A 72,089-nucleotide genomic window follows, 5' to 3' on the forward strand; every position below is an offset into this window, starting at 1 on the left:
ATATTTCCAGCTTTAATAAATATAAAAAAACTAAAAAAAACTAGAGTTTCTCTCTATTGTTCTGTTATAGTATTTTTAGATGTACAATAAATAACATGTGATGATATATAATTTTAGTGGTAGTAAACTGATTCTCATATTATTAAAAACTCATTTAAAATTATTTTTAAAGAATAATAAATTCTTCACTTTCAAAAGTTTTAGCATGCATTTTCAAATTTATCTATTTAAAAGCTACGAAATGCACACTTAAAAAAATATAGGCATACAATGCTAAACTATTTTAATATTTATTTGGTCAGTAGTGGGACATTTTAATTCATTGACTTTTTTAAAATACATAATTTCCCTTTATGTAAATCATGTTTAAAATTTGAGAAGTAATTTCCATGGATAATTTTTAACCTATAATTATTTTATGTATTTTAACAGAAATTTAACAGTTACTGTAGAATTTAGAAAAATGTCAGAATATTTTAGTTTTATCTTTAATATATATAATATTATTACAATATTGTACTTATATGTGTTTTACTTTGTGAAATAAAAGGACTCAATAATAATAAAAATAATTAATAAGAAGATGCACAGTGTTTTTATTATTCAAATTCATGTGCAGTGCACAAAAAACAAAACCGGACCAGCCTGAATAACTTTTGATCTAATAATCCGAGTTTTACGTTCTAGGACTGAAGGTTAATTGTTCGAGGGGGCATATTTTACTATATTTCTCATATTTTACTATACATTCTTACCCGTTTGCATATTTTATCATATTTTGAGAAATTCTAAGTGAATGGAAAAATTTCTGCACACAATCATAAAATTCGTTATTATCATTTTAAAGTAGGTAATTTTGCATGGTAAAATACAAAATTTGACCATAATCAGTTGAATAGTTCTTGAAAATTGAATTTTAAAAAAGTTTCATATTTCAAATTCAATTTCTCACGAACTATTCAATCGGATTTTCTCAAATTTCATATTTCGCCATGCAAAATTACACACATTAAAATTGTTAAAAATTGCATACCTTACAATTCAAATTTTTTGGACTATTATTAAATAGAATAATAAAAAAAAATATAAACAAAAACTTATTTTTTAAACAGTTATCTTTTTTACAGACAGACAAATTTTATAAATGCGTCCAAAAACTTTTACATTCGTTTAATATATTCTTGAGACAAGGCAAAATACGCAAAAAGTAAAATTAACATTAAGGGGTCCAAACTTAGGGCCATTCTCCTGACCAAACTATGGGGACCGTATTTTCTCGATTGCGGTTACTCCCTACATTATGGGCGTCAGAAATCTGAATTCGTTGAACAAGAGATATATCTATTCAGAGAAAGTACGTTTTTGATTTCATAACTTAAAATAAGGCCTGATTTTATTAATTAGCATATATGAGTTGACCCCCTCAAGTCATTAAGATTGACTCCTAGAACGTGAAAATGCGATCATAAGATCAAAAGTTATTCAGGGTGGTCCATTTCTTTTTGGCGCACTGTACTTTGATAATAACACTATGGCAACATGTAAAGTTAAAATTTGATATGCTAGAAATAAGGAATTAATTAGGATTCTTCATGAAAACACAAAATTAAGTAGGAAACTAAAAAATAATAATAATAAAATAAAAAAATATTTTAAAAATTATACATTAAATTTGTAAATACATGTCATTTATAAATGTGTACATAACAATATTTCACAGAACCAAATACAAAACTTACAGATATAACTTAACAAAAAAAGAAGAAAAAAAATAGGTTAAAAATGTTCATTACTTCTATAAATTTTAGAGGAAAATTATAAAAAAAAAAAAAATGCTCAAAAGGAATTACTTATATGATTTTTTTTCCTTTTAGTATTTTAGTTTCCATTAAAAAAAATCTCAACATTCAACTTCAAGGGCATAGTACATGTTGAAATGTAAATATATCAAAGCCTTAAACATACTTTTTTTTTTAAATTTAAGAGTTATTGCTTCAATGTAAGTCCTATGATTATATATACACACATAAAGATAACTAGGATTTGATTTTTAAAAAAATATATATATATCTTTTAAATAAAAGCAAAACGGTATCTTAAGAAAAAAAAAATGTGGAGTGTGGCTGAATTAAAAATTTTCTTTAACTTAAAATACAATGTAACAGTTTTTACTAACCATTAAGCTTTTATAACATATTTTTCATATTCAATGCTTGAGAGTATTATGAAACAGATTTATAACAAATATATCAAGTTCAAATTTTTTTTTTATCAAAAATTGTGCGGCATTCTAAGTTATCATTCATATTGTTAAATGCTTCAGATGGATAGAGAGGGATGCTGAAGATGGAAAATAAAAATAAATAAAGCTTAAAATGTTTCAGTATTTTTTTTAAATCAATAAAAAAACTTTTTGACCTGTCTATTTTTATATTCTGATGGGTCTCGAGTTTTCTCGATAGTGGGTCTTAAACTGTAACAAAAGTTATGACATTGACAATTAACTTTTACAGGAACTGAAAATCAATTGCTATTTTCTCTTCCTTTGACAGATGAAACTTGATGGCACTTAACAACAGGAAAACGCAACTATAAGAATATTGTAGTTTAATGGAAAGCAAACTGAATCCTTAAGTTCTAAAACTTAATCAAAATTTGCAAACAGTATCAAAGAAATAAAAAAAATAAAAAATTCAGATTTCAGAAGGCTATTTATCAAAACACTTTTTATTGATGAAAATTTAAAAAGAATATATAAGAAATAGCTTAGAGATGACAATGATTAGAAAAAGCTAATTTCTATTCAGATTATTTTCAAACATATTATGAAACACAATGAGTGAATGCTATACAAATATACACAGAAAATTCAATATTTACAATTTTTATTTTAAAATATAATTAGAAACAGGTAAGGTAGTTACTACTCTATTCAGCAATTGATAAGTCCATGCTTTCATTAGTTGAACTAAGCCTCAGAATGTCATTTAAAATCTCTCTTTCTTCATCCTAGAGTTAGAAAAGAATGCACTGTTTTTACATACTATTATCAGACATTTTTTTTGGCTCAGTCATACTCATCTCAAATATGAACAGTAAAGACAGCTCAAAAATTGTCAAAGCTTGAACATTCAAATATATGATTCACATGAACAGTATAAATTTTCATCAAGAACAGCAAAATATTTACATCAGCAATTGTGAAACAGATTAAATTTAGAACTAGCCCTCTGAACATAAGTTTTGATTTTATTCAAACTTAAAGTTTTTGATTTATCTGCGATGAAAAATTACTTTTCCTCAAGTTATTTAATTAGGAAATAATATGTTACAGAAAAATTTCTGAATATAATACATTTGGATAGTTAAGTAAGAAACATAAATTATACTCACAATCAAAAACATTTTTTGAAGCTTTTTAATTACTGATAAAATAAAACATTAGGTTGTAGGATTTCTAATCATGCAATTCCTTCATTAAAAATGAATTTTCTCTTGATCAGAGATGCTTTAGAGATTTTGTCTAAGGTCGAGAACTCTTACAAAACCTTTAAGAGCTGCGAACGTTACTATATTTTCCCCCAAAAATTAAACCTTACAAATCTTTAAAAAAAAAAAAAAAAGATTGTGAAAGAGAACAAAATGAAATATTAAATGATTGGCTCAACAATATGCATACGTTTGTATGAGTCATCGATCATGATGTGCTACTTATAGGATTATATACCAGAGGAAATAATTCTTCAAAATTATTAAAATACTTTTACAAACTTACAAAATACATTTTCATTTAGCATTCATTGAAGTAATTCTAGTTGCACATTTTATAACAAGTTAATATTTTTTAATTGGGCTTATAATTATTATATAAGGCAAAAACTTAAAAGTTTTAAGGGAAACTTTTATGCCTTTATTTTTATATTTTAGAGGGTAGGATATATTTCTAATGATTCTTATTATTGGTATTTTTTATAAAAACTTTCGCTTTTATAAAGGAAAATCAAAATTTAAACTATGAGTAGTACCATCAATTTTGAAATTTTCATTTTCTATGTTAATTTACAAAATTACAAGACTAACAATTTGACATAAAAATTTCTTTTACAAATTACTTTGAAAAATAAAAATTTATCAAATAGTTACAAAATTAAAGATCACCTCTTGCAGGTAGGAAGTAGATTTTATTGATGAAAATTACAACTCTAAAATATTGTGAAAACTACAGTTACTTTATCACAAACGGGTTGGTCGCTATGGCCTCCGGCCCCGCGCCAACCAACCAAAATCACCATAGTGATATTTTTCCTTCACTTGTTGCTGAGGGTGGCAACGGGTGACTGAGATGGGGGCCATGTGTTTTAAAATGTAACCAAGTAGTGTGTGTTTAAAAGGGAGATTAAAAAAACTATCTCCTACAATTGTACCATGAATAAATTTTGTTTTAACATTTTTAATAAAGTCTTATAACTGAAGCTTTTTAAAAAGTGTTATAACTTTAATTTTTTTAAATATAAATAATGCATTAAAAGATTTCATATAGAAAGAAAATTGTGTTTCAAAACAAAATATACTATATATACTATTACTATTTTGAATTTGTGAAAATTCCAAAAAAAAAAAAAAAAAAACCCTAAATGCAAACTAACTGAAGACCCTTAAAAAAAGCCCATCTCTCGTTTCAATGACAGGAACAGATAGTCAGAGGCCATTGATTGATTATGTTGTGTGGAACGAATGTACTAAAAGAGTGTAGTAGTGTAATTTTAAATTGACTGGATTTGACTCAAGAAGTATTTTAAATAGCGTGAATGTGAATCGAGACATATAATTTTAAATCGCGTGAATACAAATTGCGATATGTAATTTTAAACCATATGAATATTCAATTGCGAAATGATTTTTAAATGCAGTAAATTCAATTTTGAATTGCATTCATATAGGTACGAAAATTAGTAAAAAACGAATTTTATTTTTCAGAAGTTTGAAAAAAAGCAATATTTTCTTTGAAAAAAATAGAACTTATTTTTTTAATTATTATTTCTTTTTTAAAAAACATAGAGTAGAATTCTGCATAAAATTTGAAAAAACTCATCCTTGAAAACTATTGCAACTATGCTTTCTGTTTTAAAGTTACCCAAATTTTACCAAACCAGCTTCACTATTTACCAAAAAAATGCTAAGAAAATAATTATGGTGTTGTCCAAATAAATAACATTCCATGAATTTTCTACAGTCATTAAATTTAAAATCATTGTAAGCAATCTGGCATTGTCTAAGTCATCAAATTGAAAGAAAAAAAAAGATTAAACATTTATTAAAATCAGAGGATAACAGTCAAAGCCATTAAGTTTCAACAACCCAGATGAGACTAAAAAGCTGGAAAGACTTCCATTCAGATGGAGTGCTGACATTGAGAAACATTTGAAAACATTAAAAGTGACTCAGTGGAAACAACATGCATCTTATAAACTTCGATGGTAAATAAACTTGTTGGGGCAATCCTTGACCTATAGAGCCAAGAGCTATAAATTCTGATTTAACAAATCAAATGTAAAATAATTAAAAGAAAATAGAATCTATAATACAATACCTTCTCAACAAATGTTTTCAGCGTTTTAGCTGTCTCCAGAATACTCTCAGCTAAGACATTCCACACACGAAAATCATACTGTGATAACATTGTGACTGATTGTACGCCATCCTGCACACAAACATGGCGTAATCGCTCACTGGAATCTTGATTATTTTGTTCTGGCACATTTAAAACTCTTTCATTATGTTTCTGAACATCTAATATTAATCGATTCACAGCCTCTGAAGTTCTTGCTACAGACACTAAATAGCCTTTATCTAAAATAGAGGAAAAATACAGAGTACCGTATTAGAGGTATAATAGCTAATTGTTTCCTAAACATAAATGTAACAATTCTACATAAATAAACTGATTTCTTGCATTGTGCCAACTTATATAAGTATTTCAAATAGAAATTAATTCAAATTTTACCGAGTATCTCAAAAAAGAAATAAATATAAACAACTTAGTTGTAAAATAACTACCATTTATAGTAACTAATCATAGGATAAAATTAACGAATCCCTACAGCGAATATTTCAAGGAAATTAGCCTAACATACAGCAGAAAAAATTTATTTATTTTCCAGTTAGCAGTGGTATCTACTGATGTACTTTACGACTAATTTTTAAATTTGAGGAGAATAAATAGCTGGTTTTTTAATCAGCAAATAGCACAATATTTACTAGTTCCAGTTTTCTGATGGATTTTTCAAATTTACGAAGATCTATGTTTATAAAAAAATTTTATATACTTCAGTGGTTCTTTTCTTGTAAAAATAGAGTTTCAATAATTTTCAAAATCCTGCCAAAAAGAGCATTAAAATAAACTAGCTTTATATTTAAAAAAAAATTTATGAAGCTGGTAAGTTTTAATTATAATAAATTTATTTTTGGCAAGAATATTGCAACTTGTTTTACATTTATTATTTTGATATTGATGATTTGAAGTAATGGTAAATTTTTTCACCTCAATAGAAGTATTTCAGTTTTTTTCTTTCAAGATTTTAATATCAATTTTATTTGAATAAATAGTACCATTTTTTTAAAATAGTTTCACTTTTTATTATTTACCTATTTAAGTATAAAAAAAGATGGAATAGAAAAAAAAGTACTTTAAAGAAAGAAGTTTAAAATATAAGTGCATTAGGCTAAACATTTTATTTTAACACTTCCTTGATATTAAAGATCGGGGCATAAAAAAATGTATCATTAAAATATTATTTTAGATATGAGTGCATTTAAATTAAATTTCTTAAGTATGTAAAACTAAGGTGTCTAAATAACAGTGAATAACAGACAACTAAAAATGATATTGATGTAACCAATTTTGTGTAAAATCTTATCTTAAAGGCAAAGTATATCTAGTTAGGAAGTTATTAAAAAATAATTTAAATCCATTGCTAAATGTGACAATAAAGAAGGATTGAACTGACAATGGTAATGATGCCATAAAATATTAATTTTTCACATATAAGTGAAATTATTTCTGCCTTACAATTTTAATGCTTGCAAAATAAGAAAAGAAACACATTTAAATAAATTAAACGCTTATTGTATACATACATTTTGATAGTAAATGTAAAACAGAAAACAGATTAAACCAGTATAAAAGAGTTAGTACTGGAGTTGCCAAACTGTTGTTGATTCCAAGTGGTACTTTAAATAATTCTGATATTACTTAAAGTCGCTGCTCTTTATTAGTTTTTGTTAAGTTATTTTATTTTGGCTAGGTTATAATATTTATCATAACTTGATCAAAATAGGGCACTTGGTAAAATTTAGCAAACATATACACAGGCATGTATGTGTTAAAACATATTTAAAGCAGTAACACTTATTTATATTGTAAATGTTTTAATATTCAAAAGTAATTTAATATTCATAAGTAATATTCATTGTTTCCCTTCAAACAATAATTTTCAAAGTGCTAATTCATTTCAATTAAAATTTAGTGAAATATAAAAGATTAAAATAGTTTAAAATATAAATAAATAAAAATAGTAAAATTTTTACCTGCTATATTAATTATTTACCTGTAATAACCCAATCTTTCCTCAAAAGTCCAGAACTTAGGAGAGTGTTGTAAGCTTCAAAGTATGAATGAATTGATAATACTTTAGAATTGAATAAGCTGTCTTCAATTTCAAGGTTGCTGACATATTCATAAAAAAGAGGTTTAAACTCATTCCATTTGTTAACTGCATAATAAAATAATAATAATAATTTAATACTTAACGGTCTTACACATTTCATCAAGTTAAACAAATTTTAAATTAATATTTTCTAATAATTATTTTTAAAACAATTAGGCATTTTCAAACAGTTAAAAGAGTTTGAGATACTAATTTCTATTTGAAACTCGTTAAAAACAGTTATGTGAACTTGAATATTCACTACATTTTAAACTGATAGGAACAACAGCTGGGAGCTTTTTTTTGTGTGTGTATTATCTTTTTCTTGTGTGTGTATTATCTTTACTATATTGTTAAATTAACTAAATTACTTTTTTATGTTTGGAATTTTAAATCTCTTCATTTCATCCTTCCTTTATTTGTGATTATTAAAATATATATAATTGCTTGAAAAATTATTTTTTGAAAATAGTGGGAAATGAAACAGCATTCAGATAAAATTCTCTCAAATTAAAGAAAATTAATAAATGTTAATAGAAAAATTAAAATATAAATTTTAAATAATACTAAATAATATAAATTTGAAAAAAAAAAGAGTATAAAAATCATGATTAAAATACTAATTTTATTTATTCAAATGAAAATTTTTAAAATTAAAATCAGTTTTTCCACCTAGAACTGTATAGTGTAAATATAAAAATATTTAAAAGTTAAATTATTATGTCTTTATTGGACTTTTATACAAAGTCTACATTAATACATATTTGTTAGTTAATATATAAGTAGTTATGCAATTAAGAATTATCTCATTAGTAGCAGAGTAGACAAAGTTGGTCAATTGATAATTTTTTCCTTCAAAAACCAGAGTGTGATTTTTAATTAAAAAAATTAAGTATTTACAGCCCCTGTTTAAATAGCTTGAATCAATCATTTGATTTAGATTCTATGCCAAATCTAACTCTTAAATAAACATGCGAAATAAATAAATAAATAAACATTAATTATTTTTTCAGTTTGATAATTAATTATTTAGAGAATCAAAAGCTGCATAAATATTAACAAGTTTTTTTTTATTATGAAAGAAATATATTCAGTCAGTACTTAATGAATTCAATTTGATATTAATACTAAATATTTTTTGTTATTAATTAATTAATCACATTTTTTAAGATTATATATTATTTTGCTATTGTTTTACTGAAAGTCAATTTAAATAAAACCTATAAATATGGAGTAAAAAAGTTTCATAAAAAATTATTGATTCACATAAAAACAACAATTAAAAAAGATAATAAAATTTTTTCATAAAATAATCACCAACAAATAAGAATAGAATGATTACAAAAAACTAGCTGCATGTATGAAAAATCAAGCACTGAGTAGGTAAATGTGATTAAATATATGCATAGTGTCTAGAAAAACAATTATATATGACTATATTTACTAGATATTTTTTATTTAAGGAGTATAATGAATAGTTGAATAAATAGTTAAAAAAGCAATTGTAAAAATAACATACTTTATTAAATTCCATATCTTTAAACAATTTTTCTAGTTAAAAAGTTTTAAAAGTTGCGTTAGGAAAAGCAGAATTTAAAGACAAAGGAATCACAAAGTAAATTAGTTCAGTTAGTGAGTAATACATGCAATTAAATAAGGGGATTTTCAAATTTGAGGTATTTTTGAAACTGAAATGTTTTAAAAATAAAATTAAAATTGATCATTGTTGATGATTTTTGCATATAATCAGCCTAAAGATTGAATAAAAATTTAGATCTGTGGGGATCTTATAAGTCATCATTAAACTAAATACATTAACAGGTGAGAGACTTGACAATTTTATACAATTTCTTTACAACCATATGTAAACTTTTAAAGCTTAGGACATCATGGCTCAAATACGGTTCATAAACTTACTTTGTATATTACAAGTAATAAATGAAGCTTCACTAATTAACTTTTAAAAGCTGATGATAGACCAGGCAAAAATAAACAAATAAAATTTACCCAGCTTTTGAAAATTCAAAAATAATCTTTCATTTCAAGATTTCCTTTAAAACGATTTCCATACGGAATAATGAAAGCTATATTGAAAAGTGTTTGCATCATTTACTGAATAATTTTAAAATTGATCTTAATTTGAAAATTATCTTTGGAAACACACCCGACAGGAAAAGATCGAAAATTTCTGTCGGACAACACAAAAAAAATTAGTAAAAATTATTATAATTTAAAAAGAAATTCAAAGATGTCTTCTAGATTTACAATACAATGAATTTTTCAGAATTTATTAGTGATTTGAAATTATTTTTCATTTTGGACACTGGGAAAATATTTTTAAAAAAATTTGGCTTTGTCGTTTCAAATAGCTTATTTTTTAAGATTACTTTTTGTCAAAGATGTATAGAATAAAACTGAAAAATTTATATAATTATTATACATAATAACTCTTAATTATATGAATTTTTGGAAATTACAAACACCTAAGTCAACAAGATATTAAATTTTATAATAAAAAATTTTCTTTTGTCAGTCATCAAAATGCCTCAAATTTGAAATCCAACTATAATTGAATAAATAAAAAGAAATAAACAGCAATTCTCAAAAGTAATAATACAAATTTAAATCTATTTTAATACAGACAAAACCTTACCAAATTTTTCTACATTCAAAGAATACTGGCATAACAAATTCAATATACAGAAGAATTTATCCAAACACTCTTTCTTTTTTCTAAAAATAAACAATAATAATAAAAATACAAAATAGTAAATAGACCTATAACATAAATATAAAACATAAAAAAGTTTAAGAAAATAAATTAATGATTTAACCATTATGAAAAATCAGTCTTTAACAAGAATAAGTAAAAACAAATAAAAGTCGAGATAATAAGGATTTGTCATTAAAAAACGTCTTAATAGATTAAAAGTTAATACAAATTCATCAATAACACAGGCCTGCGATGAAAAAAATACAAGGGGTCTGATAGCTGAACTTAATGTATTTTTTGGTGCTGAAATGGAAAATAATAATGAAAAATGTCCATCACATCACGTTTTTTAGAAAAATTCAATTTTATTGGAATTTTTATGAACATTTACCATAAAAAAATTTTTCATTTTTGAATTTCTTCCTTTTTTGATGGACAAGCATTCTACTTTGGTCAAATCTACAAAAGTACCCCTCTATCACTACTTCCTGTCACCGCTCCTCTCTCTGTGACAATCTCTCTCTACCAACAGCGTCGCGAGAATCCTTATCTATGTCCGCTGACCTCTCAGAAGCACTAGCAAGCGTTATAGGGAGACATTTTAAAGTTTGCTTTTTTCTGTGCGTTTCGTGAAACATGGCTTTGAGTCCAAGACATTGTGAAAATTTTCCAGATGACTTTTGTTATACATGCAGCGAATATAGTGTAGTTAAAAATCGCATGAGGAGCATTACAGACTATGTAAGACAACTTTATCTCGCTTATTTTTACTTGAAACTCGGAGATCAGGACAAATCTTGGGCACCTCATATAGTTTGTGTGCAGTGTCTCAATGATCTACGCTTATGGCATCAAGGAAAGAAGACTGCTTTACGATTTGGAATTCCTATGACGTGGAGAGAGCCCCAAAACCACTTTGATGATTGTTATTTTTGTTCCTGCCATGTTCGTGGGTATAACCGAAAATTAAAATTAGGTGTAATGAAGCAGTCTGTCAAGGCTGTTCCAAAAGATAGCAATTGTTTCAAATACCTGTGCAAAAAGTTTCCAGGTTTTTCCCAAGCTAAGTTGAAAGAAGGAATATTTGTTAGTCCAGATATCTGCAAACTCATGAAGGATAAAGAATTTGAGACTAACATGACAGAAACGGAAAAAGAAGTTTGGGTTGCTTTTAAAGATGTCGTCAGTAAATTTCTGGGTAACTACAAGGATCCTGATTATAAGGAAATTGTAATGAAAATGCTGGATAAATTTAAAACGTTGGGTTGCTCCATGAGTGTAAAAATGCATTTTCTTCACTCACATGTGGACTTTTTCTCTGAAAATTTAGGAGCAGTTAGCGAAGAACAAGGGGACAGGTTCCATCAAGATATCAGAGATATTTAGCATAAATATCAAGGAAGATGGGACAAGAACATGTTCACTGACTACTGTTGGATAATAGCTCGGGATAAACCTGAGATTAAGCATGAAAGGATATCATCAAAAATCAGTTTCAGAGGAAAATGAGTATATACATAAATAGAAACTTTTCTCTTTTGTTTTTTGCTTGTTTTGCTTTTTGTTTCAAACTTTCATATACACATACACAATATTTGTTATTCTTGGTTAATCGTCAATTTTACGTAAGTTATCTCAATAAGAACAAATTAAAATGGTATGTTGGTGATTTTCTTCTAGAAACTGATGTAAAAAGTTACACAAAGAACTTATTATTTTCTCTTGACCAGAGGTGACTTCTGCTGTCTGGTAACAGTATTTTTTATTCATTTTAACCTATAAAATATCAGTTGATAGCTCAAAAATCAATTTTCTTTCACAAGATTAAATTTTACATAGATCAAAATGAATGAAGAGAAGAGTTACCGGATAGTGCATGCAAAATTATTTGAGAGAATTCCTTTCCAAATAGGATTTTAGTAAAAACATTAATATCGATTTTATAAAAAATCCTGATGTGATTGGGGAAAATGAAGGCCATTTTCAAAATCAGCACATCAAATAACATATAAATCAACAATAACTTCTCTTGTATTTTTCAAAAAGTTCAATTTTGCAGGCTTGTGTAATCGATAAGAAATTTAGAGTTTTGTATTAAACCAGATAGATTGAGCCCAGTTTAAAGAATGGCGTTGGGTTAAGACAACTGTATCAGCAGGTTAATTTGATTACAAGAAAAATGCATTAGTCACTATTAAATGTTATGTTTTTATAAAAATTTACTTTTAAACGATATGTAACACATAGCATAATATTTTGAAAAAATACACTCATTTTTATGATCGGCAAACATTAAAATTAAGACTGCTGGTATTAGTATCATAATATAATTGATACATAGATTCATGTGAAAATAAATCAATGCTAATAAAATATGCTATATATATGATACTATATTATAACCCTCAGAAAAAATATTGTAATTGAAGAGGATTTTGATACACTTTTAACAGATCAAAATTTCTCTACCGCTTACCTTCCCACATTTTAAATGGTGTATGAATGAAATGCAACAAAAAGGCACAACCCACAATTCTCATTTATAATAAAATTGCTAGCAAGACTTGATTAATTCTTAAACTACCTCCTGACAACTGTTACAAGCTGGAAATGGATAGGGAGATTCCACATAAGTGACCATGTATTTTATTCTAACCTTCTTCACAGAAAAATGGAAATTCCATTCTAGCTGGTGAAACATGTATAAGCGGGTTAGTTGATTATCTGATATGCAATTAAGTAGAGATGACATAAGAAAATTAAATAATCTTTAAAAAGTGATAATTATGTCGTAATTATTAATTACTTTAAACGAATTATTAATACTGAATATGTGGAAAGTATAGACATTATGAAATATGCATAATACTACACAAAGACACTTACAATAATTGTTGACCAGAAACAATGAAAGCTTCTAAAAATGAATCTTGTCCCAATAGTTCAGTGTAAATAATATTTTCAGAAAAAGTGGTCTCCAATAAATCATACACAGCTAGTATTACAGAGCCTAAGGAGGAACTGATAAGTTACTCAAGTATATAAAAAAATAACATACACTATAAATTAAATTAAAAAAAAATTTAAACCAATTTATTTAAAAGTAGCTTAAACATAGACAGTTTTCTGTAAATTACATATTATTTGCTGTTTTAAGTATTTGTTTGACATTAATGCAAAAGAGGGAAAAAAAAAAAAAAAAAAAAAACCAGCAGGGATACCTTTTGAAGTGTTCATCAGAGATATAATTAACAGAAAGACTATTTTAAGTGGATTTTTTTTTTACTCAGATCAGAATATATCAGTTAAGCACTGATTCCTAATATAATTTCAGTTTTTTTTTTTTGAGGATGACTAATTTTAAACAATTGGTGATCACTAAAAGTTGATGGGTTATCATTAAAAAAGATATATATATTGGTCTAATAATCTTGAGTAAGCTTATTTCAGATGTCTCATTAATTATATAGGTTTAAAACTAAACAACTGCTATAAGTAAAGTTATTTTAATCTAATATTTAGAAATTTATAGTTGAAGACATTACATATTTGGAGGGAAATATATTTAAAAATACAAAATTAAACTTGGAAATGGAAGAAGTGATTAAAATGACTCATAGTGAGATATATTTTTAAAGGAATGATAATCCAAGTTTTTGAAAGGATTAATAGATAAACTTTTACTGTAATATAAAATGAAAGAAACTATTCAATTATATGATTTATGATAGAAATTATATATCTTATCCATTTTAACCATAGGAAATTTGTAAGAACTGGTTCACCAAGAATCAGATTACATATAATAATTTTTTAAATTGCTGAGTAGTTACAACTTCAAAAGGTCTCAGTTGCTTATGAATGATAAGTTTAATGAAAAACTGAAGATGAATTCTAGATCAGCATTAAGAATAAAAGTTGTAGTACTGATTTTCAACTGCAATAAACATTACAAAAGGTTTCTTTATAAGTTTATAATAATTCTTAACACAGTCAACTATTTTTAATTGAACCTAAGGAAAATTGTTTTAATTTTAGAATTAAATTTCGAATGAGGGATTTTTATTTTAAGGGAAGTTTTTCAGTAAGGGGAATTTAACACAATTTGTTATGACACCCAAGAGATTTTTATTCACTGCAACTATGTGTACTACTTCATAATCACAAAAAAAAAAAAAAAAAAAAAAGACAAATTGCCAAGTAGTGCCATGAAAGGAATGACAGCACGGACATTTAAGTCCATGAAAGGAATGACAGCTTGACTATCAATATGCTAAAATAATTTAAAGTTACAATGAATAAAAATAGGCAAGTCTAATAAAAAATAACAAGAAATTGTAAAGATAAATTAAATTTTAAATAGGAAAAAATATTTATCACATATTTAGTTAGTTATCATGGCAAGTTCAACTTTAGAATGTGACACAATTTTCCATACTTGACAAGTTTTATATTCTCTAAAATTGAAAATGTGTTAGTAATTCTTTATAAATAATTTCACTTGTTTTTAGTAAGTTCAATAAGTTTTTAGAAATCCAATGTTCTCTATTTATTTCCTCCCACACTAAAGAAAAAACAAATGTGAGACTTCTTTGAGAGTTTTCTCTTCTTTTCTCATTTAAGCTTTTATATGCGCCAAGTATTGACATAATGCATTTCACAGGATGATAACAAGAAATTATGAACTATGATGATTTCTTATTCTAAGTACAACTTTAGATTCTCCAACTTGCAAAAATAAGTAACTGCAACTGTATTAATATATTGCAGCACACAAACTTCCTGAACAAGCAATGAATTGAATGGAATAAAGTATTCAATTCAGTATGGATGTCATTTGTTTATCAACCTGGTTAATTCATATTAAATAACATTAGAGCAGTCATATTATTTAAAAGCCATGAATTTTTTTCTGATTTACATGAAAAAAGGGCTTTTATAACCCAAAACAAAACAAAGCTTGTTATTTGTAAATTTGTTAAAGAACAAGTTTTATTATTAAGACCAGGAAATGATGTTAGTTTGAATTATTCAATATTTCATATTATCTGTTTTTGAAACTTAAAACAGCTGACTGTATTAAAAATCAATATAAAGATCGTAAGCACACGGAAATAATACCATTTCGGAAAGCTATTATGAAGATTTTTAAAAACTAGCAAAGAGTTTCATTCAATGACACTTTCTAGTAATGCAGACTCAGAAACAGGGACAAATGGAATCATAAATGTCCAGAAGGTTATTTGCAGAGCCACTACTAAAAAATAAAAAATATGTATACATTTGTTTCACAGATAACAAATAATAATTCTTTAAGCAAAAATAACATTTATATATTATATAAATGTCAAGTACTGTATATCCCAGTGTATGCATCAACCCCTACTTTTTAATGCTGAGAAAGCAAATTTCAGGTAAGTTGAGTTTATAAGTTATCTCTGAAAAAACCAAATATGAAAATTTCTGAAATTATAAAACGTAAATAGTAAGTCTACAAAATTTTCTCAGGTTAAAAATATTTCACATTGTTTTCACTGGATATGATACATTTGCCCTCAAATAACGATCTTTTAAAAACTGTGAAATTTTTAATTTTTTAAATGAGGAGGAAGACAATTTTTGTGGGACTCTAGCAGATGAAGAGGAAGTAGAATCCATCGCTTAATGGAATTACTTAAGACAACACTGCTAACGTTATTAAAACAGACACAGATGACGTTTCTGAAATCTTCAAATTTGTAGCTTTATTTTAAGTTTTAAAAGTTTTCATTGTGTTGTATTTTTGAAATACTCATAAATAAATTAATTTTCATAATTCTTAATTTTTTTGGACATAATTTAAAGTACTGGTTCTAAAAAAACCTGCAAATATAAAGTAAAATGTGAGAGAAAATGCATAATTAATTTTATATAACATATTAAAAATAGTTTTTGAAAGGGGTAAACTGATACAGTATTTATATCCATCTCATTGTTTTTAATTTATTGATATTTCAGGATCAACAAACGTTCGCATTTTAGTAAAATTTGGTGTATTTAAAAAGTTGACTAATACAACGGGATATACGGTAGTCATATTAAAATTAATAATGTTACCAAATTAGATTAACCAACCAAGAGTTTTACATTTGAACAAGTTTGTACAGAAATTTATTTATATTCATTGACTTATTATTTTAAAGGAGGTTTCTTAGCAGAAAACACAAATGGACTGCTGTCTTTTGGTATCACAAACACTCAGTTGGTTAAATATTGATTAAGCTAACATATTTTATAGAATGAAAAGGTTTCTAAATATGATAAGAGCATGCCTTTTTTGTCAACTACATTTAACACTTTAAACAATCATAAAATTAAAATGAATAATTTTATTACTGATCACTTGATAACTTTTGGCTTCTAATAGTTTAATTTTCTATAAAATTCATAAAAAATTAATAAATAAAATTTGTAAATCTAATATTTAGATAAAACTAATCAGATGTGATCCAGTTCATAAGATTGTTTGAATGTAGAGATTAAGAGCTGAAATTTAAAACACAAAAATTTAGTAAGCAAACTATACACAACAGGGTTTGTTGATTTAAATCAGCTTGATTTAAATCAACTGATATTTTATACATATATTGCAATTTGAAAAGTTAAAAAAACAGTGTTTTAAATTATTGATACTTTTATTATTTTCTTTTTTTAGTTTTAAAATTTATTTTAAATGAAGTGCTGCATTAATTAATTTTAGTTATCAAAATTACTTTCTGTCTTGATGTGTGATAAATCCAACACATTTGAAATTACCTTTTTAAAAATCTTTTGATACTTGAAATTGAAAATACAGATTAAAGTAAACATTCAATGCTGTCTTAATACAGACTTGCATAGCTGTAGAAAGTAATTAATAAACATGAATTTTTTCAACATTATATTTATTTGGTGGAAAATGTATATTTAAAAAGCTTGACGTTATATTAAAAAGAAATTACCCTAATATGCCAAAAATCGAAGAAAAAAACTGCTGAGAGATTCAGACAGTTTTTTCCTGATATAGTGTCATTCTTCCTCTTCAAATTCTTTCAAAGTCTATTCAAAGCAGTAGGGATATTAACTGGTAACAGGGTGCATGTTTACAGTATCTTCGTCAGACTTTCTATTTCATTACAGATTTTTTTATAAGAAATTTTGTGAAAAAAAATTCCAATGGGCACATAGATTTTTAAAATTTTTTTTTAGCTTATCTATTTTGATATAGAATTAAAAATAAATATTTTAATATTAAAATATATAGATTAAATATTTATTTTTTGATGAATGACTAAACAAAATCTGTTACATTTATAAAGTCTTTTTAATTATAAATCAAAGTTCTTACAGTGTATTTGAATGAAAATCAAAAATAATCTGATTTAAATCAAAAATAACTGATTTAAATCAAAAAAATCTGGCTTTTTTGATTTTTTTTAAAAAATCAAAAAAATCACAAACCTTGTACACAACTAATAAAGAAAGAAGGGTATATCAGAAATATTTTTAACTGATAAACAAATTAATAGCTTTAACTTACTGTTTAAACTGTTTGAAAGAATATCTTTCACATTAACCTTGAAAAAAGATTTTTCTCCATATGCTTCAGACCATAAATTTTTAGAATTTTCATGCCTCAGACCATTTACAATTAACCTAAAACAAAAAGCTTATAAAATTATGAAATATGGAAAAAGAAAAACTGATATATTTCAATAAAATTTTATGGTTAAAATTTAATCTATAATTTTTATCAATATTTTGAGTATCTAATATGGGAAAAAAGTACATTCCATTAATTATAATTAAATGCAACTTTATAGTTATTTAACAAAGAAACAAATACTCAACACACCTCATTACTTGTATCAGTGTTGGACTATCAGATGTTCCAGATAATAACAGAACAGATGACCTAAACATATAATTATATTATTAGTTAAGCACATAATAAAATAAAACAGTTTTTTTAATTAAAAACTAAACATCAGAAAAACAAAGTAAAAATTTAATAATAATTTTGAGGAAATTAATTTACTTTAAATTATAATTTAATCAGTTTAACCAAAGTATTTGGTCTTCTTATTTATTTTAGAAACAATTTTAACTCCATTTTTATCTAAAATAATAAACACTTTAACTTGTTCAGACTTAAAATAACTTTTGAAAATAAATAAAATTGAGTAGTTTTCAAATGTTTCTTTTTGTAAAGAGTTTATCAATAGTCATTATTTTACTTATATTTTGCTTCACAGAACTTTCATTAGGCTTTTATTGACAAACATTACAGAAAAAGTTTGTATCATGAATTTTTATAACATAAAGAAAACAAACAGAACATAGATTATTTTTAATCAATATTTTATTTTGGGGAAAGGTTTTTAAGTTAGATTTAAAAGTAAGATAAAATTTACACTGAATGTAAAGTATCTCACTTAGCAGGGATGAGATTGGCCAAAAGCTGAATTTCCATGTGAATAAATTTTACATGTGTGCAATCCTTTAATAATAAATTCCTGACAATTTAAGATAACAAACAAAAATTGCTATTTTAGATTGAAAAAATTACATGATAATCAGCAACTGTTTAGATAATTATTTTTCATATGATTAGAATTTCGCATTTTATATCATAAATAACAGCAGCATTATTTCTTAAATCTTGGTGCTGAGTTAATCAACTCTTTTTCCACAAAAAATTGAATAATTTTTTAAGTGATTGCTTTTGTTTGCTATATCTTTTTTTGTTCTTCTTTTTGCTTAATTTGCTGCAAACGTTTCATGTTTTACAAAACAAGTAAAATATCCTTTAACAAGGTCAAATTTCTCGTAATGCAGCTTGTGATTGAGGGGAAACAGATTGGTGATTAATTTAGTCGTTAGCCCATCTTCAAACAGCTTTCCACAAATTCTATTTTTTCTTTCTTTACCTGCCTTTGTCACATTCTTCTTTGCAAGCACAGAATGTAAGTTCTGAATATGCCTATATATACTAATAATTGTTGATCGAAAAACAGTCACATTTATAGTAACTAATTTCAAAAAAACCTACTTTTTACAAGAATCGCGATAATTGATTTTAAACTCGTGTGAATACGAATCGTTACATAAGTTTTTAAAAACGCGTAAATACAAAAAGTGATACTGGATTTTTAAATCTCGTAAATAAGAATCATATTGTAGTATATTCAAATCGTGTGAATAAGAATCGAAATGTTACCAAATTCTGGGCTTGAGACTTTTAAAAAGTTCGTTTGAAGCAGCGACGTTTGAATTACGAAAATAGGAACTATCTGGCGAGCGGGTAAAAATGAGAAAAATTGTATCTTCTGTGCGTAAAAGTGGCGAAAATAGCTAAAATGTGGAAGGATTGACAGATATGTAGGTTGAATTTTCTGTTTATCTTTGAAAATCGGAAATGAATATAATTATTTTATTTCAACGTCTAAATTTTTCAAAAAAGCAAAATATTTATTAAAAAAAATTTTTTTTTTAAAAAGTTAAACTTTTAGATAATCAAGAGTTTTTGATAAAAAGGCTGATATTCAAGACACAAAAGTAAAAAAATCTCATCCCTGACTTAGTTACAATTTCTTAAATTTAAAAACTGTTTCATACACTATTTTTATAGCTGTCTTTTTGTAATGTTATAATTTTTCGTTTTAATACATATAATTTGAGCGCCAAAGGAAAAACTCATCTAATTAGTTCCAAATTATTCCTTCAGAAAGAGATTGACATTATTAAACTCTTAGATTATATATTCAAGAGAAAAAAAAGAGAAATTATTAAAAAACCTACTTAATTTTTTTATATGAAAGTCTTCGTTTCTAATGGACAATTTTTAAAACTTTGAAAAATGATAAAAACAAATTTGAATCGAAGATTGAAGAACAGCTCAGCTTTATAAAACTTTTCTGTTAAAACAGAGTATTTAGGATTTTAAAGTTAAAACATTTTTAATAAATACACCATTACTAAAAACAATTCTTGGTTATTTTTCCTCAAAACCTTTTTGAACAAATGATTTTCTTTGAAAAATAGCTACAAAAAAATATTGTTTAAAAAATTCACATCCAACCATCACTTACATTAACATTTTATTTTCCAGTATAATACTGCAAAGGGGTGGAAAAGTTGATAGATTAGCCATTATGCCAACAATAATCTCCTAAAAACATACATATTTTTAATAAGCATCACTAACTAAATTTGGAAATAAAATAACTGAACTAGACTATACCAAAACTAAGCAAACTAAATTTTTAATGATATTTAAAAAAAAAAAAAAATTGATCTGAAATAAAACATCAAGTAGAAAAATAAACAAATAAAACCAGAAAGTCAAGTGAAAATATAGGGTGTTTAATTTAAAACTGACAATACCCAGAGGCTCCTAACTACAGTGTTAATGATTGAATCTGCATGAAACATTAATAATGTAATAAACTTTAAATGCATGTTAATTAAATTGTAGAGCCAAAATTTAGGCTGAAAAAAGAAATAATTTGAAGTTCATCAATAAATGGAGTTGTAAAGCTATTTCCATTTATATGCACATAGAGCACACAAGTATGCAAGCTAATGAAAAATTCTGTTATTTTTTGAATTGTTATCTTTCTTTTTATTACCTTGCTCTCTGATCGTGACTTCCTGATCTAAATAATATACATTTGAAGTTTCATTTGGATCCATTCAGTAGTCGTAGCTAGGAGCCTCTGAGTACAGAAAGTTTAATTTTAACCATCTTGTAGAATAAAACAAAAAAGTTTAAGAAATCATATTTATAATATTAAAAATTTGTAACAGTTTAAGAAGTCATATTTATAAAATTAAAAATTTATAACAGTTTAATTTCTTTCTTAATCTATAAACTACAGCTATACATTTTTTTGAGCACAATATATTTTGTTAGTATATGACAAATAATTAAGACACAGATAAGCTCCAAAAACCAGAGTTCTTTGCTATCCATACTTTGTTTGCCATAACAGTCATTCCAAATGATTAATTAAATTTACTTTGTTTGCCATAACAGTCATTTCAAATGATTAATTAAATTTCAAAAGCATAAGTTCAAGCTATATGTTTAAACAAATTTAAAGACAAACTACCTAAAAATGCCCATAAAATACTCAAAAATTAAAAAAAAACTTAAACATTTACATTATTAAAACCACTGATAATCTTTGATCAAGAATGGTATGCATGAATATGTTAGGCTTAAAAATAAAATATAAATTATTTGGTAGCACACACATACAAAAATATACTACAAAGCATTTTCTAAAAAATATTTACATCAATGCCACATATTACTTTTCATCAATAATACTATAAAAGAATACATAAAATTTAAAAATAAAATTTTATCCCGAAAAATTTCTGTTTGTAATAAAGAATTTGCTAGATTTGTCCTTAAAAACTAACCAAAAAAATATAAATAAATAAACAATAAAAAAAGAGACACGAAACAACTGTTACTACTTTTAAAAGCAATTATTTATTTTCATCATTTTTAAAATAAGCAGAAATATTAATGAAAAATGATGGATGAGGATTTATCGAATGTAATTATTGGAATTTGTCGCCATATATATTAAATAATACATATTAGTTTAAATATTTTAAGATGCAGATGAAAACCTAATTTGTGAAGTAAAAAACATCTTAGTTTCTGAAAAAAAGATACACACAATGATGAGTTTTAAAAATAATTTAAACACCTAAGTATTAAATAACGTTTATTAATTTAATGACTTATTAAGTGTCAGTGTAAAACTAATGTGTTGAATTATATATTTTACAATTTAAAAGCAATTGTCATTACCAAACAAATTAAGAGGATAAAATTTTTATCTACTGGTAGTCCAAGAATGATAAGTAAAATTACAGAATTATAATCAATATGATTCTATAATTTCAACCAAAAATTAGGAAGAACTTGCATCTGTTTTACTGACCAATAATCGTGGACTTTGTGTTTTTTCTACAACATCTAAAAATATCCCACATATTCCAGAATCTAGTAGGAACTTGCCGACTTCCTATAGAGAGATGAAGAAACAGGTTAAAAATAGAAAAAATATTTCATCACTATTTTAATATTTTTTACTAGATAAAAGTGAAAGTTAGAAAAAAATAACTAAAGACTACAAAGAATAAAAATATACAAAATGTTTCTATCCTTTTTGCATTAATAACTTTTTCTTCTTTCCTTTTTGTGCTTCATAAAAAAACTTTATATGAAGTCTGTAGCAGAAGTAAAAATTTAGAAATTATCCAGAATCTGGAATGCCTAGGGCAAAATAAGGAAATTTTACTACTGGCCAATTGTAGCATTTTTACCAGTAACCCATTTTTAATATTTAAGCAACTTTTACAGAAATTTAAAATAGTTTTAAAATAGTTCCAAAAAAAACTTAATCTGAAAAATGTCAAGCATTTCTCAAAATATGGTAAGCACTACAAGGTCCATTTCGAAAATGAAGAAAATTTTCAAGTAACAAGCCTGAAATAGTAATTTTCAGATCATTATAAAATATTAAAAATTCCATTTATATATATATATATATATATATATATATATATATATATATGTAATACAAAAATTAAATACTTTTGTATTAATAAAAGAATTAAAACTCTTTCGTTTTCATAAAATGTCTTTGTTAAAGAATAAACGTCGAGAGATTCTATTTTGGGAAATCAAGGCTGAAAACATACCATTGAAATATAAATAGATTTATATTTCAAAGGAAGAGTTATTTATAGAATCGTGCCCTTTTTCATTACCATATAAGGAAGCAGAAATGATTTTCCTTAATGCGTAAGGATACAAGGAATGTACGAATGTGCCTTTTTACTTCAAATCTATGTTGGTATAAAAACGTAAGAGCGCATAGTTTTGCGTGTCCTTTTTCATCATAATGTGATCCTGATAAGCTGTGCCGGAATTGTCCGGAGTCTTGTCCATTCCCCTCCCGTAGGGAGCTTGGACGTCAACTGTTAGCAATGCCAGCCTACATTTAATAAACCTGTTTAGAACATCTGATGGCTTATGACTGCAATTATTTCAAGCTAAATACAACACTAATAACAGGGTTGGAGCCCTGTTATTACAAGTCGGCAGCATAGTTGCTTGCTGAGGAAATCTTTGACCGGCTGTGACTGCTACGTTGAAATTTTCCATCAACCCCGGAGGAGAAAAAAATCGGCAGTGAAAAAAACGTTGAAGGAAGGAAGGATGGCGATTTTCCACCCGTACTACTGGTACCTCGTTGCGCCTGAAATGCTGGAGAGTGTCCCCTGAAACCAGTGAAAGTATCCCATCCGATGACCCTACAGTGTCCCATCCATCGAGTTCTGATGTTCATTAGTGCTCAAAAAGAAATTTCACTTTGGTTCAAAAATGAATTAGTCTCTTACAAGAATTGTTTTCTAAAAAAGGGAAAACAAAAGAGAATGTGCACGAATTTTAATCATGAATATTCATGAATTGCTACGATTTAAGTGCGCGAAAGAAAAAAAAAAAAAAAGTGATATATTTTGTGTCTCTCGTCAACGAAAAATGGATGAAGGTCAAATGGAAAGGATTGACTGTAGATATATTTTATTTCTCTCTAATTTTTTTTTCTCAATGTTATGATTGAATATTTTAGTAATATTAGATATGAGTAGTAATTTAAATATTTTATTTTCAATAATGGAATAGAGTTAGATTGTATTTCTTGTGTTTATATATTTTTTTATATATAATATTATGATATAGTATTGTATTTATCGTGCATCTAAAATGTTTTTAAAGGAAATAAATGTGATTCAAACGTCAATTAAATTAGTGACGGCAAACAAAATTAAGTTATTATTTAAACTTTTGTTTCCAAATGATTTTTCTAGATTAAACCGTAACAAAATTTAAAATTTTTCTGAATTTTCTTTTGAACCAAGCGATGAAGAATTTTCAAACAAACTACAAGAAATTTGTAATACTTTCAATTTTTCGGACTTAGTCAAAATTTCGGACATTTTAAATATTTCCAGTGAAGGAAATAAAGATGAAATTGCCAAACACATCTTAACTTGTTTATGCGATTTCAATTTTTTAAAAAATTCTTTAGTAATTGAAAATCCCTCTGAAGATGAGGAGGAAACTAAACAATTTCAATGTAAACAAACTCAAACGGATTTTGAATCACATTTACCAATTAAAAATTTTGTAAGTCAATTTACACATGTGGCGCCAGGCATGGTGCGTAGGCGCCAAGAGAATCAACGGGATTACAAACACACGATCGGCAACCTTGGAACTGCCCCAGTATTTAAGAAGCTTCGAACTTTACTCAGTCTCTATCCCACACCGTCTTACTTAACTTTTATGTTTCTGTTTTTAGCTTGTTATGTTCAGTTGTTAAATAAATGTTTAAGTTTATTGTTGTCATAGTTGTCTTCAACTTAATATGAGAGGGTTCCTCCCCCTCAATTGGTGACCCTTGTGTTTATTATGTTTTTGGATACGCTATTATCCGTTGTTTTACAATTTGGAATAACTGCTTGAATTTGGTAATGTACAATTTCCTCTCTTATTTGGTCAACTGCTTTGCTTTGCACTACTTAAAATTTAAACTTAATGTATAGTAATATCTTTTTATTGTATAATGTTAGACTGAAATTTTTAAACATTATTGTAAGAGACTTTAATTAGTAGTTATTGAATTTGAATATACGAACTTTAAATGCTGTTGTATATATTTCTTAGTATAATATTTGTAGTTTTGAATCATTCTTAGTCATGTAAATACTTATTTTTATTGTGAATATTTCCATATATTCTCTAGTTATTGAATTGTTCTAATGTATATATATACAACTAGTTTAGTTTGAAAATTTTCATGAGTGAATCTTTAACTAGTTGCTTAGTTTTGTGTTACAATGGCTGATAAAGATAAAACGGGAACTGAAACTGAAATTCATAAAATTGGCCTTCGCTTACCTGGATTTTGGATTGATAATCCAAGTTTATATTTTACGCAGATTGAGGCTAATTTTAAATTATCAAGGATTACTTCTGAATCTACTATGTATTGCTGTTTAATCTCTGTTCTTGATCAGAATATTATGCAAGTAATTGCGGACTTGGTCAGAAACCCAAATTTGGAAAAGCCTTACACTGCCGTTAAGGATAGACTTATTGCAGAATTTTCCTTGTCCGAGAGTAAAAGAATTCAAACTTTACTTCAGGACCTTGCATTGGGGGATTCTAAGCCGTCTGCCTTGTTGCGACATATGCGAGAATTAGCAGGATCTAATTTTTCAAATGAGGTTATTAAATCTATTTGGCTATCTCATTTACCCTCATCTATTCAGTCTATTTTAAGTGTTAGTACGGAAGGTTTAGACACTTTGTCAACTTTGGCAGATAAGGTTTCTGAAGTAACTAGTTTTTCTGCAACTTCAAGTTGTAATGAAGTTGTAAATAGAGATTCACTTATGGAAAAAATAGCTCAAATGTCTACGGATTTGGCAGAGTTGAAAAACGAAATAAAATCTATGCGTAGGTATCGAAGTCTATCCCGTAGTCGTTTGCGTTCCAAATCAAATGTTTCGAAAAAATTTTCTCACGCTTCTAAAGGTGAAGCAGAGAGTCAAACTGCCGAAACGAAAATGTGTTGGTATCATAGGAAGTATGCTAAAAAAGCACACAAATGTATTGAGCCTTGCAATTTTAATTTAAACTGATGAGCTCTACTATTAGTCCGGTGGTTAATAGTAGTGAGAATTTAAAATTTAGCCACCGACTTTTTGTTTCTGATCGCAAAACTAAGTTAATGTTCTTGGTCGATAGCGGATCTGATGTAAGTTTATTGCCTATAACATTTAAAGGTTGCAGGCCAACATCAAATTATGTGTTGCATGCTGCTAACGGCACTGCTATTAAAACATTTGGTGTTAAACTTATGTCGCTAGATTTTGGTTTACATCGAAAATTTGATTTTACATTTATAATTGCGAATGTTTCAAAACCAATTTTAGGCGCGGATTTCTTACGACATTTTGAGTTGTTAATCGATCTTAAAAATAAGAAATTAATTGATACGAAAACGTCTTTGGCTCATCAAGGTAAAATCTTTCCTTCCTCAATCCAAAGTGTTAAAACAATATTTGGCAATACTAAATATCACGATTTAATTCAGGAATTTTCTGAAATTACTAGAGTTAGACCTAATTATCTTAAAATTAAGCACGATACAGTGCATTATATTAACACGATTGGTCCTCCGGTCGCTTCAAAAGTTCGCAGATTGAATTCTGTTAAACTTCAAGCTGCCAAATCTGAATTTGATTTCATGCTGCAACATGGTATTTGTAGGCCATCCAAAAGTCCTTGGGCCAGCGCCCTACACATGGTCCCAAAAAGTAACTCTGATTGGCGACCTACCGGCGATTACAGAGCTTTAAACTCCTGTACTCGGCCTGATAAATATCCTTTACCAAATTTGCAGGATTTTTCTCAAAATCTGTTTGGCAAGAAAGTATTTAGTATTATAGATTTTGTTAAAGCATATAATCAAATTCCCGTAGCAGAACAAGACATTGAGAAAACTGCAGTTATAACACCTTTTGGGTTATTTGAATTTTTGTATCTGCCTTACGGTTTGTGTAATGCACCTCAAACCTTCCAACGTTTTATTAACGAAGTTTTATATGGTTTAGATTTTGTATTTGCTTATATTGATGATATTCTCGTGGCAAGTGCTAACGAGACTGAACATTTGTATCACTTACGTTTAATATTTGAACGTTTAAAACAGTATGGTTTAACAATTAATGCTTCTAAGTGTATTTTTGGATCTTTTGAAGTACCCTTCCTTGGACATTTAGTAAATGAGCATGGTGTTAAACCCTTACCACATAAAGTAGATGCAATTGTTAACTATTCTAAACCCAAAACTCTAAAAGATTTACGCAGGTTTCTTGGGTGTTTAAATTTCTATAGGAGATTTATTCCCAAAGCGGCAGAATTGCATGCCCCGTTAAACGCTTTACTTGGGGGTAGTAAAAAAGGCGATAGTAAAACTATTAACTGGACTGCAGAGTTAGAAAATTCTTTCGAAAAATGCAAAGAAAGTATTGTAAACATTACTCAGCTATCTCACCCGGCACCTGATTGCCAGTTAGTGCTGTTTACGGACGCTAGTGACATTGCAGTAGCAGGCGCCTTACATGAAAAAACTGGATCTGGTTATATACCTTTATCCTTTTTCTCCAAAAAGTTAAATAATGCCCAAGTTAAATATTCTGTTTATGACAAAGAACTTTTGGCGATTTATTTGTCAATAATTCATTTTCGTTATATGTTGGAAGGAAGGGTATTTCATGTTATAACTGATCACAAACCTTTGACACACGCCTTTGCCCAAAGTTTTGAAAAGTGCTCTCCTAGACGTTTACGACAATTAGAATTTATATCACAGTTTACTTGTGACTTACGATATTTAGCAGGCGCAGAAAACTTAGTGGCAGACGCTTTGTCAAGGGTAGAAGAAATTGCTTTTCCTGACAAAATTGATTATGTGCAAATTGCAGCTGAGCAGTTGACTGATGAGGAATTGCAGGTATATTTAAAAAATCCAGATGTTACTAATCTTAAATTTAAATTAATTGTTTTGCCTAATTCTGATGTAAATTTGTATTTTGATGTCTCCCAACCTAGTGCTCGTTTGTATGTACCCATGAAATTTCGAAAAATGATTTTCGATTCTGTACATAACCTTGCACACATCAGTGCCCGATCTACTTTGAGACAGTTATGTAGTACATATGTTTGGCCTTCAATTCGAAAAGACATTGTTCAGTGGTGTCGCACTTGTTTAAGTTGCCAAAAGGCTAAAATACATCGACACGTTATATCACCATTGGGTAAAATTCCTGTGCCTAATGCTAGGTTCCAGCACGTGCATTTGGACCTGATTGGCCCATTACCGGTGTGTCGAGGATATAAGTACTGCTTAACTTTAATTGATCGGTTTACACGATGGGTTGAGGTGGTACCTCTACAAGATATCACGGCAAATACAGTAGCACGAGCAGTGATTTTTAATTGGGTTTCACGGTTTGGTGCTCCTGTTAGAATTTCAAATGATCAGGGAAGACAACTGGATTCCTTCACTTTCAAGAAATTAGCACAAATTCTGGGTGTTGAAATTATTCGTACGACTGCATACAATCCTAAGGCCAATGGGATGATTGAACGTGTTCATAGAACATTAAAAGCAGCCCTTATGTGCTATACTACAGATTCTTGGCTTGATAATTTGCCACTAGTTCTCCTGGGTTTGAGGACTGCTGTTCGGAAGGATTGGAACTTCTCTTCTGCTGAGTTAGTCTATGGGCAAACATTGAGAGTTCCCGGAGAGTTCTTTACTAACTCGGGAAATGACATCTCACAGTCTGAATTGATTTCCCAGTTGCGTAAGGCATTTAGTGAGGTCAAGCCTGTAGCTTCTGTTTGGCATGACAAACGAGTCGTTTATGTACCAAAAGATCTTCAGACTTGTACGCATGTGTTCGTGCGACATGACGCCGTACGGAGACCATTACAACCTCCGTATGATGGTCCATATTCAGTTCTTAAGAAAAAATCTAAAATCTATCTTTTGCAGATCTCTACGAAGAAAAAGTGGATTTCTATTGACAGGTTGAAACCGGCGTATTTGCCAGTGGACGAGCCCCATACTTTATTCCACCATGATTCTCCTTGCCAGTCTGACCTTTCTTCAACTACAACTGCCGAGTCTCCTTTGCCAGAAAAGGTACCGGACCCAAAGAAGTACGTTACTCGGTATGGTAGAAGAGTTCGTTTCAGAATCTGACGACTATGAAACTCCGGTGGGGAGTGATGTGGCGCCAGGCATGGTGCGTAGGCGCCAAGAGAATCAACGGGATTACAAACACACGATCGGCAACCTTGGAACTGCCCCAGTATTTAAGAAGCTTCGAACTTTACTCAGTCTCTATCCCACACCGTCTTACTTAACTTTTATGTTTCTGTTTTTAGCTTGTTATGTTCAGTTGTTAAATAAATGTTTAAGTTTATTGTTGTCATAGTTGTCTTCAACTTAATATGAGAGGGTTCCTCCCCCTCACACAAGCTAGTTTAAATACTAAAATGTATGTTGATAAAGAAATACAAACTCATGTTTATACTGATAAAGATATGGCATCCTATAGTCAAAATTCTAGTAATGATTTAAATAATAGAGAACCTGAAACTAAATTAATAGTTAATTTCGCTGATGTTGAAGCAGTTACTCCTATTTTTAAAGGAGAAAAACACGAAAATATAAATTCTTGGTTTGAAAATTTTGAAACTCATGCTACCTTATTTAAATTGTCTGATATGCAAAAATTTTTATTTGCTAAAAGATGTTTGAAGGGAAATGCATTAACTTTAATTAGAAGTGAAACTCATTTAAATTCTTATGAAAAATTAAAAAATCTTTTGTTTGAAGAATTCGGACTTAGTTGTAATAGTGCAGAAGTACATGCAATGTTGCAAAAAAGAAAGCAAAGGTATAATGAAACACTTCAAGAATATTTCCTAAAAATGAAAGAAATTTCAACTCAAAGTGATATTGATGACTTAGCTCTAATCACTTACATAATTCAGGGAATACCAGACCAAACAAATAATAAATCAATTCTTTATGGAGCCAATAATCTTTTTGAATTCAAACAAAAACTTAAAATTTATGAAAAAATTAAAAGTGACTTAGACAAAAATAAATTTCAAAATAATAAGGGACCATTTATGAAAAAAATGGAAAACCCAAAATATGACATAAAGTGTTATAAATGTAATGCACCAGGACATAAAGCCCCGGCTTGTCCTAAAAATAAAAGTGTAACCCCGAATGTGACAAAACCCAAAATACATCATACAACACAGGAGATCCCAATAAATCAGTGTAAATACTGTTCGAAGAAAGGACTTTTGAATCAATTTCACATGGGCTCCTCGTGTGTAAACAACCCTAACAATGTTGTTGAAGTGAACGTTCAAAATATGACAAATAATCAATAGCAATTAATAATATCCGGATATAAAGTTGAAAATGGATATATAGTTAAAAATGAATACCTAAATGGAGGTAAAGTGGAAAATAAATACCTAAAGGGACGTCCAAAACAAAATAAAAATGAAAAAGTTAACAAAGAGATATTGTTGAATGTTGATACCGGGTCAACATTAAATGTAATACCAAAAGATTTGGTGTTAAAATTGAATATTCCAATTAAAAAATGTGAGGAATTAAATGTTACCCAAACGAAAGGTCAACTAACACTTAACAAAATTTGTGAGTTTCCCCTTAAATTAGGCAAAATTGTTAAGTCAGTTAAGTTTTTTGTAATTGATACTGATTTACCATATGCTTTACTTGGGTTGCAGACTTGCAAAGAGTTTTGTTTGTTTATTGATTGTGTCGGGCCAGTTGTTACTCAATTTGGTAAGAGATTGATCACCTCTGTTAATTCTAACAGTGACAACTTATCTTTGCACATTAGACAACAAAATTCTCAAAATGTTAAAGTTAAAAATGTTGAAAAAATAAAAGTTGATGATGTTTCAGTAAAAGTAAACATTGAAAAAAATAATGTAAAGGGTAACAAAAATAAAAGGAAAAGGACAAATAGGAAAAAGAAAAAATGTCCAAAAATTTCAAATGATTCGGAGACAGATCTAGGTAATGGATGCATACATTATCAGGTTAATATCGACGAAAAAATAAAAAATGAAAGCGAGATAGAAAATGTGGACTTAAAAGAAATTTTAAAAAGTTATGATGATATTTTTGCAAAACATAAACATGACGTAGGGAAAAAGGAACAATCGTACCAACCTAAAAATTTTAAATTTAAAGTATTCTAAATTTTTTTTTTTTTGGCTCACCAAAAATTTTTTTTGGGGGGGATGTAATACAAAAATTAAATACTTTTGTATTAATAAAAGAATTAAAACTCTTTTGTTTTCATAAAATGTCTTTGTTAAAGAATAAACGTCGAGAGATTCTATTTTGGGAAATCAAGGCTGAAAACATACCATTGAAATATAAATAGATTTATATTTCAAAGGAAGAGTTATTTATAGAATCGTGCCCTTTTTCATTACCATATAAGGAAGCAGAAATGATTTTCCTTAATGCGTAAGGATACAAGGAATGTACGAATGTGCCTTTTTACTTCAAATCTATGTTGGTATAAAAACGTAAGAGCGCATAGTTTTGCATGTCCTTATACATCATAATGTGATCCTGATAAGCTGTGCCGGAATTGTCCGGAGTCTTGTCCATTCCCCTCCCGTAGGGAGCTTGGACGTCAACTGTTAGCAATGCCAGCCTACATTTAATAAACCTGTTTAGAACGTCTGATGGCTTATGACTGCAATTATTTCAAGCTAAATACAACACTAATAACAGGGTTGGAGCCCTGTTATTACATATATATATATATGCACATGGGGAGCATTTTTGACAAAAAAAAAAGAAGAAGCTAGCAAGTGGCAAACAGATTTTTAATAGCCATATTTTAGTACATTGCAGCAGGTGTCAACAGTTGATTTTGCACTACGTCAGAAGATTTAAAAAAAAAAAAAAAAGGTTTAAAATAGGAAGCATTTTATTTAAAATTTGTCAAAAAATAAGTAAGCTTTTGTAACAAAATGTATAATTTATTGTTTAGTAAAAAATACAACAAAAATTAATTCAATACTCTGATAAAAAAATATAAAAAAATAGCCAATGTTTTGAATAGCAATGGTTAATTTAGAAACAGTAGATTAGATAACAGATAACCAAATTTAAAAATAAATAAAAAATCTAGTGAAGGGATATTTTATAACATAACTAACCTTAATAGTAACAACAAGATCTTAATTGGAAATTCTCTAATATTACAATCATAGTGAGAAGTTGATTTCTCTTGAGTTTACTTACTTTAATAATTATATTCCGTATCACAGAAATTGAAATAAAACAACTTACTTCAGATACTGACATATCCCACAGGGCACATGCATCTTCTTCTATCTTTGGATCTAATTCCACAATGTCTGTTTCTAAAATCTCATTTTCTACAGAATTTTTGTGAGTTTCTCCAACTTTATCACATGCCTTCAAGAAATATTCATGAAAAAAAATTATCAAAGTTGCAAATAACTAACAATATAAATTTTTAATTATATTTATAGCGATGAAGAAAGTTTGTGGTTGCAATAGAATAATTAGAAATAAAATGTAAGAATTTGTTTTTGAACAACGATAGCAATATCTGTCTGTAAAATACTTATATTACTATAGTTTACAGTCTATAACATATTAACATTGTAAACATGAAAGAAAATCCCACATTCCTTCTTTCATTAAATAAAAACCAGTGTCAATATAACATGCACTAATCCATCCAACTCTTATCTGCAAACTTATATTTTTTCCCCCATCAAAAAAGCACATTACAATATTTAAAATGCTGATTATATGCAATTTAACAATAATTCAACTTTTTAACGTCTAGAAAAAAAATGTTTTGGTCCAGTTGGAGTTTTAACTTAGGAATATAAGACAATAAGTCAAAGCAAAATACCTTATGTTCAAATGCATTAAATGTTTAAAAAAACATGAAGGAATAATTTTATAATATGAGGAAATATTAAAAATATGAGGAAAATCTTATGCTTTGATATCATTGCTTAAAAAAAAAAAGATTCTTATTTTACCAACTCACTTCAATGATATTCATCAATATTTTAATAATCCAGTGTTTGCTGTACACAGTATTTCCAATGCGATCAGGAAAAAGATCTTCACTATTCAAACTTTCTGGAGGTGGAGGGTTTTGATCTAGAAACAACCTTTAATTATAAACACTAAAAAATATCAAGCTATTGAACACATTCACAAAATGCAATTCTCTCCAAATTAAAATAAGCAATATCAAGTAAAATTAAGTAAGACAGTAAAGTTAAATACACAGAGAAAAAATATTTTTTGCGTTATCTTAAATATTATCAAACTTGTGCAACTACTGTATAATTCTGAAGAAAAAAGGCTATCCATACCTGAGCCAAAAGCCTCATGTCAGAATCACAGTGACATTATTGCAGAATGTTACGGAGCTTTCACGGAATTATTTTTCATTTGGGTTACAAAAATTTTGCAGAAATTTTTTTTGCAGAATACCTGCAGAATTTTTCCTACATTTTTTTTCCCTGAAGAATTGTTGTCAAAAGATTACCTTTATCACGTACTCAGAAAGGGAAGAAATGATACAAAATTTGACTTAGGTTTTAAAATCCTGATTCTTTTCATTGCTCAGTTTATACTATCGATATTTTAATTGTTATTATTATTATTATTAAATAATGATATTACAGCCTGAGAAAATTGAATCGCAAATAAGAAGTCACTCTGAAAATGTTTGAATTGTGTTAATTTTATTATTAATACCTACAGTGTTTCGATAATTTTTTTTGACAGTTATAGCTACGAATTTTTACATTCTGATTAATAATTTCATTTTTGTGTTTTTCAAGCAAATTTATTTCAACAAGCAAAATACAAAATTCGCGCTTGATTGTTCATTTTAAATGAGACAACTCACCACTCTCTACTTTTTGGCAGTTACACATTACCACATGGTTTTAAAATTGACGTATTCTTCATTTGATATTATTTTGACATGTAAAATCGAATGTAAAATTTGTTGCAAAATTATTTGTTGACATGTAAAATTTGTTGCAAAAAGCTAGAAAAAATTCTACGAAAGGTACCAAAAGTAGGTTTTACTATTTTTTTAAAAAATTACCGGAAATTCATAATCATAACCTATAAATACGTAAATGTGAAAAAATTTTAAAAAATTGGCATGCTATCTGCTATTTTGTAACTTTAAACTTCTCAATAAGACTACTCAGAATTTAAGTACTTTTGTTACTTTTTGTTCATAAATAAAAACCCATTAAAAGTTCCTATGACTCTTTCCTTCCTACTTTTGTTGTTTACCTCCCTACTAAAGCCTTTCAACTTACTAGCCCGGATTGGCATTATCAGCAGCACAAAAAAAAAAAAAAAGAAATCGGATGTTAACAGCAAGAATTATATGAATTCTGAAGCTAACATAGTGAACTTTTCCTATTCGTTTCAAACTAAAAAAATTTTTTTTCTTCTTACTACAACTTTTATTGGCTTCTTTTTTAATTGTATTTAATTTTGTAGTTTCCAACAACCCTCAGTTTTTCATCAGAATTTTTTTTTTTTTAACTTTCAGCTTACATTCATTAATGTACAGGGTACTAGGCTACTTTATCATAAACGGTAACGAAAAAAAAAATCACATGATTGATTAAATTCATTTCCAATAAATATGAATTTCAAATTTAATTTATAATTAATTAAAAAATATTAGTAAAAATATTAATAACTAAACCTAAAAATAGTATTTATAAAAAAATTCAATTCCTTATTTGTTTATTTTTTTGTATATTTGATTTGAGTTGCAGTGAAACCTCTCAGACCAAAATTTAATATTTAAATCAAGACTGTACTCAGTTTGATAGGGACTGCTCCTCAGGAATATCCTTGACTAAAATTTTGTATTTGAACCTTCAAAATATGAACACATGGACAATTTTAAAAATAAATTCTATCACTAATATTAAATATCTTAGATGTTATGATAGTTACTGTTTGCTTTTTGTAACTTCTCAAAATAAAAAATATTTAATTTACAATTCTTTTTAAATGTTGGTCTTGGTAGTAGATTTATGGTAGTGCTTGGTAGTACATTATTCATCAAATGTCTTCAAAATTTTGGCAACCATACAAAACGTTAACTCCAGGTAAGAATCTATAATTTTTCTTGTATATTAGGAGAACCGGGCGGGCACACTTGGCCATTTAAATTAAATTGAGCTGGCAATCACATATAAATTATAGCCTGCATATAAATTAAACATAATGTTACGTGAAATTGTTTATTAAAAAGGTATGATACAACATCATGTTATGAATAGTTGACCATGTAAAGCTAAGCACAGATTGAGGTAGGTGTATAGATTCCTCCCAAGACTTCTAGGTTACTATTCCTGATCGATTTTTACCTCAAGCTTGGAAAAGGGTGTCATCAAATATTATTATACTTGTAGTATTTTCAATACACCTTTTTTCAATTGAAATTCCAATTAAACAAACCACATATGAATCTGGAAGACTCTACAAGCATGCTATGCACTACAAGATGCAACTCAAAAAGTACCTAAATTTTACAAAATATAGCCAAATAAGGGATAAAAAATAAAACATGGCCAATCTTGCAACTTATTTACGAGGGATATTGATTTCCTTAAAATTGTTTTAAGCTATAGAGAGAATGTACACATTACTGAAAACTCTTATGAAAGGTAAAATCAGGTGCAAATTTAAACATAAATCACATTGATAAATCTTATTAATGTGAATCCTAGAATATTTAAGCCTGCTCACATCTCCCCATTAGAGGAGGAATATACCGAAAGTTTTATATATTTTTTCTGCTCTTATGAAGCTTGTTATTGTTTATCGAGAATCAAGAAATGTATGATGATTCATATTGTATTTTTATTTCCAGAAACAAATAACTGGTTTAAACTGGAGCAAAAGGAAAACTAACTATATTTTTTTAAAGTAGAAACTAAGCCCATTCACATAATTATATGTACTAATCAAATTCTTAACAGATATACATACATTTTGTATAGGTTAATCTTGAGTAAAATAAATTTAAATTTGATTAGCATCATTAAAGAGGAATGTACAAAGAAAAACAATTATTAACATAATATCTTTCAAACTACAAAATATTACTAAAATATGTATCCATTAATGCATAAGTTCACTTCTGTTACAAAATAAAAATTGTTGATTGTTATTTAACATTAATTATTTATTGTACAAACAATAAATACCTTGTTCATTTGACATAGTATCAAGTTGTGTAACAAAGTGATTAAAAACGATTCCTTGTCACTTAAAAACAATTTTAGCAATAAAACAATTCTGAACTTTAACATAAATACTTGAGAAACACTAATTCTTAGTTTTAAAACAAATCCCCAGACGATAAATAACGGGTGTGAAAGTGATCGAATAGTTATCCGAAGAAGACTTTTCAGACCGAAAAAGTTTCTGAAATTAAAACTATTATACGAATAACGATCAAAAACTGAAGAACGATTTTAAACTGTTGAATGTAAAAAATTGGAAAAAATCTCATAGTAATTGAAGTTGAAGTTTTTCTTATGTAATATATTAAAAGCTTTAAACTTTAAAATCACTTGTGAAAAATTAATAAGATTTGAATTCATCTATCGAGCTCAGATTTGAGCTGAAATCTTCGAGTAATTCGAGCTTAATTAAATTTCTCCTAATTAAATCGAAATACTCTACTCACTGTGACTGTTCAAGATTCTGAAATTTTGGATAGGAAACAAAACAAAAAAAAATTTACAAATAGTAAAGTATTCGTAAACAATTTTTTGATTAGCTTGCTATAATATTTGTATAATATCAGAAAATATGGAATATCCATAGAAGTTATAGCATTTTTAAAACAACTCAATTGCCTTTTTTATTTGTGTATGTCTTTTAATAGGTCAAAAGTTTCCTGTTCCCATTTCAATTTTTGAGTTTTCAATTAATGAAATGCTCCCAAAAATAGGTATGTAATCAAAATATATTCTATTAAAAAGCATTTTGTTACATTTCATCTTCTTAAAAAATAATTTATGATGTGTGATTGTAATTTATTTGATCTCAAGTGTCCGAAATTTTCTAGAAAAAAAAAGGTTATGTGAATTTTTTAGAGCGTGTAATTTTCACTGATTTGCTTCAATATATCCTGAAACAAATTTAAGTTCTGCTAACTATATATGTTTAATAACGTCGGTTTTTTTAAAAGAAAAACTAGATTTTTTGTTTCTTAGAAGATAACAGTAATTGTTAAGATAATTTTTCTCTATTGAAAATCCATTTAAATTATTTATTTTGTAATGAATTCAGTTATAAACTAATTTCTTATATTTTACAAATAACTTTGCTCAATATATAATTTTATTTATCTGTATTTGATAAGATTCTGTATTTGTATGTGAGTATTTCAATATGTATATTATATAAGTAGTTCTTTAATATAACTGATAAATTCATTCATTATGAATGAATTTAATAATTTATTTTTTTATAACTATAAAAGCACTTTTCTCCCCTATAGGGTGGCTATAATTATATTTTGAAATAGAAACTAAATATTGTTTGATTTTTTATTTTATCAGTTTGAATTTTTTTGTACTTATGACATCATGGTATTAAAAATAATTTCATTCAAATGCTCACCTTTGGCCTTCAATTACTTGTCTAGTTTTGACATTTATTTGTCTTTTTTATAACATCAGTTATGTGAATAATATAGGTTTTATGGTCATAAAATGTTAGTGGCTTATTTGAGTAAACCAATGATGTATCATAACTCTTGAGAATATATTGCATGCTCTTGATATTCAGTTTGCTTGACATATTTAGAAATTATAATGTCTCAAAACTTTTCTCTGGATAAATTTACTGTATCAAGATCAGTATTTCGTATGTTGTATCATTGTAATAAACCATCATATTTTTCGTTTATGAATATTTTAATTCCTGCAAAATAAAAATAAAAAGTTGCCATGTTTTTGTAACATGCATTAACATTCTTAATTTTTGCTTTAAACAAAATCAACGTTTTAATTTTAAGTCAAGTTTGTTTTAATTTTATTATAACTAAATCATAAATCACTCCATACCTAATTATTGTGAATGTGTGGTATTTTGAGAAAAGCATGTAACCCATGTCAGTGTTTTCATCATAGAAAAAAAATGGGTGAGAATTTCTCACCCTTTCTCAAAAACAGGGTGGGATTTCAGAAAGTTAAGTGAGATTTCTAAAAACTAAAAAAATACAAATAGACTTGGAAAAAAAATCATTTCTTTTATTATAATACATTTTTAACGTCTTCTATTTTTTAAAGCATTGAATATTTTTGCTGCATCATCATAGAAGATTTTGCCTTTACTAGGTATTTGTCCATCTTACATTAGTGCATAAAAAAATTTGAACGTCTTACATGAAAAACCATACCTACAGTAAACACGTGATTGCAGAGAAATGTGTTCTGAAAGGGGTTCCGTGGTTCGGAGGGGTTGTGTTCTGTTGTTCGAAAAGGTTCTGAACAATACCTACTGGTAAATAGGGAAGCTAGATAACGGGGCTAATGTTGAAAATAATGAAGATCCAGGAAGAAAAGTGAAACGGATTTTATTCTAAATGACGTAATTCGAAACTTTTTCCAAAATGCGAGAATTTCGCGAATTTTGAAAATTATTTATAGAATGCTCGAATTTCTCGCGATAATAATTTTTTAATGCGAGAAAAGAAAAAAATATGCGAGATTCTCGCGTTCTCACGCTGTAGTGAAAACACTGCATGTGCAAAATGCCATTTAACTAAGAAAGTCAGTTATATATAAGTATTAGTTAGTTAAAATTATTTAAAAAAAATTTTCTGAAAAATAATAGATATATGTTCTCAAGTTCTTTAAAAGGCGAATCTGCATAAGTTGTATGCAAAAAATTTTAATTTTGTTTTAGTTGAGTTAACTGAAGTTTATAGGCCTTAAAAGACAAATCTTTAAACAGCATACTTTATATAGTGCAATACGATTTGTTTTTGCTAGATAAATTTAAAGCATTATTTGACACAAATTTTTTAATTAAATGACAAATAATAAGATCTGTCTGTTAATTATTTTGACCATAAATTTTATGTAATGTTCAAAATATAACTCGAATAGCTTATTGTTTTTGAAATAAATTTCAATACCAAGGAATTATATATTATTCCCTGTTGATTTGCCAAATAATACTGAACTCATATTTAAATTTTAGTGACGATCAGAGAAAGAAGGTTTCTGTAATATTTTTAAAATTAGTAAATTGATCATCCTTTATTTTTAGTAATGTTAATGGCTATCTATTTATTGCTAAACTATTTTTTTTAAAAATTATATTTTTTTCCAGGTGTATTATGTTTCTGTGCATTAATTCATGTTATCAATAAATGCCAGGATAATTGAAAGAATACAGATCAATTGTAAGTACCTACCCATTATAACTTTCATACTCAAACTACAGTGAAACCTCCAGGAAAGACCACCACTGTGTAGTGACCTCTTCTATTTACGATCACTTTAAGGGAATCGCGGAATTTTTTTCAAAGACTTTGTTTTGAAGAAAACCTTAAAGAGACTATCGAAGCCTCTGCCAGCGATCGGGCAAATCTCTGCCCCACATGCAGGAAAGATCGAATAAGAAAACAAGAAAAAATATCAAAGTAAAAAAAAGTACCGAAACAAATTAGTAGATTCAAATGTATTCAAAATATTTGTGAGTGGCTCTTATTTAGAAAGCTCTTTTTGGCAATTGCTGAAGAATTTGACAACCTCATATTACAGTCAGAGTGCACTAAAGATGATGCTATCTAAGATTTAGTTTTAGAGATAAGTTAAATGAGATGAAAAGCAAAAGCTAAAGATCTCAAATAAGCAAATCTTTTATTTTTTAATGTATACTAATTTTTCTTATATATAAAATTAAATGCAATTTGAAACATAATTATTTATTTAAAATTGTTTTATTATTCATAATAGTTAAATTTGTTTCAACACATAATTACATCAGCAGGAATGATTTTTATTGATACTAAATTGCTCCAGCTTTCCTGACATTAAAACGAGGCATTTCCATACCGAGAAAATGATAGTGTGTCGAATTAAAATTGCCTGTCAGAAATCGTGTACCTTCAATAATGTTTTGAAAACAATGGAAGTCACCCCTAAGAATGACCAACATCCATTTTAATGAGCATTTTACTGTGGAACAAAGAGTGGTCGCTCCTGAGAGGTTTCACTGTATTAGCTTTCACAAATGAAATATTTATCAACATTTCATTATAAAAATTTTATATATGTTAAATTTTCAATTCTTGTAATTTTAAACAAAACTCAGGAATTACTGTACCTCTTGTATGAAGCTTTAAAATAAACTCACATTTGCAATTAACTTTATATTTAGTAAAACTAAATCGCATTTGTGTTGCTTTGAGAAAAAAGCCACAACAACCTTCACAATTAGCCGAATTGTAAAAGAATTCAAACCTGACTGATTATAATTGAATTTAGTAAAGTTTGAAACACATTTTCTGCAAAAAATTTTAATTTAAATTATTGCTTGCATTGGTACATACTTGGGTTCAATATAAACATTAAAAAACGGGTTCTGGTATTACAGTAAAATGTTTTCAAGTTAGCTTCTTGTTATGTTATACGTATATGGTCTAGACAACTTTATAGGTACATTTTCCTTTTTAATGAAATTCACCAAATTGATTAATGTATTCATCCATTCTTTCAAAATGTTTATTTGTCTTTGCAAATATCAAGAAGTAGGGACAGTCATATTTTTAGTGTAAAGTCTTGTTTTTATGAAATTTTGAAAATTCTACTCAATTTTGCGAATCAAAAATAAGTTTTGAATCTGATTATTTTCAGCTAGGGTCTTGCTGTTGATTTAGGAAAAAAATATCCTCTTTTTATTTTTATCCTATTTTCATGAAAATATTGTAATAATTTTAAGAAATACTAATAAAGATAGTTAATGAGAATATGTTGTCAAGCGTCCTTTTTACGATTAAATATTTTGTGAAAGATCTATTTTTATAATAAAATTCTTTGTAAACCATTCATATGGTAATATATTTTATAATAAATCTTTGATAATATACGCAATTTCTCCTAAGCTGACCATGGATAAACAGTTTTTGCTGTATTTTGTATGAACAACCTTTAATGTCATTGGCTTAAAAGCCTTTTCCTTCATTTTTTTTAAATTAAGTTGATTTTAAAATGTTATAAAGCAATGCAAGTTTCAAATATGTTTTTCATTCATGTAAGCATAATAGTATCATATTTATTCATTTTGTGTTTTTTTTTTTTTTCCTTCAAAAAATTGATTTAGTTGTTAGAGTGAAATTTTTTTTCACTCTTACTCAGTTACTCTTGGAGGTACAATTTATTTTGTTTTTAATGCAGCTTATTACATTCTTACTTCTATTCATTAATTTATTAATAATAAAATTTTGCCCTCTTGTAAAATTCATTACATCTGAACCAATAATTTTAGCTTACATAATTTAGAAATTGATTGACTGCATGGGTTACAAAAACAAATATTATTTTTATGAATACATTTAAGTTTACTGTGAATCTTAGCTTGTGCCTAGACTAAATGTGTGTTACCTGGCAAAATCAACCAGGTATTGAAATTTGTTTGCTGAGTCCAGGTAATTGCTGATTACCTGATACATTCTTGATATCTATGAAGAAAAATACTGCTTTGTTTATTCAATACAAAAGAAGAAATTATTCACCCAGTTTATGCTTTATGCACTGAATATTTAGTTTGAACTATATATCTAATTCATATTCAGTATCCAATGTTCTATTCTTTTCTGCACATCATTTGTTATTTATTGCTAAATCCATAATTGTTATATTCAGTTTAATTGTTATATAGAATATGAGGAGTTCTAGTGAATTCTAAATTGTAATAAATTTATAGAAAATACTGTTTAAAAATTTTTTTTCTTGGCGCTTCAAAATATTTAGCATTTTGTTGGAAGTCAGAGAAATTGAAATTTTAAAGCGGTTGCATTTTTTAAAATCATAAATTTGCAATTTGACAATGACGTGTTATGACCCATATGTTTTTAATCTAGTTTCCTGTTCTTGTTTGTTCTTAGAAGGTTATAATAATAAATTCAATAGCTATTGTTTTCATAATTTCCAGGCTATAGAATGGCTGTAACAGTTCAACAACTTTTGAATGATGCTAAGCGTCTTGTTACGCGTCTTCGTGAACATGACAGTGCAGCTGATACATTGATATCACAATCTCAATCATTGAATAATAATTTAGAAACAATGAAACAGGTAATTTTATATTGTGTTATTTATTTTTATATTGTATATTGTTTGCTTTCTCTTATTCTAAAAATGTTAATGCTTTGAGTATATTTTCATAATTTTTAATTTGTTTATTAATCAAAAGGAAATGACTTGACCTTCTTATTTATATATTAATTATGAATTGAAGATACAGTAATTTTTTCGTCATTGCTGCTCCATTTAAATCAAACTTCCACTTAAGAAGTGCAATTATATCATTCCTGTAATTTCTTGAAATCATTAATGTTTAGAACAAGGTTTCTTGTGTAGCATTCGTCTCATAATGTAACTTTCTATTGTATTTAACATAGTTCTTTGGTCATTTGCTGAAAAAAATGTCAGTTTTTTGTTATATTAATTCTTAATAATTTTTTATGAGTCAGTGGTTTTCTCTTAATTAAAATGTTTTGCTAATGAGTGGCTTTCAAAAATACCAGAAAGAAAGGAAAACAAAATATGTTCCTTATTCCATGACTTGCAAGAAAATTTCTATTTAAAAGTAAAATAAACTTTTACTTTTTCCTTTTAAGAAAATAGTTTGAAAACATTTGGGATATTATCTGTTAAGATTACTGTCATTAACTGTTAAGATTATTATGTTTGTTTCCCATCCTTAATTTGTTAATGGATAATCATGTTTTTTTCCTCCTTTTTTTGTATTATCAGTTCATTTGTTTTATATTGACTATTTTATTTTATTTTTTATTTTGAAACTTTAATAATAGTAAATAAAATAATAATAAACTGCAAAAATAGTAAATTAGAAATTTTTGCACCTATTGAGTTTTGTGTGATAATTCTTTCTAAAATCTGATTTGATATGAATTCTATTATGAACATTTAAAAAAACTAAATATGCCTTAATTGTTGGAAACTGATTAAATTAATTGATGCATTAAAAAACTTGCTTAGGGAAATATACCATTAAACAGATGTGTTTCTTCATCCAAAATTAAGAAATTTAATTCTCTACTTTCTTCTCTTTTCAAAAAAAATTTACTTGTACTGAATCGTGTGATTATTAAGTAAACCATTAATAAAATAAATGTTATATTGATATTATTATTTAATCTTAGTACCATGAGGAAGTTGAAAAGTTGAATTCTTTGTCTCATCAACGACCTCGTTCTGCTTTGATTTTAAACATTCAGCAGGAAAATCGTCACATAAGAGAATTGCAACAGGAGAATAGAGAATTGCGTATCATGCTAGAAGAACATCAATCGGCCTTAGAACTTATAATGAATAAGTATAGACAGCAAGCAAAACGTATGGCTGAGACTGCTAAATATGAAAAAGAGTGGATACAAAGGGACTACACTCAGGTATTTTTTTAGCCTATTAATCCCTTGCATATTTTGATATTATATATTTTTATTATAGATTATTTGTACTTAAAATCTTAAAGATTTTTTTTTTTAAATCACTAGTTTTTGCTGCATTTTCTTTCAAATTTTCCTTCTTATTTGTAATACTGAAACCTTTGTAATTTGGAGCTTTGTATTCTATCCTGGTGCTCTTTTCAATCATATAACTTTCTTTCATTGTGAACTGATCTTTGTACAGCAATAGTAATTAATATTATATGAAATAGTCAATCATATCTGATCTCACTCATTAATCACTATATCCTTCCTTAGTGCACATAGAAAACCCCCACATCAGCAAATAATAATGGGCACTATATAGTATCCAATGCGAGCACAAAATTATCTATTAATATTTATTTTCTCTTATACATTTTTGTAGCTTCTGAAAATGTAATATTAAAATACCCTGTCTAAATAAAAAAGCACTTGAAAGCACAGCTTTTTCGGTATTGATTAAATATAATGACTTCTATGAAGTATGTAGAAACAGATTTTTTTTTCTGTATGATAAAACTAAGATTATCTGAAATACTGAACCAGAAATCTGTTAAAAATACAGATTTTTGCTTTATTAGGGTAATGTTTTGCAGTCATTCTTATTTTCAAATTTTTCATAGCAATATGAGTTTACAGAATTTAGAAATCACGCAATTTGATTTGCTAATCATTATTGCAATTTATGAATCAATGTCAATCACTGCTATTGCCGGTATTGAACAACTGTTAACAACCACTTCGAATATATTCATTACTAACTAAGTAAAGATTTCCTTCAACTGGATGTGTCATTTAATTAATTGAGGTTCGACTCTATATTATCATCTAATAAATTGGTAAAATATTTTGTAATATAGATTGGTAAATAATTAACTCTTAATTGCCTAAAATAATGTTACATTGTGAAGCTATTGAAGGGCTAATACTTTTTTCAAAATATCCTATGTTAAAAAATTTATTGAAACTAATGTGTATAATGTGCTGAATTAATATTACTAACTAATAAATTTTACTACAATAATAACTAATAATTATTTGTTATTAATGGCATGTTGTTTCTTCCTATGCCATTTCTTACAAATACAATGCAAATGTGCTTACAATGATTGTAGAATCATGTTAACTAGGATTTCTCACCCTTAAAATAACATAACCATTTTTTCTTCATTTGATTATTTCAGCTATATCAAATTTCGTTTGTAAATCTGTGTCTAAAAACAAAATTATAGTTGAAGAAAAATCAAGGACATGCAAAGTGATTTAACCAGCAGGGGGAGAGGAACAAACTTGAACCAGATATTAAAATAAGGGATTTAAGAAATAGATGTATGATGCATTTCATTTTTTTTTACCTATTTCATATCTCCCTTTATTATTTTGTTCAAACTAGTTCCTTTTTCCTTACTGGTTATACCACTTGTGTGTGTTTGATTTTTTTTTTTACTTTTCTACTGTCATTTTGTGTTTATACAATGTAGGTTCTGGTTTATGAAACTATGGCATGTTTCTATTCCTTTATGTGTAGCATTTTTGTTCATTTATTTGTGCTTTATTCACTTTCTTTTGTTTTGTTTATTTTCTTACTTCATTTAGGCAACAATATTTAATTTAGTTGCACATTTTAAGAACCAAGAATTCATTTTCTTAGATTTATAAAATAATTAAATTAAAAAGTGGGGGTTTTTTTTAGATTTATTCGAAAAACTAATGTTGAAACTTAGCTCTTTAAATATTTTACTTGAGTTTGCATTTTTAGTATGCATTAAATTAGCTATCAATATTATTAATCTTAATATTTTTTTTTAGTAAAATAATTAATTTATTATTTGCTTACGATGGCTAATAATTTCAGGAACTTCGTAAAAGGACTGATAAAATATCTGAGATGGCAGCTGTTATGAAAAAAGCTATCAGTATTGATGATGAAAACCTATCAAAAGAACAGCAAGTTGTTAGCCGCTTGGTGAAAGAGAATAGTTTGCTGCGAGATATTTTAGAACTTCAGACTACTTTTAGAAGCCAATCAGCTCAAAGTAGGGTTAAGTTAAAGACTGATGAAAGTGTACAAACTGACTTATGATTGTGCAATTTATTAAATGTATTCATTTATGTGATTATGTTTAGTGATATATAGAATTATATTTAATCGTTGTGATAAATGTATTATGAAAACCTTATGCACATTTCTGTTTATTTATTCAAGTTTTTAAATTTTATTTATGAATTTGTGTATTATATTTGTATTTGTAGATTACAATGAGTTATATAATTTAGGTGTAATTTTTGTTTGTAAATTTCATATCAAATGTATTTGGGAAACAGAAAAATTTAAGAATTAAGGAAAAAAACTTTCAGTATGCTGAATTTGTAAGATATAAAATTCAAAATTTCTAAGTTTTTTGTGTTTGAAACATAACTTCAAATTTAAGCAATCTTTAATAAAATGAAAGATATCTCTTTATCTTCATATTTAAAATCCAATCCATTTTGATTTTTAAAAAGTGATTGTTATAAGCATAAAATTTGATTTAATATGATTTATTTTTTTTTTAACTGGTTTCTTTTGATATCAGTGAATATAATATAACTTTAAATACTAAGGACTTTTTTTTTTTCTTCAAGAAAATGGCTTTATGGCTTCCATATGCTGTTTTCTATTTTTATATCCTTCTTTCCTCCTTAATCTTTTCAATGCATTGTATTTCCTTCCAGAGTTCTACAATGTTTAAAAATAAATTTGTGTTTCATGACTTATATACTCTTAAATTCACATTTTAACTTCAGTTTATATTTACTATTTCTCACTACTGTTTCTTTTCACTTTCTCTTTGTTCTCTTCACTATACCTAGATTATTTAATGTGTTGCATGTTTGGAGAATCATTGCTGATTCTGGCTCTCGTGTCGAGTGACTCTACTCTGAACTCAATGCATTGAATTTTATTTTCTGTATTATGAGTTACTACTCTCCAATATTGCACTATGCAATCTTAAGTAACAGTGTTCAGATATTTTTTGAAAAGATAAAATTCTATGTGTATATGGTATATAGAATCTATTGAAATAAACATAAATATTGAAATAATATTTTTTTAATATAAATTTAAATATTTTGTGTTATGGATATATTATTCTTTAAACTTAAATTAAGTATTCTTTTTAACTGATATTTTGAATAACTGAATTTTTTTGCAATTATTGATTTTATATGCAATTTTTTAATTTTTATGCAAGTTTCAACTTATTTAAATGTTAAAAAAAATTTTATATCCTTCTTTCAAAATTTGGAATAATATTTAAAAATAGATATAGTGTCTAATCGTAATTCTGTTTTCTTAAATCTCATCAAATGTATAAGATTCTTCGGTTCTAAAAAATTAGTTAAATTGTCAAGATATAAATAATTTATTTTACTTGTTAGCAGGGTTTATTTCACCTAGAAAAACTATCTACAACTGGAATCTGTATATCAAAATGTATAAAAAATAATATGAATTTTCTAAATATTAGCTTTCTTGTCAAATATATTAATTAAACATCAACCAATTGTGCCCTGTTACCCAAATACAAACATCTGAATTTTAAGAACAACCAATTTTCATTGATAAGTTCTTGAAATTAGGGAAAGAAATTTTCTATAATATCAGTTTTTTTTGGACCAATATCATGTTTTTAAATTTTTTTTTAAAGAACTCAAAAATCAAAGTCTTGACAATTATGTTTTTCAACATTGGTTTGTATTACTTTTAGCTGTAAAACTTCTGAATCACTTGTATATTTTTTTTTTACATTTCATTTAATGTTTTTTTTTTTTTTTTTCTTAGTACAGTAGGGAACCGATTATCCGTAACGATCGAGACCATCGCTATTCCCGATAACTGATTTTTCCGGTTTTCTGAATCGCTACAAAAAGCCGTTTTTTTATTGTTAAACCCAACTTAAAAAAAATTGTTATTTTTTGGAAATAATCTTAAAAAGAAGAGAAAACGATGGAGTAATACACTAATGATTATTTCCAAAATGATGGTAAGGTAAACATCTTTCAAAAAAGAGCGAAAAATCCTAAAATCTTATGAGGAAAAAACATTTTTTTCTTAAAAATGGCGGGAAAATTTATTGAATTTCGTTCCGGTTTTCTGATTTCCGGATAACGGGCTCTGTACTGTACTATAAAAGTGTAAACGAATGTGTTTATGCCTCAGAAACTCATCCACATTTGACAATCATATCCATTCTGAATGTATTCTTACTTCTTTAAACTAGTTGTTTATAAGCTACAGTTTTACAAATGTAGAATGATATATATTAGTGGCACAAATCAGAAAATTGAATGTTATGTGTAGAGTTTGGATTTTTAGAACTTAAAATGCCATAAAAATATTAAAAACATCAAACATAAAAAAAATTATAAGAATTTCGATCTGAAACATTTTTTCTTTTCTAAATTTACATGTGAATTTACTAAAATATATATGTTAAAAAAAGAAGTGCACTTTTTAATAAAGTGCAAAGTAACTATTAAATGCTGTAATAACAAAAGGCTAAAGGAATATTCTATGAATAATTTTTGAGATTTTCTTTTAGAAACATATTTTTTCCCTTGTAACAGTTTCAATATTAATGGTTTTAAAAAAAATTTGATTTCGTTTTGGAAAATATGACACTATTTTACGAAAAAAATCTAAAATGTAAATGCCTAAAATGAAGAAAATTCCAAAAAATTTTCAACTGATGGTAGGAATACTAAAAAGGGCAATTGTCATCAAAATCTGGGTGTTGATATACGCCATTATTTATGAATATATAATTTTTCTTTCAATATGATGTGTAAAACCTAGCTAATATAATTTTTGTATAATTTAAAAAAAATTTAATTTGATAACTGATGCAACATGTACAATGTAAGAAATAGAAATTTTGACTTTCAGGAAAGGGATTTTTTTCTCTTGCTAAACTGTTTGTTGTCCTTTAGACATGACTGCATAAACAGTTTTAAATTTCAAAATGTACTTTTATCAGTTCAGTGTAATTCGATGTTTTAAGATAAATTTAGTTAACCCACTGGCGGCGTAGCTAAACGACAAAAGTGGGCAGATATATATTTTATATATTATTTCCCTATCTAATAACATGGAAAAACCGGTTTTGCTATGCAAAGAAGACTGCAGGTCATAATATGAATTTTTACATGCAAAACCATCAGTGGGTTAAATCTGAAATAAATATGCGCATTATCTGTGATATCTAGATGGTAATGACATCTTTGGGTTACTAAATACAAAATCTGCATGTATTTGTTTTTAATAGTATTTATTAAGCGATTAAATTTTTTTTTGCAATTCATGAAATTAAATTTTGTTTTGCAATTCATAAAAAACTAATTTTAAAATTTAACTTTGCAATAAAATGTAAATAAGTATTTTTCTAAAGTATACTATTCAATGGTTTTGTCAATAAATTTAATTTGACTTGAAATGTATAGTATGTTTATATGAATATTTAATAGAAATATAAGAAAGTATTATGCTTCATTTTAATAATTGAAATGTTTTTTAATAAATGTTTTCTATCAATCATATTTGCTGACTTATGGATGATGATTTCTGCACCAAAAAGCGCTGTACTCTTTCCCCATCAAAACTCCAGGGTTTTTGTATACAGCCTACTCACTCACCATTTGGCTAACATATATTTACTTGTTGGCTGTTGTTGGTTTATTGTTTGAACTAGTCTTACGTTCAAGTGGCAATTTTTCTTTTTCTTGTGTTCTGAAATTTTCAAGTATTTTAAGATGTAAGTATCATAATATCAGGAATATTAATTCAATTTAAAAATTAATTATTTTGGTGATTAAGAAAGAATATAAGTTATGGTACAAATATATTACCTTGCAATAAATAAGTTTTCTTCTATTTTTATCAGTGCACACAAAATTGTCACATAAAAATATCGTTTAGCAAAAACAAGACTTGCAAGATACGTAGCTATACTATGTACATAATACCTAAACAATCCACAAATTAAAGTATAGCCAAATCAAGGTTGTCATTTAGAGATTTCTTTGAAAATCGGGCAACATTTCATTTCTTTTAAAAATCAAAATATAACAATATTGTAAAATATTGTCTCAATATTTACTTGGCTCAAATGATTGAGTAGATATCTTATGGATACTGTTAAATTGATAATTCTTATTTACTTTTATATTTTGATAAAAACAAAATCAAATGTTTGATAACATCGCCTCGGAGGATAAACAACAATAAAATAGTGACTTTCTAACCAGAACATTTCTAAGTGTGTTTTTCGGGGTTTGTGCTTATTTCTCTAATGAAATCACCATCCATAAATTCTTTCTGTTTTATGTTTGTTTCTATATAAAATGGGAGCACAGTTTTAAATTAAAAAGTAACTAAAATACCTAATCATTTAATATATTTGTAATATAATTAAAGGCTGTCATTTAAACATACATAAATTATTGTACTTTTTTTTCATCTTTGGTAAGTTATATGCTATAGATTTAGAAATCCTTTATTGTGTGAACTATAAGCAAATTCTCACAAGAATATCCTTGTGCATATTGTTTTAAGTAACACTTTTATTTATATTTTAGTTTGAAAATTTTACTTTTGTTTTAGTTAAAAAAAGTAGTACAATTTCTTTTATATTTTATAGTTTAGGAACATACTAGTTATGAATTAGAAGACTTATTTAAGAATAAATTTATTATATTTTTTATGTAATTTTGTTTCCCTTAGAACTGACATAAATCATTAAACTGATTCTTTAATAATGTAAATACAAACAGAATTCATATATGACATATATAACAAATATTTATCAGACATTGAATGAATTTTTATTCTTATAATCAAATATTTAACCTTCTTATACACAAACTTGCCTAAATTACTACAACTGTAACAAAATAATACTTAAGTTATAGTAACTAAATCATTAGTTTAATTAGCTATACATATTATTATGAATAGCCAATATAAACAAAATATGAGCTTTTAATATTGTAATTAGCTATGAAAATAACCTAGTTTATTGCAAATTTGTAAGAAGATGTATGCATTAGCTGGTTAAACAAAGCTATATTCTATTAAATTATTTTTATTGTTATGTTTTCTGTCATATTTTGTCATATAACAATACCATTATCATATTTTGACTTGGGGTATAATTGTAGATAGTAAAAACTGAGTTAGAGACAAATAAATGAATTGTATAATATGCTCTGTGTCTTTTAATTTTTCTTTACTTAGTGTACAATTTGGGTAGGAAGAAACTTTGGTTTTTTTCAATTGCAATGATTACTTCTTATTACTTTCACTTCTGCCCTCAATTTTAAAAAATTAATTTTTTAAAGATTGTACAATAGTGTGTTTTAATTCTTGTATTTACATTTACTTATTATAATGAAAGCATTTAATAATCTAATTGCTAAGCTACTTCATCAATTTTATGCTAAAATTTACTTACTGTTTTGCCTTTGAAAAACATTGAGAGGAATATATTTATTATATGGGAACGAACAAGAGTATACGGAATTGAGATATGGGTCAACAATTATAAGTTATGCAGAAAGCACATATATTTTAATTAAAAGTACAGGTAAAAGTATATTTTGGGTGTCATGAGAAGGACAAAAAATTTGGAAAGTCCATTAAAGGAAAGTGGAAACAGATAAAAATGTTCGTCTTACCATGTTCTACTTAGGAAGCCAATTAAATTTTTAAAAAATGGTTGTAAAGTTCGTCATCAGGTGGTGCTGTTGATTGGAAATAATGTTTTGTGCTGCATGTCACATTATTCCAGTGGAAATATTTGCTCAGAGGTCTGTTTAATTGGTAACTCAGGCTGTGCCACGTTGTTGCTAAAAAAGATGGTTAGTTCAAAATTTTTTTGTTTTGTTTTTAAAGTTAGCGCTGCTGTTGGCAAAATTTTTAACTATTTTTGGAACTTAATAGGAATAAATTTTTTAGTTTCCTAATTGGAACGCAGTAAACAGTACTTTTCTGTCTCCTTCAGTTTTTCAATAATTTTTTTGAAATTGTTTTAAGTAAAGCATGTCTGGTTTTTTTTAAAAAAATTATATGTGTATATTAAGAAAATTAATGTAAGTATCTTAATTATAATTTATAAATTGACTGACCTTTTCTACTGAATAATAATTCTTGTTACATAATTGGGCTGCCAATTTTTCTTTATTTTTTAAATTGTTGCGTTGAACCACAAAGTTATTATTATTATTTTCAATTCCAGTCTGTCCTTTGCCAGCACAGCAAAGAACCATTTGATCATGTTGTGCTGAACAATATTGTTTACTGAAGTCGTTAGACTGTAGACATAGATAAAACTCAAAATAATGTTTAACAATTTGTATTTCAGTGTAACAGCGTTTTTCTTTCTTACAATTTTTTTCTTCAGTACCTTGCATTTTTGTTGGACCTACAAAAATTAATTCCGAACAATACCATAACTATTAATAAACTAAACACGACCTTAAATCTTGAAAAAAATGATTGTCGGAAATTTCTTATTGCCTTAATGTCTTCTTTAAGATATAGGTTTTCTTAAGAAGTTATTTCTAATTAATTTGCATCAGTGGCATGTGTAGACGTGCTTTCAAATTTTATTAAGCTGAGTTTTATATCAATAATATTTCGTGAGATCTTTCTACGTAAAAAATTATTTACTTTAAACTTCTGGAGAAAATAGAATAGAGGAGGAATTTCTGACAAAATGTAAATTTACCAAAAATGAGACCTATATTTTAATTTTTTTTTTCTTTGTCTGTATTTTGAAATTTTGCTGGAGCTTTTTAAAACTACTTTTGTCATCAGAAAATGTGAAACTTTTTTTTCTTCTAAAAGATCATATGTGTGTAGGATATTTTCAACATTATAATAATGTTTTAGTGTATACACAAATTGAATGAAGTTTTCAAGTGAGAATTGAATGAAGTTTTCAATGATTTTGCGTTAAAATGATAATATTAGTTTTTGTTTTTGCAATGAGCAAAAGTTACCATGGCGTTTTAGTCCTAATACATTAATATTGACTGCTTTAAAAAATGTCTTAAAAGTTTAGTAATTTTGTTTAATTATTTATTTATATTAATTATATATTTCTGAGATAGAGATTAATTTCACCCTGTTAAAAAAGTAATTGTTCAGTAATCTCAAGTTGTGAAAACCAGACTGATCTTACCCAGGCGACATCCAAACGGAACAAAAAAGGAGTTAACTATAGGAACCGGGAATGCATTTAAAATTTATGAAATGTAGAGAAGTTTATTAAAATTAAACAGATAAACATAATATTGTCGTGTCTCTAGAAGATATCTAGAGATATGACGATAAAGACCTGGAAAAAAAATACTTTTTATGAGCTAGAACGGAAAACAACGACAAGGAGACTACGTACGAAATAGTAAGTTAACATGGAAAAGTGTAGTGCGGAAGTTAATAGATGGAGAATAGAGGCGTCTAGTAGATCAGGATGCATAAAGCTGCTTAGGACAACCTGGCTGGCAATCGGCAGTAGTGCTGGTAGAAGAAGAAGAAAGAGAGAGTTTATAAAAGTTTTTGTTCTACATTATAAGAAATGACTAATGCAGCAAGAGTATAGTTTAATTTAACTTGTCAAAGGTTAATTCTTCAGTTTTTTTATTGTCATATGGTACTAAATCAGAATATTTCTCTAATTTTTTTAAAAAAATTCCACACTTTGTGTCTCTGAGGTTGCTACAAATAAGAGATTTTTTTTTTGCCATTAAATAAGAGAATGTCATCCTAAACAATTGAATACTATGGATATTGTCAGAATGTTTTGACTAATGGCTAGTAAGTTAAGTGGATTAAGATCTGATAAAGTTGGAACGTGATGTTGGGAATTGACAAGCTGTAGCGAGTAAGGAAAGGGGATTTTGAGATTGAAGTAAGTGCTATAGTTTGTCTATGGTAAGAACTCCCTCTGCCACAAAGTCTGAGGCCGCCTGCTGCTGTGGAAAGAAGAATAGCGCATTTCAGGGAGGGAATCTTCTTTTCACTCTAGGGCTAACCCAATAGACCTAAGAAAAAGATTCTTTTTCTCTCGGCGACCCGAGCCAAAACCTGTCCTCAAGAGTGACCCCTCACCCCTACTTGAAATAGATCATAGTCACCACCACGGGTCCAGATGAATGGTTACGGGAGTTCTTACTTTAGACAAACTATACATATTACATATCTTTTGACAATTGTTTGTATTTCAGACAAAATTAATTTGCTTCTGAAACGTTCGATTAATATTTTTAGGCACATAATATTATTTTAAGAAAATATGACTCCCTTTTGTTCAGATGAAGAAAAAAATATTGTAATTCGCAACGTATAGGTGAGAGGATATGAAATTATAGTTAGACTCGATTAAAAAAAAAAAAACATTCACATGGCACGAAAATGCTAAATAACAATTCTAAAATACTTTTTATAAGGGCTGGGCAATTTGTAAAATGTGGCTTATCATTATCTTTCTCAAGCTTACTTGTTATAGCAAATTTTAAAAGAAGAGTTTTTTTAATAGTTTGTAAGTAATGTTATATTATCTAAGTAAAGTATTATCTTTGCATTTTAAATCTTCATTGGATATTGAAATACGTTATAAAGCACTTTATTTCATAGTGCTGTTTCCAGATAGGTATTCTGCAAATCATTAGAAGTTACACAATTCTTAAAAGCATCTTATTACCTACTTAAAAATCTTTGTATTTTTCCTTTAAAACACTCTTCTGAACAATTTAAAAAATGTGGCTTATTATATTTCTTCAGCGCAATTTAATTAAGACAATGCATTATTTTTTAATACTTTGTAAGTAAAATTTTAACCTTATGCATTTGTAAAATATATCATTTTTTTCTCAAAATGTGTAATAAAGATTCAAATTCCTCACGAAACACTCTATTTTCACTCAATTAAGAAAAGTTTTTTTCGTTGAAAAAAATATAAAGCAAAAGTTTTATCTTTACGAACGAAATCGTAATGAAGAGAGATGAAAGAATCGAGATACCTTTGAGATTTTTAAATATTATACCCGTCGCACACTTCGTACCAATATGACATGAATAATGATATTAAACTTGATTTATGTCTCGTCTTTGGATTTTTTACAATCATCAGGGGAAATGGAAGTTCGGATTTGTCATTTAGTTTATTCTCTTTTTAAATGCTCTTCTCTCGAGATAATAATTTAAGTAAGTTTTGAGATTCGTTCTCTTTAAATTATTAAAATCAAAATCCTTACTTCCAAATATATTTGAATAAATGAAAGGTAAGTAATAAATCATTTCGTTGGGAGATGAAAATAAAATTTCATAAACATTAAAAAATATTATAATAATTCCATTACCAATGAGACAAAAGAGATTGAATAAACTAAAAGAATGATTTTTTCCCCCCGTTAATAAATATTCATGAAAAAGTAATCGAAAATTAAATGGGATAAAATAAGTTCCCTTGTTTTAATCAAATTACTTTTTCAGTAGTTTTGAACATATTTTGAAGTATTCTACTTGATTTATTTTTTATTTCATTACTTCTATTCGAATTTTTGATTCGTTTAATACTAATCAACGTAGGCAAGAAATGTATTAAAATAAAGGATTCATTTTATTTGAACAAAATACCATTTCCTCAAGTCATCAAAGGCTTTTACATTTCCTTTAAATTAAAATAACTCTTTCGAAGTTTAATATTAGTTATTTTTAGATAAGTGAGGAAAAGTTTGCTGAGTTTTAAAACCTTCCGTAGAATAATTAATGAAAAAAACAGGTTAGCCGTAAAAATTAACAACCGTATCAAAATGGCTAAGAAATTCTTCTTTGGGATGAAAACACATTCGGAGTCAAATAAAAACGTATGATCCACATTGTAAAAACTATGGGGTAATAATTATCCGAATTTAGTGTGAAATAACTCTAAAAAATGTGGGTTGTTTCAAAATAATATCGAATTGAGGTTTCATCGAATTGAGCTTTTGTGAAACCATGGTAAACCATGATTTAATGTACTGACCTTCAGGTCAGAGATCGCTCACATGCGTGGGAGTTGAATCAAAGTCCTGACAGCTTTCGTCCACACTTCTGTAGTTAAATCTTAACTCCAATAAATTATTAAGCTTACTCCAGATACCTTTATTCCATCTATGAAGTATTTTAGTCAATTTTAATGTCAGACAATCGATATTTCTTGGAATATCGATTGCCGCCTTATTGCTATAATGTCATAAAAATCAATGTCTGTCTGTTCTTTTTCGTTTTTAGTAAATTTTTGAACAGATCGTGTATATATACACCGAAGAGCCATTACATTATGACCACCCTGCTAATAACACGTAGGACAACCTTTAGCCCTCAAAACTGCTAGCACCCGCCGTGGCATTGATTCCACTAGGTGCTGATAGGTAGTCTGATGTATCTGGTACCAAGTGCTTACCAAATGGTCCTGCAATTCCCTCACATTGCGAGGGGGTAGCGTGCCAGCACGAATTTGGTTTTCCAAGTAGGACCACAAATGCTGTATTGGATTAAGGTCAGGTGAATTTGGGGGCCAAGACATGACTTGAAAGTCACTGGAATGTTCCTCGACGATTCGACCCTTATGACATGGTGCATTATCCTGTTGGTAAACACCATCCCCCGCAGGAAAAACTGCTTACATGAATGGGTGAACCTTTTCTGCAACTATGTTCAAGCAGCTTATAGACGTCAGGGATTGTTCTATGAGGATCATGGGTCCTAAAGTGCCCCATGAAAACATTGTTCCTGGGCGAGAAACCACGGAAACCTGGGCGAGCTCATTGTTATAGATGGAGGGTGGTCATAATGTAATGGCTCTTCGGTGTATATATATTATCAAGCAGGGAAGTGAAAGTTTGATTTTGCCTCGCACATTCTGCCTGAACATTCCTTAGAAACAGAAGTAAACTGTTTTGAAAAGCATTATATTTTAAGTTGTATAATAAAGATAATTACATTATCATAAGATTTACCTAAGTCTGTCAATTATATTAAATAATTTTATATTTAATTCCTATCCACTTCGTTTTTGTTTAACCTTGTTCGAATTCACATCAATGCTCTACTCCCTATCTTGTGTACATGTTTGATTAAAAAAACTAATTTTATTTTAAGAAATATTGTAATGATTATATGACGATTAATGATTTTTGCTTTATAGTGCATCATATAAATAACTTTACCGATTCTTATGATCATCATATCTAATTGTAATTTTAAATTTTAGCGTTATTGAATAGCAAAAATGGTGACGGCTACTTTACACACATAGTGTAAAAGAACATTCTTGATGTAATAAGACATCTACATTCAAGAGTTATATATAGTGTTTCACTACATTACCACTCTGGTGGAAAGAAGCTGCCACTATTTTACACACTGAGATACACTAATATTTTTGCAACGTGTAGATTATCTAGCTAATGGATTACTAGATATAGCTAATGGATTGTAGATTAACTACCGTGATGCGTTAAAGTGCCAAGAAATTGCTTCATTTCTAAAATTACCTAGGTAATCTGCAAGCTACCCAGTCAAGGTCTACAGAGGGCTGTTGTGCTCCTGAAAATGAAGATGATGAGTAAGTTTAAACATCCAAAAAATTATATACATGGAATCTAAATTTTCTAATTTCTTTTTTATTAATTACTAGCCGCCTAAGGCGGCCAGCTGTCCGCCACGCTGAAGGTTTTCACAAATAAAGTTTTTTAAAACGTAGCAGGAAATCTGAAGATTAGTGGACAATTAAAGTGTTCCTGTCCTGCAATTTTGTCTTCATATCCAGTTCTGCTGCAGATGTGTTATAGCTCTTGAGGATGTTTGAAATTATATAGCTACAACGATTAAGAAAAAAAAAACTAAAATGCTAAATACATGAAAAGAACACGAAAACGAATAAATGTTTTATGGTATCAATTTCTATTTCTATATAATTTTTTATGGTATCAAATTCTATTTCTATATCTGTTACGTCAAGCACTCAGGTATTATAATTTGATCTAGTTGTGCTTGTATAATTTTGATCTAGTTGCGCTTTCTACGTCATTTTGTTAACATCGTTTGGTTTGTTATTTAACATCGTTTGGTTTGTTATTTCTAAGTTAACTTTCAAAAAATTGGCTGGCATCAGCATTTTTATTCTTTAAGTTGCTTATTTTTTCTTTTGGAATTCGTTCCTTTTTAGCAAAATGTTTTTCAACCTAATCGAATTCTTTGCCGACTGTTCTCTGTATATATAAAGAAAATAAAGTAAATATTTTTAAAGTGTTGTGAAAAGAATTTTTAGTTGTACAAAGTACTACAATATCGCTACAAAAATTATCGTCTTCGCTTAAGAAAAAAAAAAATAGAGCGTGGAAAGAAGAAGAAAAACTTATTATAACAATGGGGTATAATATAGCCTACGTCACAGGTTGTGTTGTTCCTACTAAATTTAACTCATGGACGGCATTTTCTGCGAGCCTAACTTCAAGCCACAAATAAACAAACGAAGTGTTCGATCGTTTAAATAGCTGCTCGCCAGATTTTATTGCATTATAAAGAAAAGTTATTGAAACTAAATACAACTAAATAAACAACAATAACTAAAACAAATAACAACAACTACTAATAACAATAACTAAATAAACAACAACTAAATTCCATTCGTTTAGCATTGCGTCATATGTTGTTCCTACTAAATCGAAGTAGTTGTGTTTTTTTCATATTATACCCAATTATGAACAGCGACAAATATATCAAAGCGAAGCGTTCTATTTACGTATCGAATATGTTGCCACATTTTTAATACAAAAGTTAAACTTTTCTCCACTTCAATAAATGTAAACTAATGCGAACTTTACATTTAAATTATTAATTCCTTCGTATATCATTGGTTTAAGTTGTCGAAAATTAATATTTCAATTGTAAGGTTCGCATTAGCATACATTTATAAGAGTGGGGAAAAGTATATGCATTTTTTAATAGTTTTTTGAATATGGCTCTTTGAAGACGAAAAAGCAGACGAAAAGCATAGACTTACAAAATGACTGATAACTAAATAACTAATCCAAATTTTTAAAAAAGAAAAAAAATACTTCTTCATTATGTCAAAACACAATTATGTGCCGAGTTTCGTGCCTGGGCGAGGCTTCTGGGGCGATATATTGTGATTACAGACACACACACACACACACACACACAGCCGCTTTTATTATTATGTATAGATGTATAGATGTAACATTAATAATTATAAATTAACTATACCAATAATTTTAAAAATTGATTATTAAAGTTCTTATATTTAACCTTTCTCAGAATCCAATAAACATAATAAAGCATTTTAAAAATTTTTATAACACTCTTTTGGAGTTAAAAAAACAGTTGCAAATGTAAGACAAAAATTTTCTTTATCAAAATAGAATTATTTATCCTATATATCTTAGATTACAATATTTTAAAAATTTTCAAAAAGAAAAAAATTGTTGTGATTTAAATATTTTTATTTATGAAAATCAAAGTGGTCAACAATTTTTTTAAATCTAAATTTAAACTTAGCAGAAATTGTGTTCCGAGTTTAAAAAAATAATAATTTCATTAATTTTTATTTGATACTCTTTATTACTCGATTAGTTTTATTTAAAATTTATTTCAACTATTATTTCCTTTATTTCATATCATCATTAGGTATTTCGTATTGGCCGCACTTAACATGCATTTTTGAAGTTCTTGTGAAAGTTGAAATCAAACTATTATATGCATTAGAAGCCACAATCTGATAGTTAAGCTAGAGAAAAGCAAAAGCGCTCTGAAAAAATCTTACAAATTACTATTGAAGAAAAATTGACTGAAACCATCAAGTGCCGTTGATTGAAAGAGGAAGCAGAAGGAATATACAATTTGAATAATAGAACATCCTTTACGTTTCATTAATCAATTAACCCGTTTTTCATATTTTTCATCCCATCTTTCCCACTAGAAACTCGCCTGAGTTTTTTATTTTTTCCTCGCTTCAGACTCCTAACGTAATACTTTTTTTATATTTTGTTTTGAGTGACGAATGTATGTTAAGAGCGGTGATTACGAAATACCTTTTATATATTTGAAATATATTTATGCTCGATAGCATAAGCTTTGCACATTCTTTGACTCTCTACCTGTATCTTTGCTTTAATTGAGTTTACTTTTTTTTGAAACTGCTCTATACAAATGAATAAATTAAAAAATAATAAATTAATTAAAAAACACAACAACAATTTTTTCTATTTGATGCCTATTTATTACACAAAAATGCTTTAAAAAATAATTTGATTTAATGTATTATTTATGTATCATGTAGTAATGTATAATCGTTGTGATCTAACTAGTAGACTTTTTGCTATTTTTTTAATAGTTCTGTTCTAGTCTTAAAAGTAAATAATTGAAACCAAGGGATGCTTGTTGTGTCACATTCATTTTTCCTGAGTTCAACTCATTTTGTCATTCTAAATGCCTGCATAAATACCAGTGGTAACATAATCAATCAAAATGTCGAAAACTGAACCTTGAAAACTTTCTTTCATCTTTTATAATCTTTCAACATCTAAATCCATCAATTATTATTTTGACAAGCAATTTTTAAGATCCTTTTCAATTTTATTGAATAAAAAGGTGAATTTGAGATTTTTAAGCATAAAGTTAGTTGAAATTTTTGCTAATGTAGTCTGTTTTATAACAATGCTGGATCTATTTTTAGAAGTGTCAAATTGTCTTCTTTTAGCTCTAGATAGTATAGCAATGGCACAACATATGGGAAAAATAATTTCAGGTATACGAAATGTTTAACACACTGAAGAATTTCAGTAAAATTACATACTGAATTCATTACTGTGCATAAAACTTTGACTGCGAAAAATACTGAGCACTTTTTTAAAATTTTTTTAAGAGAATGGACAAAAATATAATGCTCAAGTGTTATTTTAAATTAGTGTAATAATTATTAACATAACGATAAAAAACCTGAATTGAGAACATTGGTCAAACTTAAACGAATAATCCTACGATAAACGGGGAAAAAATATAGTTGGAATAACATTTTAATATAAAAAATAAAATATATTTGGAGCTCTCAAAACGACGCTCATTGCCTGGATGACACCGCGTAAATGATGAAAGCAGAACTAGTTAGAAACAAGAAACGTCACATTTGCCAACAGAATAATTTTAAGAAAAATCAATGGAGAAACATCAAGAAAAATCAATTAACTTTCTATTAAACAATGCGGGGAAAAATGCGATTTTGATGTTAATAGCATACAGTCCTAAACAGTTTTAATAATTTAATGTTTGAGCAATGAATATTATGTGAAATGAGTTCTTGAGAATTTATTTCAATACACGCTTGTTATTTTTTGATTAAATAATCAAACACAAGTATCTATATAAACTATTCATGATTCCGTAATCATAATATCATATTTAAGCTGATGTATTTGTTTTTTTTTGTGGTTTTTTTTTGGCTAAAAAGTAAAAAAAAAATAGTAAAAAAATAAATGATTAAAACATTTATATATTTTCTCAATGTTCATGTATTCTTGTATCAATGCCGGTTTCTGAAAGCAACCATATAACTCTAAATCCTTTTACTTGTTGTTGTTAAAAACCTGGTATGTTACTCAGTTAACTTTATTGGCCGGGATAGCCTGGTTGGTGGGGCGTTGGCCCATGTCCAAGAGGACACGAATTGGATTCCCGCCTGCCGAAGACACCCCTTGTAGTAAATTGTGACTGATGCACGTTAAATCTGCCGCGTCACAAAATTCACCATGCTTCAACAGCAAATCATGCCTCTGGGGGTACTGAATTAAAGATTAATCCTTCTCTGGTTCAGGTCAAAATTCAAAATTACGATCTGTTGATGAATGAATGGATGTATGAATGATTCCCTTCTATGACATGAATATAGTTGAAGTCGCATTATTGGGCATAGATAGCTCCAATGAGAATCAAATAACGCACCCTCTGCCTTATTTTCGCTTGGTTTCACCAAGCTGGCATACTGATATCGGCAAATGACATTAAAAACAACAACAGGGCTTTTTGCTTTTTATTTAACTCCAGTTGTGTGAAATATTTTAAGGGTGAAATTTATTGCTGTTTGTTGATTGCGATTTACCGTAATCTTGATACCGTCCGTAGAGAGTCCATCAGGAATGCGATAAATCATCAATTGTTGCACGTTGCTGGAATCTTGAGAATAAATTCATTTTTAACAATGCTAAAATTATTTGCATCCCAGTCACATCAGCTCATGTTGATGCCCTGAAAACTTGTTTCATTCATATGAATGCTGATTTCCTTGTTGCCGACATTAGTACACCACCAACTCTCTATAGTGCATGGAAATGCATTTTATCCTGATTTACCACTCTCGGCCACAGTCGTTTTTCTTTTTCTGTACTATTTTCCTCTTTATTTTTTGTTTCACTCTCGGCTACTGCGGCTTTTCCAGTTTTGTTTCTCATCTTTATTTTCCATTTTTCGCGGACAACTTCAAATTTTTTTCTTCTTCTCATTTCTTACTGACAAGTTTTTGAGAATGGGTGCCAGTTTTTAAGAGGTTAAAACTTTTTCCATCCCTATATTTTTGAAGGTAATGAAGTTTTAAAATCCAACAATTAACTTTACTGTTATTTTGTAGTTGTTTAAAGCCCAATGTATAAACCATTTTTGTAATTAATCGCAATAACTGTAAGCATAATATTAAACATAATCAGAAGACAAAATTTAAATGATTTTTAAATCAAAACCTATAGAAATCATTGATTAGTTTTACTTAAAATAAAAAATTTCTAGCAGGAGAGTCTAATTCTATCTCATTAATTTCTCATTATTTCTCATTAACATAAATTAATTTTTTCTATTTTTAAGAGAATTGATTATTCAGCTTCTTTAGTTTATAAAAGCTACGGGAAATGCAAATTATTAGCGTTTATTAATTGACACACTCAAGACAAGTGGCATTTCTAATAATTATACTATTATTCACATAAAGTTTTTGGCATGCATTGGAATGTTGCAAAAAGTAGAGAACAAAGGATGGGTGTGTCCTCATTTCCTCTTAGTAGAAATACTCTGCCTCATCGTTGGGCAAGCACTACGGTGGACTAAGGACATGAAAAAGAAATTATGTAAGGTTTACGTAATTTTAATATTATACATATATGCTGGATTTTGGTATAAAAAATTATAGTATAAACATTAAACTTCTATAATAAATAAAAACATATTATCAGGCCCACATTAATTTTGGCCACAAAAATAATAAAGTGCTCGAAAGCAAATGAATAATGAAACTTTCAAAAACATGTTGCTTTTATCTCCCTATAATTTAAATTCGGCAAGTTGCATGTTATATTGAGCCTATCATATAGCATAAGTTAAATAATTAATAATTTATCATATAAATATAAAATTATTGACAAATGGAGACTAATATGTTTTGGACAATACTTATTCTGCTTCATCATTGTTGACAAACAATAATTTTACAATGGCTGTGTCAGTGGCTGGATGGCGCAGTTGGTTTGTCGTCGGTCTTCTGAGCCCAAGTCTGCGGGTTCGATCCCCGGCTCAGACACCGGATTTTCGGGATGCAGAAAATCCTCAGCGGCCATGTCGTATGATTATGCGACATGTAACAGATCCCTGGAGTGCCTTATTGGCTCTTGGCATTTCCGACAAAATTAAATTCCCAGTGCACTTTAGCATCCAAATAAGAGTCTCGGTGCTGCCATTTAGTGTGGCAGAAACTAGACGTCCAAATTAACGTGGCCAACGGTATCTCACCCGTTGTGGTGGTCCTGAAAGAGTGGATACCACTTCTGGAGAACGCACTAGGTGTGCGCACTTGTGCAGCTCATTGGAAATAAATAAAATAAAAAAACAATGACTGTGTCATGCATCCATAGCAATCCCTAAAACGTGTGTTGTTCACCTTGTCAGATTTGATGATGAGATGAAATAGTGGTTTTCATCTTGTTAACGTCTTAAGACTATTGTTTGCTTTATTTATTTATTTTTTAAACCTGAATCGTTTTGTCCAATTAATATTTTTTTAATGTTTATGAAAGAATGATAACTGCAAAGTAAACATTCACAACTTACATAATACGAAAAGAACTATTGTTGTAATATGATTTCATTATTCAAAACTTTCTTAACATTGAAATCATTTTCAGCATTTCATTTAGATCAAAATACTATTTTGTTTCAAAGTTATTAAAATATTTTTAAGTATTTATAGATAAAATAATAAGCAGATACTATAATATAAGATAAAGAGAAACGTTTAATAATTATTCATTATCTGTTATTATTAAATTTGTAATTAAAGCTATTGAAAAGCGTAAATTTTTTCATGCTATATTAACAAAATTCTATTTTCTGAATATTTTTTCCCTATGTAAAAGAAAATTAAATTTTTTTATTTTATATTGAGAATAAACTAAAGCCATTTAATTAAAGCTGTGCATTTTTTTTTAAAGATAATACATTTTTAAGAATAAAAGTAGTAAAGTAGAGTGCTAAATATTTTTTTTAAATACCCAACTTTTCAAAAAGAAAAAAAAATCCTAATTACTTTATTTTCCAAATTTTCAACGATTAATGGTGTATGAAATTTAATTTAAATTTAATACCAATTTATTGATGTTTCTTAAAATTTGAAGATTTTCCTTTCACAAAATCAATCAAGCAATTACTTTGGAAAATATATTCAGTTAGAGAAATGTATATTCATCTAATTATCATAAGTAGAATACTATATACTAAACTTCTTCAAAAGGTAGCACTTCAATTATGCTTGGAATTGCATGTTAATTAAACCTAACATTTTCGAACGTACATCGATTTCTCTTTTCAATTAAACCTAACTTGAGGGTATTTTTCAGTTTCTTTAATAAATGCTTACAGTTTTAAATTTCTTTCAGATAATCCCAAAAGAGAGACGCAGGGCAAAAATATATTGAAGTGATATGTTGTATTGTTTGATTACAATTTTAAGATTTTTACAAGAATTATTCTAATTGAGTCAAAGCTATGGAACGTATACATAAAACTCTTTAATTTTCTTTCACAATAGAGGAGAATTAAATAATGGGTGCAATTAAATAACACAAAAAAATTTTTAATGTCAGTTTTTTGTTTGTTTTCTTCTATTACATTAAATATTCCTCAGTGATTTTTGAAAAAAAAAATTCGGAAACATATTTTTTAAATTTAAGAACGAAATTAGCGATCAATTTAAATTTATAAAATATGGGTACAATTTAATAACATATTTTGATTTTTAATGCAAGTTTTTTTTAATATTTATTTTTCTGTTACAATTACGATTTTTTACTTATTTCTTGGGAAAAATTAACTATAGAATCACATTTCTAAATAAAGTAAATAAAATAAAGATCAGTCAATAATATAAAGATTCATCAATAAATTAAAGTTCAATTGCGGCAATCCTTTTTTTTTAGCCTCAAAATAATTGCTACTTCTAAATTAAAAAATTTCAGCTGGATTTCTTAATTTTGTTTTGTATTAACGTATACCGGGTGTTTCGTAAAGACTGCTCTTTATATTTTATTTTACAGCTGTCGTTGAACAGCCGACCCAATTAAGGGTTTACGACTACTAATGTTCAACTCCGTAGCCTCGTAAGTTTGAACCCAATCCAGAAGGCAAGGGAACTCCTATATAATAATCTGTATTGCGATTCATCTGTAGAATAATCTGTATTGCGATTCATCAGGTTTCAAAAGCGTCCTTGTTTTTCTTCGCTTAAATGTTAATATACACTGATTAGAATTACTGTCAAAATTATGGTTCAAATCAATAAATCACCAATTCAGTATTTTATTTTATTTTATTTACCGTCGTAGAACAGCCGACTTAAATTTTTGGGTTTACGACTATTAATGCTCTGTCGCCTTGTAGTTTTGAAACCAATCCAGAAGGCAAAGGAACTCCTGAATTAAGTATTGTGAGAAATTTGCCATCGTGGAGGACTTTTTGGTGGAACTAACCCGCATTTGGGTTACATGACGAGGAAAACCTCCCACGGTTAGCCTGACTCCAAGGGAACCCTAACCGATGATCCGTCTACCACTGAGTTTATTTCACGCCAGCACTGTGATCGGTGCGAGCCGGGTGCGGAATTCAAATCGACCAGCTATTGTTGGGATCGAACCCGGGTCACCTCATTGGGAGGTGAGCTCTCTATCCCATGAACCACCACGGCTCAGCTCTTTTTATTGTTAGAATTTTTATCAAGTATGAAAACACAAAAGTATACACATTAGAGGTCGTATATTAACATTTAAGCGAAGGAAAACAAGCACGTTATTGAAACCTGATGAGTCGCAATGCAGAAGAGGGAATGTGAGAAACGACAAGGCATGTTTGATTGCGGCAAGAAACAGATGAGCTGAAAGACGATTATTAGAAACACGATTATTAGAACTAGTAATTAGTTCCATTCTTCAATTAAAACTGCTTTTATGATTGTTTCATTCGCTTTTTGATACCTTGATTTGTCTGCTTCCGATTGCTTCTTAAAAATGCTTAAATACTAATTTGTGACAGTCAATGTGTACACTTTTTTTATTTTAATTTTTGATAAGGATTCCAAAAGATCAATACATATTTAAAGATAGTCTTTACAAAACTTATTTCGTTTCACAGATTTAGTTTATTCTATGGGGGATAAAATTGATCATTTTGATCAATAGCCACTGAAACTTCACTTGCTATTTTTTTTCCCTCAATTTCTATTTGATTTTTGGCTACTGGAAAAACACGTTGAATGTTTTTCGCCCTCGAAATTATTTAGTAATATAATTTATCTGAATTCCATTTTTTCATTTATTGTTTTAATTGCATATCTTGATTAGACGTAGTTTTTTACGAAGTTTATAATAGAAGTAAGTCATCCGGCTTGCACCGACCACAGTGCTGACGTGAAATATCCTCAGTGGTAGACGGATCATGGGTTAGAGTCCCCTTGCCGTCAGGTTAACCGTGGAAGGTTCTCGCGGTCTTCCTCCTAATCTAATGCAAATGCGGGCTAGTTCCATCAAAAAGTCCTCCACGAAGGCAAATTTCTCCCGATACTTTATCCATGAGTTCCCTTGTCTTCTGGATTGGGTACAAAATCGCAAAGCTAGGGCGTTGAACATTAGTAGTCGTAAGTCCCAAAACCGTTCAACGACAGATAGAAAATAAAATAAAAATTTAGCATTATATTATTCTAGAAGGACTAAACATTACCGTATATCGAAAAATAGAGAAAGAGCCACTCTGTCAAATTATTTGTGAGTAGCTAAATTAGACAGCCAAAATCTTGAAATATAATTATGATTAATTTAATAAGAAATATGTTAGAAACTCGATCATCAAAGTTTTATGGTATTTTATTCGATTTGATTAACGAAAATATTTGAATACGCGGAACACTGACTTTTCCCTCATACATCATAAGTGCCCATAAATTAGAGGTAAATAAAATCTTTTACAATTAAACAATATCTTTTTAACTTTTATCAATGACAATCAAGGAAATTTTGATCGTCATATGAGAAAACAAGTTCATACAATGTGATTTATCTGACCAATGAGGAAGCATGAGCGGGTCATAATTTTTACATCAGCTTTAAGTAAACTGCTGTTTGTAGAAAATGCAACACCATGAAAGAATCATCAGAATCAAATGAAATTTAATGCAGAAACGACTTGTACTGATACAAATAAATGATGAAATTTTCAAAACAAAAGAAACAAATTAAGCGTCCGAAATCAGTATTTGGTGCAGCCACCACGCGCTGCAATAAGTGCTGCTATACGACGTGGCATGGAGTCAAACAGATGTTGAATATCTGCTTGAGGAAGAGAATTCCATATCGCTTGTATGCGCAACCAAAGTTCGTCTTTGGAAACTGCAGGACGCGGATCACGAGTGAGACGCCGACCAACCATATCCCACACGTGCTCAATAGGCGACATATCCGGCGAATAAGCAGGCCAAGGAAGAAGTTGCATGCGTTGTGCTGAACAGAAGTCTCTAACAGTCCGCGCAACATGTGGGCGTGCATTATCCTGCTGAAAGATAGCTCCAGGGATGCCTTGAAGGAAAGGAACGACTTCGGGCTGTAGCACTTCACGGACGTATCTGTTGCTATTGAGATTACCCTCAATTCGTATCAAATTGGATCGTCCATGATACGAAATCGCACCCCAGACCATAACTCCGGGTGTTCGACCACTATGTCGTTCAATAATACACTCAGGAAGGCAGCGTTGACCGGCATAACGTCTAACACGAACACGGCCATCATGGGTCCACAAATTGAAGCGTGATTCATCTGAAAAGACAACTTGGTGCCAATCAGCTCGCCAGTCTCTGTGCTCAAGAGCCCACTGCCGACGCAGCCGTCGATGATCCGCCGTGAGGGGAATCCTGTATAATGGCACCCTTGCACGCAATCCACGGCGCAGCAGACGACGACGAATTGACGAAGCCGACAATTGTACACCTGTAGCAGTAGACCAATGTGCTGCCAGCTGCCTGGAGGAAGCTGTGCGATCATTCACCGCCATGCGGAGCAGGTGTCGATCATCGCGCTCTGACGTCACCTTCTGTCGTCCAGTGCCTGTTTTTCGAGTTGTTCGGTGCTCGTCGGTCCACTGCTTCCAAACTCGCATCACTGTGGAACTGTTCCGCTGCATACGAGCTGCTATTGCGCGATAGGAAAATCCTCCTTCTCGAAGGCCGATTATCCTCCCTCGTTCAAACTCCGTAAGTTGCTTGAATTTCTTATTCTTCCGTCGTGGAGGCATACTCAGGTCTCACTAAACGTTTGCCACTAACAAATAATCATAGACTATTTTCAACGTCCCGCTACAGCACTTTATTTATACGCTTTCAGCATCAATTCAGAGGGCGCTGCGCGCGCCACGCACGCGCGATGGCTCTGAAACTTTATTAATTTGCATAATATCCTATAATTGACATTTGCTGCGAATTTCATTTGATTCTGATGATTCCTTCATGGTGTTGCATTTTCTACAAACAGCAGTTTAATTAGAAAAAAAAATACTTAAAATTATGTAATTAAATGAATAATTTGTTACTTGCAACTCGAGAAGAAGTGAAATGATTATGCCTATATAACCATGGGATTTAAACTAGATTTAATTAGATCTTGTAAGAGACATCACGCTTGTGTGTCGAACTGATTAAAGCTCCTTTCTAATTCAGGGGCTCTAGAACTGATTGGCTTCTGATCCGACGAATGCAATAATTTTACCTACGATGATGCAACTTGCAGTTATCCAAATGAAAAAATATTTTTTGAAGTAATTAAATTTTCTAGTAATTTAGAATTTTTTTTACTTTTTAGAATAATTTAATATTTACCTAAAAACTTAGTTAAAGTTAGCTTCTGTAAGAAAATTCTTAAATACATGAGGAAACTTAGCTTTTATGAACTTTTCATATTTTTTTTCTCAGTTTTCAACATCCTATTTTTTTATCTATCTCTTTTGTTCACACAGCAGAAAGAATAAGACTCAAGTTCTGTCTGAGAATTGAGTAGAATGACTGTATATATCCTCTATATTTGAACCACTAAAGTGAGATATGATTTTATATTTCAAGAGTATCTCATGAAAAAAGTGGATATTGCTTCTGTTCCAGCAATTTCTACTCAAACTAAATTTCACCTTGGAGAATAAAAAAAAATTTCTATTCTATTGATGGAACATTTTTTTCTACATTGTGCTGAAAGAGTTTTCAAAAGAGTCACGTGGAATATACAACGAAGACTTGAAGAACCTATTGTTGCGCATCAAAAGTCAAGTTAAAAAAGTGAGTTTAGAATAAAATACGAATACTTTAACAACATGTTATCAATTTTTATGGCAGTGAAGTATAAAAAATGTCGGTATTTACTAAGGATGAGCAGAATTACTAAGTTTCAAATCTTATATGAGTTTAATATGTTAATTGATTCCAGTTTTTTTTTTACAATTTCGCAAATGCCATGTGCGTTTCAGTGAATATTGTTACGTACAGTATTGTTTAGATTGAATATTGTTTGCAGGGAATATTGATTGCAGTGAATATTGATCGAAGTGAATATTGTTTCAGTGAATATTATTATTTCATTTATAAAGTACATTAGCATTTTCTTCTCTTGTGCTAGTATTTTAGCTGAACCATCAATAAAGGTAAAATGCTATTCGGAATTCATTAATGTTTCCAATAGTAGAAAAACTAGTCATGCATAAAAAAATTTTGCGCGTTAAAATGCATCAAAAATTTTAAAAAATAACAACAATTACATAAGAAAATTTTAGTTTTAAAGTGAACTCCACTTCTTATTATGTCTGCTTCATTGTTTCTTTTTTGTTAGTTTGAAATAATTTACTCCTTAAATTGATATTTACGGCTTTGGTGGTCAAATTTTAATGGTAATACATCACTCTTTTCCGAATGAATTATCAAAAACGAATATGTATATAATCTATTTATAAGATACACGCGAATATAACGGTATAAATAAATGAAGTTGGTAAAAATAAATGTTCAAACAAAGCATCTTCTCCCATAAAATGGTTGAATAGTCTATTATGATACGCATATACCAGAATTCAAATATTTGACATGTTTGATGGAAAAATGAATCCAATAAGTAGTGTGCTTATAAAATATTAGCGTTTATTTTTTATTTTCTTATTATTTCGTAATTACGTAATCTACTCAATTAAAGCAAAATGAGAACCAAATGAATCATTCCAGGCATACAAGTGTTTCTACAACTAATATTAAACACGTAATTTTCAATTAGTAGATATCAATACTTTTCAATTTTTGTAAATGTTTTCAGGCTGTGTGAAAAAGTTCAACGTAATTGATGACATTACTAAAATTTTTATTATTGTTATTTTTACAATCATGCTATTGGTCACAAAATTGTGGACCTTAACCTTCTTGAACTGGTTATTATGAAAGGTGAAGTTTACTTAATTACTAATATAGTTAAATAAATAGTATTTTTTAAAAAAAATTCTTTTTAACCGTTAATTGGAAATTAAGCTTGACTTAACTATGATCTCTGAGGAGCTTGTTTCAAAATATCGTTTAAAAATTTTATCAAAATACCTATTTCATCAAAATAAATTTTGCAAGTAACTTTATGAATTGACCAATTTTAGCCATTGATTTTAAAATTGACTGGAAATTTTCAATTAGATAATTCTGGAGAGCTGTTTGGAAAATGGAATTTTTGCTTCGGTTAAGCGTCATCTATTGCTTTCAATTAAACTTTAGACATTTCTATCTTGTTTTTTTTTCTTCAAATATTTTAAAGATAACATCTGTGATGTTTGCTAGCTTAAAGCTCCCTTTGACCAAAAAGAGAATTCATTGCACGTGCATATTTAATTATTTTTTTTATTTCTATGTTGCATAAATTTAATAATCAACTTTAACGCGGCGGTATGGGTGGACTACGTCTACAAATTAGTATCTCATAAAGTTATCTAAAACAGCGTTTATTTTGTTGATAGTAATTCTTTTAAAGCTTGTTCCTATAAAATTAAATGATTTAAAATCAACGGTAATTGAAATGAAAAAAAGGAAACATTTTTTAAAAAAAGGGCATGACTAATTTAGAAATAGTACTAAATGATTTAGGGGAAACAATAATATCGTCTTAATATTATTGGCGCTATTGATGCGCAATTAATACAGGAAATTGCTACTTATTTTATTTTATAATCGTCGTTGACCAGCCGACCTAAATTTGAGTAGGAACATAATGAAATAAAGAAAAATTAGTTAAGTATTGAAAAGTGTGATTAATTGAGAAATAGAACTAAATCTGTAAGGAGAAACAGAAATATTGCTCTACTATCATCTTCGTCCTTGATGTTTAATTTATTAGGTACATATTGAAATGAAGAAAAGCAATGCATTAAAAAGCAAACAAGTGCTGTAAAGATATTTATTCGTTAAAAAGAACTGTAAAAAATCGCCATACTATTACTGATGCCAATGATGTTTAGTTAATGTTGAGAATAA

At 28.1% G+C, this 72,089-nt stretch overlaps 2 protein-coding genes across 2 annotated transcripts; one reads left to right on the forward strand and one right to left on the reverse strand.

The window, feature by feature from the left end:
• Window positions 1–2,709: 2,709 nt before the first annotated feature.
• Window positions 2,710–37,173, reverse strand: LOC107456220 (uncharacterized). The gene is made up of 12 exons (XM_016074023.4): window positions 36,434–37,173; window positions 33,217–33,332; window positions 32,478–32,606; window positions 22,401–22,484; window positions 20,529–20,608; window positions 18,293–18,352; window positions 17,978–18,093; window positions 13,306–13,429; window positions 10,360–10,439; window positions 7,608–7,772; window positions 5,591–5,850; window positions 2,710–3,009 (listed from the first exon to the last, which is right to left on the reverse strand). Exons 1-12 carry the CDS (start codon window positions 36,447–36,449, stop codon window positions 2,929–2,931), a joined length of 1,311 nt encoding a protein of 436 aa, XP_015929509.2. The 5' UTR covers window positions 36,450–37,173; the 3' UTR covers window positions 2,710–2,928.
• On the forward strand, window positions 36,894–51,170 carry LOC107456212 (FGFR1 oncogene partner 2 homolog). Its single transcript, XM_087165965.1, has 6 exons — window positions 36,894–36,980; window positions 37,120–37,185; window positions 39,579–39,651; window positions 42,405–42,547; window positions 43,639–43,887; window positions 45,782–51,170. The coding sequence occupies exons 3-6, from the start codon at window positions 39,606–39,608 to the stop codon at window positions 46,007–46,009; spliced, it is 666 nt and encodes a 221-aa protein (XP_087022091.1). The 5' UTR covers window positions 36,894–36,980; window positions 37,120–37,185; window positions 39,579–39,605; the 3' UTR covers window positions 46,010–51,170.
• The last annotated feature ends 20,919 nt before the right edge of the window (window positions 51,171–72,089 follow it).

This window comes from Parasteatoda tepidariorum, chromosome 6 (genome assembly GCF_982258835.1).
Source record: "Parasteatoda tepidariorum strain Cologne lab strain chromosome 6, Ptep-v5.0, whole genome shotgun sequence".
NCBI classification, from domain to species: domain Eukaryota; kingdom Metazoa; phylum Arthropoda; class Arachnida; order Araneae; family Theridiidae; genus Parasteatoda; species Parasteatoda tepidariorum.

What these genes read in the sequence shown, in the direction of transcription:
- LOC107456220 (XM_016074023.4), bottom strand. An exon ending in GGGATATGTCAGTATCTGAA is followed by an intron (nt 22,485 to 32,477) that starts GTAAGTTGTTTT and finishes ATCTCTCTATAG; the next exon opens with GAAGTCGGCAAGTTCCTACT. An exon ending in TGAAAACATTTGTTGAGAAG is followed by an intron (nt 3,010 to 5,590) that starts GTATTGTATTAT and finishes TTCTAACTCTAG; the next exon opens with GATGAAGAAAGAGAGATTTT.
- LOC107456212 (XM_087165965.1), top strand. Translation starts at nt 39,606, where the DNA reads ATGTTATCAATAAATGCCAGGATAATTGAAAGAATACAGATCAATT. An exon ending in TGAAAGAATACAGATCAATT is followed by an intron (nt 39,652 to 42,404) that starts GTAAGTACCTAC and finishes CATAATTTCCAG; the next exon opens with GCTATAGAATGGCTGTAACA. An exon ending in TACAAAGGGACTACACTCAG is followed by an intron (nt 43,888 to 45,781) that starts GTATTTTTTTAG and finishes TAATAATTTCAG; the next exon opens with GAACTTCGTAAAAGGACTGA.